This window comes from Vigna unguiculata, chromosome 3 (genome assembly GCF_037176805.1).
Source record: "Vigna unguiculata cultivar grain cowpea cultivar isolate G323 ecotype 2 chromosome 3, ASM3717680v1, whole genome shotgun sequence".
Taxonomy (NCBI): Eukaryota; Viridiplantae; Streptophyta; class Magnoliopsida; order Fabales; family Fabaceae; genus Vigna; species Vigna unguiculata.
This window is the reverse complement of record NC_140794.1, coordinates 18,985,066-19,039,826: the sequence shown is the minus strand read 5'-3', so window position 1 is coordinate 19,039,826 and position 54,761 is coordinate 18,985,066. Positions and strand designations below refer to the sequence as shown.

The 54,761-nt window shown below is 33.1% G+C and overlaps 4 protein-coding genes and 1 pseudogene across 6 annotated transcripts; 3 read left to right on the top strand and 2 right to left on the bottom strand.

Moving 5' to 3' along the window:
• Nucleotides 1–18,271: 18,271 nt before the first annotated feature.
• Nucleotides 18,272–19,805, bottom strand: LOC114175142 (chalcone synthase 17-like). Its single transcript, XM_028059911.2, has 2 exons — nucleotides 19,453–19,805; nucleotides 18,272–19,362 (listed from the first exon to the last, which is right to left on the bottom strand). Exons 1-2 carry the CDS (start codon nucleotides 19,628–19,630, stop codon nucleotides 18,371–18,373), a joined length of 1,170 nt encoding a protein of 389 aa, XP_027915712.2. The 5' UTR covers nucleotides 19,631–19,805; the 3' UTR covers nucleotides 18,272–18,370.
• Nucleotides 19,806–25,412: 5,607 nt separating this feature from the next.
• On the top strand, nucleotides 25,413–25,993 carry LOC114177246 (uncharacterized). The gene has a single exon (XM_028062520.2). It carries the CDS (start codon nucleotides 25,581–25,583, stop codon nucleotides 25,788–25,790), a length of 210 nt encoding a protein of 69 aa, XP_027918321.1. The 5' UTR covers nucleotides 25,413–25,580; the 3' UTR covers nucleotides 25,791–25,993.
• A 9,167-nt stretch (nucleotides 25,994–35,160) lies between these two features.
• LOC114177245 (uncharacterized) lies at nucleotides 35,161–35,616 on the top strand. The gene has a single exon (XM_028062519.2). The coding sequence runs from the start codon at nucleotides 35,199–35,201 to the stop codon at nucleotides 35,409–35,411; it is 213 nt and encodes a 70-aa protein (XP_027918320.1). The 5' UTR covers nucleotides 35,161–35,198; the 3' UTR covers nucleotides 35,412–35,616.
• A 7,619-nt stretch (nucleotides 35,617–43,235) lies between these two features.
• Nucleotides 43,236–44,276, top strand: LOC146887555 (zinc finger BED domain-containing protein RICESLEEPER 1-like; annotated as a pseudogene).
• Nucleotides 44,277–45,805: 1,529 nt separating this feature from the next.
• On the bottom strand, nucleotides 45,806–48,348 carry LOC114178641 (uncharacterized). 3 transcript variants are annotated; one of them, XM_028064657.2, is made up of 2 exons: nucleotides 47,458–48,341; nucleotides 45,806–46,264 (listed from the first exon to the last, which is right to left on the bottom strand). In XM_028064657.2, exons 1-2 carry the CDS (start codon nucleotides 47,798–47,800, stop codon nucleotides 46,248–46,250), a joined length of 360 nt encoding a protein of 119 aa, XP_027920458.1. In that variant the 5' UTR covers nucleotides 47,801–48,341; the 3' UTR covers nucleotides 45,806–46,247. The 3 variants fall into 3 exon arrangements, with proteins under 3 accessions (XP_027920458.1, XP_027920459.1, XP_085527834.1); XM_028064658.2 differs by having other exon boundaries at nucleotides 45,806–46,195; nucleotides 47,458–48,332; XM_085671708.1 differs by lacking the exon at nucleotides 45,806–46,264 and adding an exon at nucleotides 46,271–46,649 and having other exon boundaries at nucleotides 47,458–48,348.
• Between the last annotated feature and the right edge of the window lie 6,413 nt (nucleotides 48,349–54,761).

The window sequence follows — 54,761 nt, the reverse complement described above, 5'->3', positions numbered from 1 at the left end:
TAAACTCAAACTATTGTTGAGGGTGTCTATATTAACAAACCTCCACTTTTTGCTGGTAAAAAATATCCTTTTTAGAAAGTTAGGATGCAAATATTTTTGGAGTCTGCTGATAGTGGTGTTTGGGATGCAGTTTCATATTGTCTATTTTTTCCTACTATAATTGTAAGTGATGTGTAGTAACCAAAGTCCTTTTCTTAGTGGACTGTCGAGGAAAAAAAAAGGGCTCAATATGATGTTAGAGCTCAAAATATTGTTTCATCTACTTTAACCATTGATGAGTTTTACATGAGCTCTGTTTGTAAGAGTGCTCAAGAAATGTGGGAAATTTTAAGAGTAACTCATGAAGACACAAATGATGTAAAATGTGAAAGAAAGAACTCATTGATTCAAGAATACATGTTCCAGATGCAACAAGGCAGAAATATTTATAATTTGCAAAAGTGTTTCACACTCATCGTCAATCATCTCTCCGATAAAACCTTTGATATTGATGAATTTAATATTAAAATTCTGAAATCTTTGAACAAGATGTGGTAATCAAAGGTCACGACCATCATGGAATCAACAAAACCTTGCAATCATGTGTATGACAATTGTTTTTGATAAGTTAAGAGAGCAAAGTTCAGACATGGAAGGTTGAATGAAGAAGAGGATCAGGGAAAGAAAAAGAATATTTCCTTTAAATCTAAATTTTTCAAAGAAAAAAATTAAAAGAAAATTATGACTCTAAAAATATGGACTTAACAATGAAAATGTTCACACAGTTTATGACGATCGAAGGACAACACAAAAATCATAACAAGAAGAATGATGATTCTTCTTCAAATTTCAAGTGCTAGAAAAAAGGGGTAGAAAGTTCTTCAAGAAAAAGAAATGGAAGGAAAAAGATTCAAGCTCTAATGATTCAACAAACATTTGTTTGATAGCAAAAAATGAATTAAGTTATAGCAAAGTTAGTAATTTTAGTATTTTTCATGAGTCAAATGATTATGATGAATTAAGTTATGCTTTTCAAGAATGATCGAAACATAAAGTTTTGTGAAAGAAATTTGAAAAATTTTTAGAAGACAAATAAATTTTAAAAAGAAAAGTTTTAATTTTAGAGGATAGTAGAAATGTATATGTTGAGTGTGAATGTTTCAAGAAACATGAATTAAAAATTGGTAATCTTGAATGCTCTCTTGCTTATGTCTCTAAAACTAAAAATGTCAAAAAACTCAATATTAAGAAAAAAGATTTTTCATTAAAACAAGCAAGCTCCTAAGAATAAGAATAAAAGATCACATAGGATACGGGTAGAAAAAGGTAAACCTTTTTTTAGGAATGTTGAATATATAACATGCTTTTATTGTATGCAAAAAGAGCACGCTTCGAATAAATATAGAATAAATCATTTTAATGTTCCTAATGGAAGATATGATTGGATTCCTATTATAAAATAAATTGTCTATAATCCCAAAGACCTAAAGCAATTATTAGTTGTGATAATTTGGCTTAATATGAAAAAAATGGTTTTAATAATTTAGTTTTCAATAATCGATTATCTCTGTCAAATAATCAATTACTAGTATGATGCTAAAAATTTTATATTTTCTAGGATAATAGATTATTCTAAAAAATAATTGATTATCATGCAACTCTTTGATTAAATATTATATGCTCTCTTATGTAGGGGGAGTTCTCTTTTATGGGGGAGTAGTACATTTTTTTACGATAAAAATGGGAGATATATATTTGTGTTGATATCTTGTGATAACTTGTACCACTTTAAGGGGGAGATATATGATTATGTTAAAAAGGGGTGAAAAAGTTATTTATCTCTCTTTTGGATTAACTACTATTTTCTCTTAAGTTGTTGATTAAGAACAAGACATGTCACAAATCTTCAATAATTTTTTTATCATCATAAAAAAGGGAGAGATTGTTGACAAAAAAAGATGTACATTTTTTATTCAATAAAGATTTTTGATGATAATGACTTATGGAGAAGTTGGAAGACTTAATGATGATTCATGGAGAAGTGTTGAAAACTTAAAGAATGCATGGATTCAAGAGTTATTTTAAAGTCTTATAATTTTGGTTGTTGAAGCCATGTAATCTATGTATGTAATTTAAGATAATAAAGTTAGAAGGTCAAGAGTAAAAAGGCAAAACCCAAACAACAGTACACAGTACACTGAGAAAAAGAGTTTTACTTTTGCATTTAATACTGAAATAATCAATTATTCTTAGTAGTAATCAATTATCTCATGAATAATGTTTTTCGAGAAAAGCCACGATGATAATCAATTATCACTTATGATAATTCATTATTGTAGAAAGAAATTATTTTTAAAAAACAACTTTCCACAATAATTGGTTATTGCATGCAATAATGATTTTTTACGGTAGTTGTAACTTGACTTTTCATATTCTGACCTAATTTAAATTAGGCTTTTTCCAAAGCAAGTTTTCTTCTATATATTAAGCAAAGCTCTATGTTTTCAAATAATCGATTATTGATTGCAATAATCTATTATTTACGACAATTGTAACTTGGTTTTTCATATTCTTACCTAATTTCGAATTGGCCATTTTCCAAAGCAAGTTGTCTTCTATAAATTAAACAAATCGCTATGTTTTCAAGTATGAAAGCTAGATTATGAAATTTAGCTGTCTTAAGCATTTGAAAAACCTATTGTTGGTAAAGCGTGTAAATTTCACTAAGTGTGATCTTAGGGGATGTTGTTGCTAGGTTTTGTAAGCTTTATCCTTTGTGTGATTCAAATGAAGTGTTCATTTCTTGTGGATTCTAGGAAGGTGTTTCTTCATCTCTTGTGTGATTTAAGAGAGGTGTGTTCATCTCTTGTGGATTCAAGGGAGGTGTCTTTCATCTCTGGTGGCTTCAAGAAAGGTGCTTTTACTTATCTGCTATTATCATAAAGAAATTAATTTTTGTTGGGAAAATTTTAAAGTGAAATTTTTATTAAGAAACAAATTCACCTTGTCCTCTTGTTTTTTTTCCAACTAAATATTCTGTTGCGCAATTCTAATAGTTGGGCCAACTCTCAAAGAAAGGTGCCTAGAAGAAACCTCAAGGTGAGTTCTAGCCTAGGTGACTTTTAGAGACATGTAGAATGACACAATTTTGGTAGCATATTTATTTACTAATCTCAAAAATGGTTTTTATAATGGGAGAAGACATATACTTATATCGAAGAAAAACCTAAATGTGTCTCACAAAAAGGAAAGCAAAACCCTAATTACTCTAGGTTGGGGCCCAAGAGAGAGTCATGTGCTAAAGGTGACTTGCCAAGTGGCTTATGCACCAAGGCATAAAAGACCATCATGCCCTCACACCTGGAGAGCAAGCTAGGCACATATGTGGGGTTGACTTATAGTCAACCATAAAGGCGTCACACTCTAGTCTGCAACCCTAGTCTAGAAAATCATACACCACTAATCTAAGGTTTAAATGCAAGGCCCAAATAAAAATTATACTACTTAGCTCAAAATACAAGGCCCAAAAGAAAGTTACTCTAATATTTACAATCATCATTGGCCTAAGAGAATAAAAGCTTGAGTCCACCTATCTTAAATGAAGTCTACTCTTCTTGTATGCGCTTGACCATGGCTCCTATGGTTGGTCCCTTGACTAGTGATTTACCATCACATTGTAAAGGTAAAAGTCTTTATGTCCCCCTAGGGGGAACTCATCATGAATGATGGAGAAGTCAACACCCTTTGGATACAACTCCTTTATATGACCAAAACTCAAATATTTTGTTTCGAGAAGGGTGAGCAAATTGTGGCACCCAGAGAGTCAGTGGCGGATCTTGGCCAATAAATTTGGAGGAGTCAAAATAATATACTCAAAATTTTTATTTTTAATTATTTCCACTAATACAATAAAAGTTAATACATAATTTAGTATAATTGTAACTAGAAAATAAATCACACATATCTAAAATATTGTTATTTCAAATTCTTGAACTCATCAATAATTAAATTCGAACTAAAATTTTCAGCTATTTTTTTTCCAACTTAAATATGAAAATCTTTTCAAATAATTAATACAAAATTTCTCACCTTTAATTTGTTGAACATTAAGAAAAGACTCATCTAGTTGAACATATGATCATTATTATTATGTTTTAGAATATGTAAAGAAATTGAATTTGTTTTCTTTTCATCTACATAAATAGTTTCCCTTTTATCACTTTCAAATCTAATATAGAAACTAGTTAACCCATGAAAACTCTTCACATCACTTACACTCTTGGGATTTGGCAAACCTATAATTATCGCCACTTTCTCTTGATCCATTTGAACTCCTGAAGAGTTCAACACAAACCCTAGGAAGATCACATGATTCATCCCAAAGATGCATTTTTTCGTATTCACATACAAGGACTCATTCCTAATGGTTCTAGCACACTACTTAAATGATGCATATGTTCTTCCTTAGACAAGCTATAAATGAGGATGTCATCAAAGTAAAGAACTACAAACTTGCCTATGAAGGACCTAAGCACATGATACATAAATCTCATGAAGGTTCTAGCTGCATTAGCCAAAGCTCATGACATACCACTCATTCAATCTAAATTGATTTTGAAGGTGATTTTCATCTCCCTCTTCAATTCTTATATGAATTTAATCACTCTTCAAGTCAATCTTGGAGAACATGGTGGCACCATGTAGCTCATCTAGCAAGTCATCTAATCTAGGGATTAAATGCTTATACTTGATGGTGATGTTGCTTATAGCCTTACAATCTATGCACATTCTCCATCTCCTGTCCTTTTTTAGGACAAGAATCATATGCATGTCACAAGGGCTCATGCTATGTTACACCTACCCCTTATCTGTCAACTCTCCCACTTGCCTATAGATGATTTGGACCTCATTCACAAAGTCCGAGAAGAAGCCCACGTTAGAGAAGCAGCATAGAACAAGGGGCAACACGATGCTACAATACTTGAGTCCAAAAAAAGATCATTTTGAAAGGAAAACTTGGTCTAGAAGAAGCTCAATAATGCTCGCAAAGCATAGGGAAAACATCCAATCAATTGGGATATGCCATACCGTATAGTGGACTCCCTTAAAAACGACGCCTATAAGCTATAAGAGCATGGATGAAAGCTCATCCCGAAGACGTGAAATTCCACTCACCTAAATATGTATTATAATTAAATGTATAAGGATGTTTGTACTCTTTTTTCTTTGGTTGGATTTTGTTGCTAAATTGGGTTTTGTTAGTCAAGTATTTAACGAGGCACTCTTTATTGTTCTAATAAAATCTTCTTCTTTTTATTTTAAATATATGTCTTTATTTGCTAGCACAAAACCCTCAAAAGCAAACACTAAGAGGTACTAAGTTAAGCCTACAAACACGACAACTGAGTTACTAAAACTACAACATAAGTTAAGCCTGGAAACGCAACACCTAAGTTACCTAGACGGTAACATAAGTTAAGTCCACAAATGAAACGTCCCTAATGGAAATTACTTAATTAAATAAATAAATATAGAAATGAAATTCAAACGTCACAATATTATTATTTCCAAACGCGGGAAAATTTAAAATAATATCTAGTGCACTAAAATTCAAATGAAATTAAAATGTAAATTTACTAGAAATCCCAAGTTCCAATAAAACAAATAAAAACATGGTGAAATCCCTAGCTCAAGTCCCCAAGCTAGCTCTCTCTCAGTCGTCTATGCATCCACAACATCACCTGTATTATCATCTGCTCCCGTGTAAAGAATTACACGATCATCGCCAAACACAAACAAAAAGGGTGAACTTATAAAAATAAAACAATATATATAATAAACAAATGTAAGCAATACAACAAATGTAAGCAATTCTACTTAGTTCTTGGCCAAGACCTTATCCCCAAGGCTTTTCAACCTTCACAACACACAAATGGTTAGCCTCAAATTTAGGGTTTATGATGCTCACACGAACCTGCCCGCTCGTGGTCCTGCCTCTACGAACCTCCCCGCTCATAGTCCTACTCTATGAACCTTCCCGCTCGTAGTCCTGCTCTACGGAACTCCCCGCCCGTAGTCCAACACACGTGATCCACCAACTACGACACGCAATATCCTCAAATGTGAGCATGGAACATACGAACCTACCTCGCTCGTATCCTCACACAAGAGTAACAAGATATGAACCTACCCGCTCATATCATCACATGTTCACCACCATCCATGAACCTACCCGCTCATGGCACAACATCTCCTGATTCAAGTAGAGCATCACTACTTAAAAGCAACATACATAAGCCACAATCTGCAGCATTATCGCCTGACGCAGCCTAAGCACCGTCAGGCGAAACCTACGCAGACCGCCTGGCGGGTCACCTTTGCAGCCAGGCACCAGGCCACTCCCAGACCCACTGTTTCACGGACATCACCTGGCGGGGCACACTTTGCTGCCAGGTGCCACAAGTTGCAGTGCACATCCCTGATAGTCTATCGCTTGATGCACATACCCGTGCCGCCATACGCTATACCGGTAGCGAAAATCCTATTGTTTTTTGCACCCAAATTAGTTTGTTCCACAATCCAGATTGCTCGAGACTATTGTTGCGCACTTGCTTATCATAACCCCAGTCTAATTATCCTGTCACAGCTAGTTCAATTACTCACAGCCCATATTCCCAATTCCCACATTCGAGATGAGTGATTTATCAAACATTCTTACCAATTCTTCATGACTTAGTCAGTTCCTACGATTGATATTCTATGCCTTGATCTCATCATCACGCACATACACCTGATATACTATAACAACCCCACACCTTCCTCTCACTTTGCTTAAATTGCATATGCAACATCATAAATTGATATCTTACCCTATTATTTTGTATTCTCTTTGCAATTCACAGTACCTGCCTAATCAACTATATATTTTTCCAGAAATCTATTCTCAAATAGCATAAGTCCTATCCTATTGCATTATATTTCACACCTTTCCAATCTCATACCTAAATAATTTGATACACTCTTTAACCATTCAATTATTATCCATTTACTTGCCAAAACCAATACCCACCTAACCCACCATAAAATTTAGTTATTCTCTTTCTCCACTGATTCCCCTCATATTAGTTGGTTGTTCACTTCTAGAGGTCCTTTAACTATTTAGCATAGATGCATCTCACGTACCCTTACTCCTTAATACATTGCCTTTATCTTCACTAACCCGTATTCCTTTATTTCTTATCATTCTTTCACACTAACTTTGATCTTAACTCACTTCACGATCCATCTCTCTCGTAGCCAATTGACCAATTTCCAGAACATGATTGGTTCACCGTTATCGTCTGGCGGCCAATACGATGCCGCCAGGCGGCACATCAGTTCATGGATATAAACCTAGGTTTTCTACACTCGCGTAAACCCCTTTCCATTTCTCATAGTTTTTGTTGTCTCAAACACTATAACCCGAAACTCTCAATTCGATATTCCTATAATCACACTCTTCCAATCACATCTCGAAAGGCCACTGATTTCCCCCTTTAAAGGAATTACCAACTCTAACATGAACCCGTCATGTTCACATCTCCATTGATAATCACAAACACCCAATACGAACAATATCATAGCATAATTCAATCAAACAGACATAAAAATCTAACTGGAATATCAACACATTAAGAAATTCACAAAATCCAGCAAAATAGCATCATACCTCATGCATCGCCTGACAGATTTCAACCCACCGCGAGGCACCTCGTGACAGAATGCAGAAATTGGGTTAAAGCCGGTGCTTCGCTTAGCGGCACTATCTTCACCGCCAGGCGGTTTCTGGGCGGAAACCCAGAAATCTCGAAAAACAACACGAGACGAAGTAGTTTTCATGCAATTTGATCATAGTAAGGCACAATACATTATACACGAATCAACCACATAAGAAAATAGCTCCCCTTACCTGGATTCCTTGCTAACTCGAATTTGGTGTGTGTATCCCTCCACCAAAACCCCCATAGCCTTTGGTTCCACTCTAATCAGTGTTTTTCAGCCTCACCACTCCCTTCAATCAGTACAATCCCTCTGGAAATCTTTGCCTAACCCAAACATGAAAATGCAGCACCCTCTTTCTTCTCTAATTGCCTTCTCTCTCTTACTTACTACCCTTGTTAAGTGTGCTTAACTCTAAAACGAAAAATGCCATTAAGTGTCATGTTAATGGCTAATCATGAACCATTATTTGGTTGTCTCCAGCCCACTAGGCTACCCCTCTTTGCAGCTAGGGTTCAAACTTTATAATTTGAAAGTTCAAACTTTTTACTAAATGTCGACATTTGAAAATATTTTTATAAAAAGTCTACATTCGAAAATAATTTGAAAGTTTGATTTGCGTTATTGTGATCAAGCGGTTGAAGGGTATTGTTGAAATTTGAAATTTTAAAAATATCATTACGACTTCTACTAAATTTTGAAATTTGAGACTTTTATAATTTTTTTAAAATTTTTAAAGCTTTTTTTCATTTTTTTTCTTTATTTGTTTTTAATTTATTGTTTTAAATTGTTTTTGAATTTTAATAATTAATTTGAAGTTATTTTTCACTATTTTATGTTTTTGTTAGTTTTTAGTTTTTAGTTTATAATTTATGTATTTAAGTGTAATAATTTATTCTTCTTAATTTTTTTTATTTTCTTTTCATTTTGTTATTTGTCAATTTTTTAAGTTTGCTTTTCCTTTGTTTTTGACTTGTTTTTAATTTATTTTTAAATTTTTTTCATTTGCTTTTAAATTTTTTATAATTATTTTGCAGTTATTTTTTTAATTTTTGTTAGTTTTAATTTTAAATTTTTATATGTTTACTTATTTAGGTTTAATAATTTATTCTTTTTCAATTTGTTTTTAATTTTTTTATTTGTCAATTTTTTTAATTGTATTTGTTACGTGTCTTATTTTTTTCATTTGCTTTTTATTGTTATTTTTTTTTTGTCATTTCTTTTTTATTTGTTTCTTAATTAGTTTTCAATTTATTTTTAAATTAATTAAAAAATACAAAAATAAAAAATTTAATTCTATATATAAATGAGACTATATTTATTAAAATTAAAAAAATATATAAAAGAGAATAGTACTCGTATCACAAAAATAAATTATAGAAACAATTAAACAATAAATTAATAAAATTAAACAAAAATTTATTAAATTAATGAAATTGAAATTAAGTAAAAATTAAAAATAAACAATAAATAAATAATTAAAATAATTAAAATTATAATTTAATGAAAAACAATTAATATTGTGTTACGGATAAAATAATAAAAATTATAATTTAATGAAAAACAACTAATATTGTTGTACGGATTTCATATATGAAAATAAATTTTATGACTGTGTACCAGATTTCGAAATCTAGTTATTTTTTCATTAATTTCGAATTACTTTTATTTATATTTTAATATTTTTCATAATTGTGTTTAAGTTATTTATTTTATTTTTATGGTTAAATTAAATTAGTTTTAAATTAAGTTTAAATTTTTTATTAATCGTGTTTAAGTTAAATTTTTTTAATAATTATGCTTAATAATTATGTTCAAATTAAATTATATATTCAAAATTAGGTTATATATACTAAAATAAGATAATAAATAAAAAAAATTAAAAAACTATATAAAATTAAAAATAACTAAAAAAATAAACACATTTCATAAATAAATAAAATTAAATATAACCCATTGAAAAATAAATTAAACAAAATTAAAATAAATAAATAAAAAATAATTAAAATAATTATGAATTAAATTATCTTAAATAATTAAAAAAAATAGAGAAAGGAATGCCAAATTTCAAAATCCGTGAGATACTAAAAACAGATTTATAAATATGTGACGAGGGCTAACCGGAGTTCTAAATTCGGGAGTACTTCCTTAAACTGAATTTGGAAATCTGGTAACTTTTTGTACCAAATTTTGAAATCTGGTGCTTAGTGAAATTTTTTGTTAAAATCCGATCAATAATTTTGCAAAAGAAAAGTCGTGAGTGAAAGTCATAATGCACATACGGTACATAACAATATATATAACAAAATAAAAAACAATATTTGATTTTTCTTATTTAACTTTGTAATCATTTTTTTATTTTTAAATCCAAAAAATGCAAACTAATTAGTTTTTTTTAAAAGAAACTTTATTTTACACATTTATTTATCAATAATTAAAAATCTAATTTATTTTTTCTTTTCTAATAACTTTATTCATTCGAACAAAATCAAGTGTTGACAACCTTACTTCAACACAACAGGTAGAAATACATGAAGAGATGAGGAATGAGACTAAGATTGATTTGGTTACACAAATTCTGGAAGGCTTTTGCAAATGTCCAACTATTGGGATGAAGCTTACTAAGAGCACACAAAGAGACCACTCTTGAAGTTGGTAAGGGGGAAAGAAATATCAAGCTCCCTAAAAAACTCATAGACAAAGACATAATTTCTTCCTTCTTTGTTGGCCTAGAGAAAACCCTCTCCCTGAGAGAGTAGGATGAGGCAGTGAGTCCATCAAGACAAATATTGAAGATAAGCATGAGCTCTACAACCCTCTCTATAGTGCAAACTTGGAAACATAAGATGCGACCTCATCCAACATATAGTTATACCTAGGATCTCTTATGGGGGAAATTGGTCACGCCTCCTAACCGCTGGATCAGGCTATACAACCTTCTTCCCCTTCGTCACCTTCTTCTATTTCTTTGAAGGAATAACGACTACCTGAGGGGAAGTGACCACAAGAGAAGCGACGACAAAAGGACTTTGATGAGGAAGTCTCATTGCCAGAAAGGGGGGAAGAGGACTCAACGTTAGAACCCTCACCCTTAGGGACAATATCTTTGTCTAACAAAGAGCAACGATGATAAGAACTAGAAGAAGAGGTAGAAGACATACTTAAATGTGGGAGCGAAAGAAAAAAACATAGAACTTAATAGGAGAATATGAGTAACAAAACTCAAGTGGAGAGTATGGCAGGCTTATAAGACGAAAGCTAAGTAAGGAGCAACGAGAGAGAGAAGAACATAAAATCCAGAAAAAAAATATTGAAAGTGAAGATAAATGGGAAACAACAACGTATAACGAAGTCGAAACGTCAAAATGGCTCAAGCAAACGTCATTTCCCTCCAAAAAACAAACTTAACCTTTAGTGATCCTTCCTCTTCTGAGCTCAACCGCTAGGATGATTACCCGTCAAGATTCCAAACTTTCGAGCTCAATCGAGAAGATGATGCCATGTCAGCCACATAGTCTGAACTAGTTAATGTGAACAGACGTTTCATAGGTCAAGGCAATATTACGACGCATCAACACACTATATGGGAAAAACCCTTCCTTAATGCTTCATAGAAATCAAGAAAGTGCCTAAACGTCACATCTGACCAAGCATTCAACAAAGTCGACCTTAAAGACAAGGCAATCACAAGTCAATATCAAGAATAACTCAGTCAAAGACAATCACATACAACTCAGTCAAAGATGGCCTAGGATAACACTTTGTACAATATGATCAAAGACAATCACCTATGGCTCGACCCAACGAACAATCCTCCTGCAAAACTTTACATCTCAACCAACAAGTCAGTTATAGTCACAATAGGTACACGTTAATCAAACTTCTGAGCTTGAAGGGGCTTCTATGCCTACCCGACCTAAGAAATGTGCTAGAGCATGACTCAACAAGGCCCATTTAGCTTTATTGGCCTAAAGTGGTTAATAATATCCAAAGATATATTTATTGGCTCAATTATTGTATATAACAAAAAATATGATCAAATATCGGTAGTTTGATTATTTTACATATATCCCTTAATATCCTATATCAACAAAATATATGGTATATTTGATTAATTTATATTATCTTTATCATTATATTAGTTGCAAAATTCTTGGTATATTTTTACTATTATTGATATTCCAAATTTTATAACTAATTTCTTGAGGGTCAAGAAATCCTATAAATACTTGTCATTCTTCTAGGGAATGAGACATTCTCTCATACTCTCTCATATACTTATTTAGATCCAAATTCTCGTATCGGTTTGAGTGTTAGAGAGTCTTTTGCAGGTGGATCTTTCCCTATATTCCAAAGAGTTATCTAGCCAGTCAGATATTGCCACCTATCAGAAGGTAAACACTCCAAATCCTGGTAAAAAAATTCAATACCATTGAGAGATACCCAATCAACTTTAGCCCCATGCTTTAGTTGGTAAAACTAGATAAAAAATGAGGAGTTTGGGTCAAACCAAGTTGTTCACACAAAATTTCAAAAGCCTTTACAAATCCCTAACTACTGAGTGGAGCTAACTAGGCACTACAGAAAATAGTAAAAGAAGATCGCTCTCAAAGTCGGTCAAAGGAAAGGAGATATAGTAATCCCTAAAATACTCATAAAAAATGACATAATTACCCTCATTCTTTTGGGAAATGGGAAAAACCCTCTTGCTAAGAGAGTAAGGTAGGGTGGTGAGCTCGTTGGGGGTAAACATTGAAGTTAGCCACGAGATGGGCAACTTTCTTAACAATAACGAATTAAGAAGATTAAGATGCAACCTCATCTAGAATCCAAGTATACCTAAAATCCTTTATGGGGAAAATGGGTAGCCTCTTGGCTGAAAGCTTAGGTTGTGCAACCTTCTTCCCCTTGGTCACCTTTTTCTTCTTCTGCTTTTTCAAAGTAGTGATGACTACCACATCGAAAAGCTACTAGGAGCGATAGTGATGGGCTCCAGTGATGAAGTCCTATCGCCATAAAGGGAGGAGGAAGACTCTACAAAAGAACATTCCCTAATAGGAGTAATCTCTCAGTCCAACATAAAGTTACAAAGAGGAAGAAGAGCACATACCTAAAGATGAGGGGAAAAGAGAAACAAAGAAGATGATTGGGACAGAGAACACAAACTAAGAATTGGTGCAAAGATTACAAGAGATTAAGCACTGAAATGCGAGAGAAATGAATGGCTGAAAAATGAAGAACTAAGAAGTCTAAAACACATAAAGCAACAAGACACAACAACGTTAGCCATATCGTCTGAACCAATTAATGTGAATAGATGTTTCGTAGTCCAAGGTAATCATTACAACATCTCAATACGCTATCCGGGAAAACCCCCACATTAATGCTTCATAGAAATCAAGAAAGTGCCAAAATGTCACTTTTGATCAAGCACTCAACATGCCGACCTTGAAGACAAGGCAGTCATAAGTCAATATCAAGCATAGCTCGGTCAAAACTGACCTAAGATAGCCCTGAGTACAATATGATCAAAGACGATCACCTATAGCTTGGTCAAACAGCCAATCCACCTAAAAAACATGAAGTTGGCTACAACTCGACCAAAGGGCCAGTTACAATTGCAAAAGGTACATGCTAATCAAACTTTCGAGCTTGGGGGCTTGTGTACCTACTCGATCCAACAAATACACTAGACCATAACCTATAAAGGCCCATTTATCGTTATTAGCCTAAATTGGTTAATAATATCCAAAGATATAATTGTTGGCTTAATTATTGTATATTAACAAAGTATATGTTCAAATCTCGATAGTTTGATTATATTCCATACCCTTAATATCATATATCAACAAAATATATAATATACCTCATTAGTCTATATTATCTTTATCACTATATTAATTATGGTATTCGTGGTAAGTTTTTATTGTTTATGATATTCTAGATTTTATAACTGATTTCTTGAGGGTCTAGAAACTCTATTACTGACTTGAGCGTCAGAGAGTCTTTTATAAGTGGATCTTCCCCCGTGTTTCAATTCTTAGGAGCATTCTTTATAAGTCATCAAACCACTTAGATCTTGCCACCTATCAGAAGGTGAATGCTCCAAATCCTAGTAAGAACAGATGTAATGTCCCTACTAGAAATTACTTAATTAAAATAAATAAATAATAATTAAAAATCAAACATCATAATTTTATTATTCCCAAACGTGGGAAAATTTAAAAATTATTCATCACGCTGAAAATTAAATAAACTAGTTCATAATTGTATTACAAGTTCCAAAACAAACACTAGTTTAAACCAAACAGAAATAAATCCCTTCTCATGAGTCCCAAGCTAGCCTTCTCTTTGTCGCTATGCGTCAACAACATCACCTGGAATATCATCTGCTCCCATGTGATAAGGCACACGATCATCGCCAAACACAAACAAAAAGGATGAGCTCATAAATAATTAACACACTCGTTAATAAAATCAAAATACACCCAATTATATTATTCTAGTTAGTTCCTGGCCAAGACCTTAATACCTCAAGGCTTTTCAACCTTCAATTCACACAAATAATTGATAATGGACTTAGGACATATGATGCTCCCACGAACCTGCCCGATCGTGGTCCTGCTTCTACGAACCTCCCCGCTCGTAGTCCTTCCTCTACGAACCTCCACGCTCGTATTCCAACTCTACGGACCTCCCCGCCCATAGTCCAACACACGTGATCCACCAACTATGAACCTCCTCACTCACAACATCTCTCAAGTGTGAGCACGGAACATACGAACCTACCCACTCGTATCCCCACACGAGAGTATCAGGATATGAACCTCCCCGCTCATATCATCACGTGTTCACCACCATCCATGAACCTACCTGTTCATGGCACATCATCTCCTGATCCAAGTCTCACATCACAACATGATAACGAAAATAAGAAAAGTTCCTAGTTGCAGCACTTTATGGCGCTGCCTAAGCAACGCCAAGCAAATATCCTACGCAGACTGCTTGACAGGACATCCTCGTTGTTAGGCGCCAGGCCTCAATCAGACCCACTGTCTTAGGGTCTATCGCCTGGCGGGTCACACCTCACCGCTAGGTGCCACGAGTTACAGGGACACCCCTGTTAGTTTTATCGCTTGGCGGACATTCGTAAGCCGCCAAGCGCCACACCAGTAGCGAGATTCTGCTGGTTTTTAGCACCTAAACAGATTATCCTACACTTTCAATAGACCTCTTAAGTTATTAACATAATCTCAATCCTCAAGTCGAATTCTTGGTAACCTGCCACCCACATATGTTTCAAGTGCCTAAAATTCACAATTCCCCCATTTCCTCTATTCAAGGCCTAAGATTTTACCAAGTACTCTATTATTGCATAATAACTCAATCAAGCTTATGAAAAAGACTACCAATCATGTACCTTAAAATCAGACAGCCTACTTCTATTGCACTGCAATGATACCAAAACTTTTCACTCAATTACCTTCCAATTAAGCTACACAATTTATGGTGAATTCCTTAACTTGCCACATTAAAATTATCCAATGTCTCTAAGTCTATAACCCACTGAAATCATATCTTCCTAGTTCCTACAATCCCAATTACCATTATCCTTCATTCTATTTTAGAGTCCATATCCATATTGACTCTCACATACCCCTACTATGACCATATTGACCAGATACATTTTCCATTTATGTATTCCAATTTATTAAGACTTAAGCACAATATTCTTGTCCCTCCAAATTTCACATCACGGACCAATCCCCAAATCACGATTTCCAGTACTGTCAAACTGCTAAGCTGGAAAATTCCAGTTATCGCCTGACGGCAAATCATGCGCCGCTAGGCGGCGTATCAGATTCTGGGAAAATTCCTAATTCTTTCGTTGTGCGAAAATCCCTTGCTCCTCCGCCACCTCGTCTCGCCACACACTAGGTCGAATTCATACATAATCCCAGAAATAAAAATGCATAAATAATGCCAAGATTAAATAACAATTAGACGCTGGAATCAATTTCCTAATTGTCCTCTTTCAGCCCCTCTCATAATCCTTTGATCACCTACTTGCCCATGCCCAAACGATTTATTATATAGTCCAATTTCATTCAATTGATAACATTCATCGCCACATACAATATCCAACCACAAATTCCAGAAGTCGCAAGGACTCATGCATTAAACAACACAAAACAGTTGCGGACAGCGTTGCGCAGCCTGGCGGTAGTTCATCGTCGCCAGGCGGTTCAAAGCAGAACCCAAAAAATTGCGCAGAAATAGATAAGTCGCCTGGCGAGCATTCATCAACGTCAGGCGATTTCTAGGTAAAACCCCAGAAACTAACAAATGTAGCGCGAAAAGATGAGGTGTCATGCAATTTTGGTCATAACAAGGCACAATATATTATACACAAATAAAACATACGAAAACAACTCCCCTTACTTGGATAATTCTTGCTCAACTTGAAGGAATGAGGACTTCTCTTGTGCCACCCATAGTCCAACCTTTGTCTTCTCTCGAATGCACTTGATGCTTTGGATTTTCCCTCAAACCTCCTTCAAAACTCCCTTTCCCCATTGCCAATTCGTTTGCTCTTTGCTCCTTCACGTTCTCTGTCTTTCTTCTCCAAAAACCCACCTTAATTAGATCATTAACTAAGCCTTAATGCTTGTTAATGATAATAAAACAAAAATGGCTTTGAATTGGGTGCTAATGGCCATTCAAAGACCATTATTGGCTGCATTCCCAGCCCACTAGGTTGCCCTTCTTGTAGTTAGGGTTTCTCTGCGCTTTCATATTCATGCCAAAAGAAATTTTGGCAAAAATAAAGTTTAATTTGTTCTTAGCAAGGTTTGAATACATCACCACTCAATTACAAAGTCAATGCACAACCAATTTAACCAATTCATATTTCATGATAATTCCTACACCTTTAGAAATTTAATATCACGCACCAAGGTAAAATATATTACTAAATTAACAAGAAATTAAATTAACACACAATTTGGCATACACAAAACTCGAACTTAAGTCCTCTCAACATAATCAAGTACTCTTGACCAATTGAGCTAGTACTTTTCCACATTATAAAGACTAATAATTAATGTCACAAAGACTTTCATTACCCGCATTTATTAAATAATTATGTAATTAATTATTTAAGTTCCTTGGATATTACAAAGAAACATTCAAACATGGCAACAAAATATAACTAACTACATACCAAGAAGATTAGAAACATAAGAGAAATAAACTAATTTGTCAAATTCATCACACAAACTAAATTGTATAATTCTAGAACAAATACATATGAAAATATTAGTGCTATTTTTCTTTACAAAATGGACCACAAAGCTCTCAACAAGACCACTTCATAACAACAAAACAATTTCAATATTTGATTCTAGAATGGCTTAAAAATTGTGAAATGGTTGCTTGATTTGTGAAATGTCTTAAGATAAAGAAACTCTATGACTAAGTATACAAAATCATATTATGACATTATATTTATGCACACATTAAAAAGCATGGAAAAAGTAGGCAAATCTGCCAGGCAGTACTAGGATGTGTGTGTAACACCCCAAATTTTAGGATGTCACAATGAGTTATAAAAACGTAAACTTTTAGTGGAAATAGATAATTTTTCAAAATGTACCTAGGAAAACTCATAATTTAATTTATTAATATCGTAATTCAAACGTAACTGTGTAAAAAATTTAAAATGTCAATGAACAATAGAAAAAAAATACATCGTCTTTAATATTTGGTTTAAAACAACTAAACAAATTATAATAAACTCCCGAGTTCATCCCATCCTATCAACGATCTACTTCTTGCTAGAATCATCTGCATTATCAACTGCTCCCGTATAACACATACGTCATACGATCATCGCACACACAACAAATACACAAAACAACCAAATACTTTTCATTTTTCATTGAGTTTTGATTCAACATTGTTTTGCTTTACATTTGAGATATTTCGTAACAACTCTTTCTATAGCATCTAATTTTCCTTTTAAAGTTATTTTACTTTCATTCCCTCAAAGTAACATATATGAATATGGTCCTTATAACTTCTACAACAGTGTTTAAGTATGTCAATTACTTTTTTATACTCTATTATTACTTGTTTATGATGTGCACAAACTATATTAAACTCCACTTTTACACTTCAATACTAACAAATTATATTTTTCTAACCTCAACATTATTTTCTTAAAATTCTTATAATGTGTTGTAATTACCTATATTCTTATACATTAGGTACATTGTTTTGGAGTATAAAGGTATCATTTTGATAAATTTAACAACATTTTAAGTCTGAGATGTAATAATTAAAAGAAAACCAACGAAATATGTTTTTGTATGTTTGAAGGAGTATTTTTGAGTTTATATGTAAAAATTAAAATGAATCAATAAAAGATTACAATGTTGGATTAAGTGGTTTAATTTTTATTTAAAATAATCGATTATTAATAGATTATTCTAGTGAATATATTAGTTGGTAGGTTGTTTTTACACCATAATAATAGACTATAATGGTAAATAATAAGTTATTCTAGGAAACAACAAGATTGAAAATTGGTACATAAAAATAATGAAAATAAAACAATGGAGTTGACAGGGTGCTATATTGTGACACTATGGAGAACAACAGTTTCAATAGTAAGTCCAGGTCCAAAACCAAACAAGACACCCCATTCAAGTCCTTCACCTGTGGTTTTAAGTCCATTTTCAACTGATTTCCTCCTCATCTCATCCAAGATGAAAAGAACACATGCGCTTGACATGTTCCCATACTCACTAAGCACATCTCTAGTGGCCTTCATCTTATCAGCTTTCAGACCCAACTTTTGCTCAACTTGGTCCAGAATTGCAGGTCCACCAGGGTGTGCAATCCAAAAGATGGAGTTGTAATCAGAGATGTTCAATGGGTTGAAGGCCTCAGAAAGTGCCTTCCCAATGTTCTTCGAGACAATCCCAGGAACATCCTTAAGGAGGTGAAACGTTAGTCCAACTTCACGAAGATGGCCATCAATGGCTCCATCACTATTTGGAGCAATGGTTTGTGCAGTCCAAACTAGCTCAAAAAATGGCTTTTCAATTTGTGGAATGGGGTCAGATCCAACAATCACTGCAGCTGCTCCATCTCCAAACAATGCTTGTCCCACAAGACTGTCTAGGTGGGTTTCACTTGGGCCACGAAACGTGACTGCAGTAATCTCAGAACACACGACAAGCACACGTGCACCTTTGTTGTTCTCAGCCAAATCCTTGGCCAATCGAAGAACCGTGCCTCCTGCAAAACACCCTTGTTGGTACATCATGTACCTCTTCACAGAGGGGCGAAGTCCCAAGAGTTTGGTGAGTTGGTAATCAGCACCAGGCATGTCGACGCCACTAGTGGTACAAAAGATCAAATGTGTAATCTTGGACTTTGGTTGTCCCCACTCCTTTATGGCCTTCACTGCAGCCTCTTTCCCTAGCTTTGGTACCTCTACCACCACTATGTCTTGTCTAGCATCCAAAGAAGGTGCCATGTAAGCACACATGTTAGGATTCTCCTTCAAGATGTCCTCGGTGAGATGCATATATCTCTTCTTGATCATGGACTTGTCACCTGTAATATTGTGAACCAATGAATGCTAATTAGATTGAATCAACAAGGGTTATGTGAAGTGAATATTGCTAGATGGTATTATGAACTTACACATGCGTTGAAATTTCTCTTTGAGGTCGGTCATGTGTTCACTATTTGTAATTCTGAAATAGTAATCGGGATAAGTGCTCTGATCAACACAATTTGGTGGGGTTACAGTTCCAATAGCAAGGATGGTTGCTGGACCTTCTGCCCTTTGAGCCTGACGGATCTCAGATACACTCACCATCTCACTTTTCTTAAATACAACTTAATGAAGAGGGGATGTTGACGAGGGAATTTGGAACCAAATGAAGCACTGCTTGGTTGCTGAAGTTGTGTTTGAAGATGTTGGAGGAGTTAGCATTTTATATATGCACGCAAGGATGGATTCTGAGTAGGGTAGTTGGAAGCATATTCATCAGTTTGGTAGCATGTTTTGGAAGACCATCTCTGACCCCATATTCCACTCATTTCTTCGTTCATTCACTGCTATGTTTCATGCTATTAAATTATTCTATCACTGTTACGTTTTTCCAACTTTTTGTGTGTTTCTAACTTCTGAGTCAACCTTGGTAGCTTAGCAAGAAAAGTCTACCACTTGTGGTGGTATGGTAGGTAGGCTTTTTAAATTGCATCAACGGCCATAACCAAATTAAACTAAAATCTATGCGTAGAGTTCCGCCATGTCATCGGATATGACTATCCACTTTTTGGATCGCACACCACTCTCTTCATTTAGTTTATTGTATAATGTGTTTGGTGACATCGTAGGTCATGGTCAACCATGAAATGAATAATACAAAAATTCATTTGTATACTCGATGATCTTTTATTTATAATATAAGTTTTAGATAACATTTTTGCACATGTATGTTGATCTTAAGAGTACCACCAAAACATCTTATGTGCTTTCTATCTAAATGACGTGTATCAATATTATTTTTAGAGTTTTGATGTATATACAATTTTATTAATGAGAAATTACTATTAAATGGAATACCTCTGATAATTTATTAAACCGCTTTTCATATTCATCTATACATTTCGGCTATATAAATATGTACTTGGTAAAAGATATTCATATCTTTGCTATTTCAAAAAAGTTATATAAGTAAAATGATAGAATAAAACCATCAATCTCAAATTTCTAACTCCTTATTTTAAGAACATCTTTTCCAAGTATATATTCTGTCAATTTTTATTTTGTAACTGGATCTACACAATTTGCAAATTCTGAGTTAAACCACAATTTGCAAATTCTGAGTTCAAGAATGGATTTCATGGATATTAAAACCTAGGTTAGATTCAAAAATCAACTCATTTAAAGTTTTATACAAAAAGTTATAAAAAAGTTTACAGTTTCACTTTTAATTGTAGTTGTTCTTCTGGTTTTAATTTTCTGTATTTACACTTATTTTTTAGAGAATAATGTTCTATAGTATTTTAAGTAAGCTGGATGAAAGATTTAAATGTATAATAAAAAAACACGATATGCATAACTAAACTATATTAATATCTTTTAAAAAAAGTTATATAAAAACATCCATGACGAAATTTATCAAGATTAATCTATAACACTAATTTGGGACTTACAACATTATACTATAGTGTCCCAAGTAAAATTATAGAATAAAACTATATAAAAAGTACAAGAAGGATAAACAAATTATAAATTTATACTGAATATATATTATGAATCAAATACATCAATTTAAATCGAACTTATCCATTATAATTAATCTCAAAGCTCTATTGGGTTAGAAATATCAAATATAAAATAATTTACAAATATTTTTCAAAAGTTTTTGTTGAACATGTCTCAACAAAAACGATTACCTAATTTATTAAGCATTTTCTTTTTATCTAAACATGGACCTAATTTCCATAAGTGAAGATATGTTTATTATACAAGTAATTGTAAAACCAATCATATGAAATAGTAATTGTACAACTAATTTTGTAAATAAATTTTAGTTTCAAGAATCGTATACAAAGTTAAGATCGAAGGATAATTGCAAATAAATTATCTTAATGTAAATAAATTTCCCTTAATGCAATTATGGATGTGAAAATAATGTTATTTTAAAGTTTTGCTTAACCCGTACTCTGCTTGGACCAATGATGGGCTGATCTGCATTGACCCACATAGCCCACATTAACTTAAATCTTCAAAAAAAATTGGTGATTATAAGCAAGTTGCTCATTCAAAAAATTTGGTGGTTATAGTCTACTTGCATTAGAGTTTTTTCTCTAGTCCATTCAAAAACAACTCTATTGTTCGCGTTTCTTTTTTTGCTTTAATCTAAATCAAAGTCATTTTAATTTTCAACATACTTGTACTTAAAAATTAGGAATTATAAAATTTGAATATTACCTTTTTTTTTAAGAAAGACTTATAGAATTTTTTATTTTTACTAATTTAATTAAATAAAAATAAGGTTATTAAAATCCTACACCTTAGTGAAAAAAATACAAAATAAATAATTTCTCATGTGAACCGTGAGTCAAATATTATGTGGAACGAACCAAAAAAATTAACCTGCATTTTTCATACGGGACAGACTTGCTCAACCCACTTTTTGAGAACCGAATACATGATAAACCAAAATAGATTGGTCCATATCGTGATCCCAATAAAAATATTTATCAAATATGAATTATAATTCAAAATATGTTCTTTAAAATTATTTAAATAAAAATGTGCAAAATAAAATTCCTGTGAACCCATTTTCACTACAAAATTTAATCTAAATACTTTATAATATATAATTATTTAATCATAGAAAAGTGTTTTTTCCGAATTATACCCTTTATTCCTCTCCATCTCCAATATTATTCTCACTCCCACGTAATTCATTTATAGGATCATTATAGTCATCATGAATAAAGAAGATGAGAAAGAGTGCAAAACCAAAAATAAGTATATAAATATTTTAAAATATAAAATTACAATTTCACATATAATTTGTATAGTTATTTAATAAAATAACTAATATATCATTTTCCATAAAACTAAAATATTAAAAAAATTATATTAAAACTTATCATTCTACTTCTTTGTTTTTATAAAGAATATTTCACAGAATTACATATTCTTCTTATAAAAAGATTATAAACTCTGTATTCAAACTTAAAATTTTTCAACACAAAACAAATAGCTTTATATTAATTTTATTCAAATTTTTTTCGCTAAAAATGTATACATAACAACAACAATAATTATTATTATTATGATATAATTTAAAATTTATAGAAAAATAAATACAACTATAACGTCAATAAAGATGTAAAAATAAACAATAGAAATTCAGAAATATACTTTTTTTACTTTAAAAAAGATAGTAATTTACTTTAACTACAAATTATAATCAAAACTGGAAATTAATCACTACAAATAAATCCTTAATTAAAAAATAATTTTAGAAACAAAAAATAATTCACCACTATAGTGACTAATTTAGATACCAATTTACAAAATAAAAAATTATTGATTATTAAAATAGTCACTATTATAAATAAAAAATAATAATTAGTTACTAAATAGGTCAATAATAAATTAGAGACTAATTTAGATACTAACTTATTTTGGTAGATAAAATCTAAGTAGCTAATTTTTAGTAAGTAATTTTCTTTTGTAGCTAAAATCATGATAGTTAATTTTAAAGATCAACTATAATTTTTTATTCATAATAGTCATTATTTTAGTAACCAATAACTTTTAATTTTGTAAATTGATATCTAAATTGGTCACTATAATTACTAATAATTATTGGTCACTAAAATTCATCACTATTTAAAAGTTTGCTTATAGTAATTTCATGGAAAGAGTAATAAATTGATAGTAACAAAAAATTAATAAAATACAAGAAAATAATTTACATACAATTTTGTATAATTTTAATTTTATATAATAATTAAATTTGCTACGTATTCCGAAAACATTCGGCTATAAAACATTGTAATATTTAGCAAAAGAAAAATTAAAACTGTATAAACATAAATAGTTGTAAATTTGTACAATTAACAATTTTTTTCCTTAATTAATTCAAGTGCATAATAAATTTAAGTATTTTTAATTGAGTCATTATTATATTTTGTTAGTCTATCGAATATATATATATATATATATATATATATATATATATATATATATATATATATATATATATACTGAATTTCTCTTGTTTAATCTTTCTGTTAAGTAGGTGGTACAACTGTTATCTTGTCTTATCATTTTATTTCCATATTTACACATATTAAAATATGTGAAAAAATTTTGTTGATATAAAAGAGATATTTTGATTAATGTAAAATGACGAGTAACTATTATTATTTTTATTGAAAATATGTTTGTTAACAAGGACAATTGTATCAATGGTTATGACAGAAATATTCCTTTGATCATTATAGATAATGACATGAAAGATATTTGAGAGCATAATGACCACTTTATCCAATATATTTTAATGAAAACAATAAAAATAACTTATCACTTCTTTAAATAATGATGATATCATTTTATATTAACTATAAGACGTTAAAATACATTTTCTTATTGAAAAATAACAGTGTTTTTTTCTCTTTAATGTTAAAAAAAGTCTAACACAATTACAACAAAAATAACATAAAAGTGTCTTCTTACATTCCACATCAATTTTAAACACTCAATACTCATAAAATATATTTCTCTCCTTGAAATTTTCTCAATTCTTTCTCTCTTATTTTAACAATAATATAAAACAATCGTAATCAAAATCATAAACTACATAAAACATCTATCATCTTTATTTCCATTATAATTTCTTGCAACGTTTTTTCTTATTTTACTATAGTGACCAAATTGGACGCTATGTACCACAATGAACGAACCAAGGCAGGTGCTTCCGCCACCGTCGAATCAGACCTCTGTGGATTGAAGTGCGGCCTCGCTCATCTCCTCTGTCAATATCTCATACGCTGAATTGATACTACTATTGCATGATTTCTTTTCCGTTCAGTGAACTTGAAATTTTTTATTTAGAATGCGACGACAGTGCAACACACCAGTTCAGCGGGCCGCGGGCCAGACTGCGGGTCGAGGCAGGTCAGATTTTTGAACCCGAATCTGTTCTGTGAGGTGGACCAATCCGGTCCAAACATTGCAGGTCAAAATACAGGACGGACTAAATTGGGTCGGACTGATCCGCATTATTATCCATATAAATCAAATTGAATATTGGGATGCATAGACGAACTATAGTATTAAATAGAAGAGAGTGAAAAATTACTTTTATTTTTAATGTGAAAGATGAAATAGGAATTAAAAAACTTATTGGAAGTACAGGAAAACTATTGGGGTGCAAGAAGAAGCCCCGTTTATAAAAGTTAAGATCTTCCGTTAAGTGTCATATGTGGGCTTTGAAAAGGAAAGAGTGGAAGGTGGCAGAGAGAAAGCAAGAACGTTCCAACAAAGCATTCCTACGTCTCGGGGATTACTACACATTTACACAACCTTAAACTCCACTGCTGTACTGAATACGGAAAAACCATGTTTCCTTCACAAATACTTAAATTTGTTCGATCTGGTACCTATGCTTTTATTTATTACATTATAAATTTCTTAAAATGAACATGTGAAGTCAGGATGGCCGAGTAGTTGTAAGTTTTTTATTTTATTTTTATTGGCTTATAAAAGACAAACAAACTATACTAAAGTCTCCACTTTTTTGTACTAAAAAAATCCAAAACATAAAAGCATTTTTTATAGTGAATTACAGCAGCAATCAACAGTGTGGTGATATTCATCTTTACACATTGCATGGCAATTTTAGCAAGGTCAGCATAAGGTATTTGAATGAATGAGATAATTGTAGGACACGTGCGACCTGAATCCATTAGAGCCTCTAATTCCTTGCTTCCGAACCACATAATCGGTGGAAGTTGAATCCCCAATGGTAATTAGCATGCATGCGAAGCAAGTTATTCTTAATCCAACTCCAATATCAAAGCATATATATCACATGCAAGGTGGCAGTGAATCCACACTAACGTAATCCTCCAAAACTCCTCCCCCACAACCACTTCTCGTTCACTTCCAACGTTGCATTTATATACGTACAACAATCTCCTTCCATGAAGCCCCCACAACGCTATTCACCATTCTGTGTTCCACTCAAAGCACACATTTGATTTTCCAAACAGTACTATAGTTGGAAAAGATGTCGGATTGGGGTCCAGTGTTTGTGTCGTTGGTGCTCTTCGTGCTCTTAACTCCGGGGTTGCTGTTTCAGGTGCCTGGGAGGGGAAGGTACGTGGAGTTTGGGAACTTTCAAACAAGTGGTGCTTCCGTACTCATTCACTCCCTCCTCTACTTTGGCTTCATATGTGTGTTTTTGTTGGCTATTAAGATCCACTTGTACCTCGGCTAGTTTATTTTGCACCTTAATCATATTATTTTTGTTGGGGTATTCGGATAGTTCAATGTTTCTGTTCTTTATTTCATTGTTCTCCATGTTTTGTTATTCTTGTGGGTCTATATTTTACCATTTTTTGTTCTTTGTTACCTAATTTGGTGGGTTGTTGTGCCTGTATTCAGTTTTCCTCTTAATGAATGTTAGAAATTTTTATTTTATTCAATTGCATATATAGCTGAACGTTCAAACTTGCTAAACGTGAATGCGTTTGCTTTGACAGAATTTTTGTTATGATTGGAAACTAAATAGAAACCAAATAAATGAACAAAAACTGCAGCAAAGTAGTGCTGTCTAACAAAAACTGTTCCTTCTGTATCACCATTATGATACAAGGAGGTAAAATTTGGAAAATGATTTTTTTTTTATATTATAGAGTTACTTGACAACTTATTTTAAGGATAAAATAATCTTAAAAATATAAATTTTATATTTATGAAAAAAGGAAAAATGAAAATATAAAATAGTCTTTCAAGTGAAAAAAGATTTTGGGTGTGAAAATAACATTAATAAAATTTAGGCAAGAATTATACTGTATGCAGTTTAGACTACGACGCGCCATTCTTCGGTACATTATCTGGAACAGAGTAAGCCTTAGGAAAAGTATGATGGTAAACCAAGGAAGTATCTTTTGTTATACATTATTAAATTTAATTTCAGTGATCGAATCTGATTCATAAATTAAAAAGTCTAGATTCCTTCATCGAAAGCCAATTGAAACCTTTGAAAATTGCTAACAATTAAAACCTCTGGTCTGATTAGCATACTTTGGCGTGATGCTCATGTTCCCGCTCCGCAAAGCCAATAAAAGTATAATTGGATATACTAAATTAAATTTATGGAAAAGGTCGGTCATGACATTCTTTTTAAATACTTTTATAAATGAATAAAGCTCATATAAACCTTATTTTTACTTTATTATAATTTTTTTTATAATTTATTATATTTGATCCTCAAATTTTTATATTCTTATAAATAAAATTTTAATACCCAAATTATTTTTGAAAGTATGCCATTGACCGTATATACACTTTTTAATAATAATATGTTAATTAGTACACATTATATTCATAATAATAATCTCTAACATCATCTTAAAGACCTCTACATAAAAAGTTTGGTTTCACACCACTTTCTTTGTATCATTTACATTTGAGATGTACTCGACCTAAGTATAAGTTATCAATGTTAGTAAAATATGATTAAGATAAAAGTTAAAGTGTATTAGATAAAATTAATCATGGTAATTAGGTCATGTGGATAAGATTTATCGAGGTAAAAAACTTATAGATATATGGTATAAATAGTACAGTGTCATAGATAAATTAAATACATTCATTCTTTGCAACATTTAATACTATTTTACACACCTGGCTAACTTGAGTGTTGACGTATCTTTTGCAGGCACAACTTGAGAGTGTGAAGTTGGAGTTAGGAGTGCTTGGAGTGACAGTCTTTGCGGAGCATATTCAACTTTGTAAGAATAATTGGTGTCCACTGTGTGGCAAATATTTACTCTTGAAGAAGAATATTATATGGTGTCTACTAAGAGCAAGATGGTTGGAGAAAAGGAAGTAGAATCAGGACCCTCCTCAGCTAACATAATCGTAATATTGGAAGCATAGATGAAGTGAAATGAAATGTATAATTCAAGAAGTGAAGTGCTGAAGAGGTGGATGCCCTAAGGCAAGAGAATGATAGGCTAAGAAGGAAGGTAGAGATTGAAGGGTAACCAAGAAAGGGAAGAAGGAAATCCCCGAGAACACAGATTAGTGCAAAAGACTGCATCTCGTCTTCGCACTGTGGCTGAAGAGGAGAGTGGTTACAATACTACCCCCAAACTGGAGTAGAAACAAACATCTTTTCACGGTAGGAGGAAGTTGAAACCCTTTTAGTTAACGACATCATGGATACTCCACTACCTAAGTAGTGGAAGGCTCTTACATTGGGTCGATATGATGATAGCACTGATCTAGACGAGCATGTTGTTGTTATGTGAAGGGCTTTTCCTACTACTCTACAAGGGGTCGTTCTGGAATGGTTTACTCGCCTACCCCTGTATTTCATAGACTGCTTTGACACCTTGATGACATCATTTGCGACGCAGTTCACTACTAGTTGGCACAATCACCTCCTTAACACTTTCCAATGTGTGGCAGAAGAAATGGGAGTTTCTACAAAAATTTATCAATAGGTATAGCAAGATGGCCTTGAAGATCAGGAACCTGAACCCTGAGGTGATTTTACACTACATGATTAGGGCGCTAAGGTTAGGACCTTTTACGGATGACCTGTACATGACATCAGCCCCGAGTATGGACGATTTGAGACAACGAGTGACCAAATTTATGCGGTTGAATGAGATGAGGGAGTACAAAACCAATATCAAAGTCAAGACCATGCCAACTAAAAAGGAATGAGCTTATTGACATTTAGTTAAAAAGGGTGGGTTCTGTTAGAGGGAGCTTAAGCCTCTACAATTTTCACGATACACATCTTTGAATGCTGCAAGATCTCATGTGTTGGAAGAGGCACTGCAATTGTACCTTATGCCACCACCTAGAAAATCTTAGACATTGTCAAATGCCGACATCAAGTAACATTGCAAGTACCACCGTAATTACGATCATACATAAGATGAATGTTCCGCCCTTAAAGATAAGATTGAGGAACTCATCCAAGCTCTCATATGGTTCGTAAGGCGCAACAATGAGGGAAGATCGTGTGTCGACCACCGGAGGTACGACGATAAGAGGGAAGGTCGCAAAGAACGAGATAAGTAAGAAAAGAAGGAAGAGTCAACTCAATGTGAGGAGAGGTGTTTGGGTGTCAAACCCCCGCTAAGGAGCACTTTCAACACAATATTTAAAGGGTTTGCTAGAGAAGGCTCATCGGCATCTGCCAAGAAGCGGCACCATAGAGCGGTGTAGTTTGTTAACTTAGTGTCCAAGACCTTCAGGAGGAAGAGTATGCCTCTTATAACCTTCATGAATGCTAATTTCCAAGGTGTTGATCCTAAGCAAGATGACCCCATGTCATCATAGTGGAGATTGAGAACTTCGCTGTTGAAAAGATCTTAGTGGACCAAGGCAGTTCAATAGATATACTCTATTAAAAGACACCTAAGAAGTCATAATTGCTAGAGGAAGTTATGACCCCATATGACGAGCCCATATTCTGGGTGTAGGTATTAAGGGCAAAGTAGTGTAGGTTTCTTCTAGGCCTTGTATTAAGCGCCAAGTAGTGTAGGGTTTTTAAAAAAACAATCTTACTTTAGTAGGGAGCATCATATGCATCTACTTAAGTAACTCTTTGATGTTCAATCAAGCTATCTTAGGAAGAACATCCCACATGTGCCATATGACAAGCTCTTTAAAGGAGAGTTCTCTTACATAGGTAGTGGCCATGTGTCATTATCCTATTGGAGAGTCTTTTCATAAAGTAGCTTTTCACATGAAAACACATGAGTGGTATGTTTTGTGAGAGTGATGATTGACACATGTCAAAATCTCCTTCACCAAGATAACATTTTTAAGGATTCGGTGCATGCTAACATTCTAGGGTTTTAAACCATTTTGGAGACACCTTACTATATAAATAGAGGTGTCTCCCCCATGTATTTCTCACTTTGAGAATAATAATGTTATGCTGCCAACATTATTTTTGAGGCATACTTCTTCTCTTAGTCACTTGTTAGAGCATCTCAAGAGATCCCTTTAGCACCCTTTTCTCTAGAATTTGCCTAACCTCTCTTAGAGCTCCACAAACAACCTTCATCCCACCATTAAATCACCAAAATAGAGAGTCATTTTCTGTCAACACCAATCTTCCACGAATTAACCATCCATCATAGTCACCATTTCAAGCTTTGGTCCAACCTAGCTTGAGGAGAGACTATCATTAGGAAAGAAAAGAAGGTTGGCTGCTAAGGTCGAGGTTGAGAAGCTACTACAACGTTACAGAACATGTTGGCCAATGTTGTGTTGGTGAAGAAGGCCAATGAGAAGTGGTAGATGTGTGTAGATTACATGGACCTCAACAAGGCTTGCTTAAAGGACACCTACCTGTTACCTAGTAACTAGTAGATGGAGTTGTCGGCGATAACATGTTGAGCATTTTGGAAGCCTACTCGATATATAATCAGATTCCCATGGCTGAGGGAGATAAGCTGAAGATCACTTTCATCATGGTGGAGACAAACTATTATTACGAGGTCATGCACTTCGGCCTCAAGAACATTTGAGTAACATACTAGCGACTTATGGACAAGGTATTCAAGCACTTCATCGACAAGAGCATTATTGTGAACGTGGATGACATGGTGGTGACGTCCTCCAACTCCCTCTAGCATGCACAAGACTTATCTAATGCATTCTCGACTTTACGAGCATATAACCTACAACTTTATAAAAAAAGTGTGTATTCAGAGTCAACGGAGGCATGCTGACGCATAAAGGAATAAAAGCAAATCCTGAAAAAAATTTCAAGTCGTAATCGACATGAGATTTACAACGAATGTGAAGGAAGTGCATCGTCTTATTGGAAGGTTAACAACCATCTCATATTTCCTCCCAAGGTTAGTAGACCAGATTCGGTCGATGATAAAATTATTGACAAAATTCGCTAGGTTTCTTTGTGACAACCAGTGCCAAAGCAGATTTGAGTAGATCAGGCAAATTTTGATGTCTTCACTAATTCTACGAAAGCCGGATACAACTCGACCCTTATTGCTCTATATAGTAGCCACTGAATATGTCATCAATGCAACCCTTATTCAAGAAACTGATAACTAGCAGAATCTTGCATACTCCGTGATCATTATAACTCTTCAAGATTCATAAACCAAGTACCAGATGGTGGAGAAAGTGGCATTATTTCTTATCACAATGACAAAGACGTTGAGGCTTTACATCCAAAGCCACACTATAGTAGTTAAAATCGACTATCCAATACAAAAGATATTACAGAAGTTGGACCTAGCCGGAAGAATGTCGTCATGGTCTGTTGAGTTATCAGAATTCAATATTTAGTACGAGCTAAGGGGCCTGATAAAGGCATATGGTGAACCAAAAACCATTAGAGTAGACCTCTCTCACTTCTATGGAAAAGATGATGTAGAAACCTATCTAGATTGGGAAATGAAGATGGAGCAACATTTTGCTTGCCTCCAAGTCATTAAGGAGAGGAAAATGACCTTAACAACCCTAAGTTTTCAAGGTAATGCAATGTATTGGTGGACAACCCTAAAAATGGAGAGGAGAATCAACAGTCCTCGTCAAGTCTAATATGACCTTAAGAGTTCCCTTAGGAGGAGACACATTCCCTCCTACCATAAGGAGCTTATAGATAAGCTCCAAAGACTCCATCAAAACAACATGAGAGTTGAGGAATATAGACAAAAGAAAAGGAGTTGTACATGATAAGAGGTAGGATTAGATAGCATGAGGACACTACAATTTCAAGATTCCTTAGTGGCCTAATTCTTGAAATAAAAGATAGAATGGAGTTGTTGCCCTACCAAGATTTAAATGACTTGGTATAACTTTGTATTAACGTAGAACAAAAAATTTTGAGAATTTTTTTTTTAGAAATAATCACTATAGTTCTTATGTCAAGAAGGATTTGAAAAGGGAGGGTAAGCAAACTAATGAAGAACCCTCTAAGAGTTATGAAGAGAAAGAAACAGAAAAGACAAGGGAAAGGGATAACTACACACACTCGCACTAATGGAATAAAATGTTTCAAGTGTCTTGGTAGAGGTCACATAACATCTCAATGCCCCACCAAGAAAACCATGATTCTTATGAGTGTTGATATCTATAGTAGCCAAGATGAACAAAATGAGAGTGAGAGTAGGAGTGAAAAGTCCAATGAATCTTATATTGAAAATCTTTCCCTTGTGCTGGGGATCTTCTTATGATGAAAATAGTCATTAAAAATCAGCTTAGTCCACAGGCACTAACATAACAAGAGAATGTTTTCCATACAAGATGCAAAATTTTAGAAAACACTTGTTCTCTCATTTCGGATAGTAGATCGTGTTGTAATTATAGCAGGACTAGGTTGGTTGATAAATTAGCATTGATAGTCTTGCCTCATCCAAAACCTTATAAACTTCATTGGCTTAATGAAGTGGGATTTGACTATAAATCAACAAGTGAAGGAAAATTTCTCCTTTGGAAAATATGAAGACAGTGGTTTATGTGACATAGTATCAATGGAAGCATGCTCTATTGTATTGGGTAGGTCATGACAATTTGATAAGAAAACAATGCACAATGGTCTCACCAACGAGATTACCTTCACTCACAAGGAAAAGAAGTTTGTGCTTCATCATTTAGCACATCCACAAGTGTTTGAGGATAAAGTTCGATTGAAAAAGAGAAAGAGAGAGATGAGGAGAGAAAAAAGGATAAAAAAAGCCCTCAAACTCTCTAAAACCTAACTAAAGATGAATAAGAGGTTGGAAAGTGTGGTGTTCCTTTACTTGAGGTCATTCAAAAGGAGGACATTTTGACCAATAAACTCTTAAAAAGAGTTCTCCTAGTTGAACAACCTCAATACCTCCTTCTGTGTAAAGGAACACTCACATGCACTGCCACTTCTTTAGAGCCTAAGAAGTTATCTCCTGAATTGGAAAAGCTTTTGAAGATCTAGGAAGGCCCAAAAGAACTTCCACCTTTTAGGGGAATAAAGCATAAATAAACCTTGTGCCTAGGGTTGGCTTACCAAATAAACCAGCTTATAGGACTAACCCATAAAAGACTAAGGAAATAAAATCTCAAGTTCAAGATTTTCTAGAGAAGGGTTAGGTCCAAAAGAGTCTTAGCCCTTATGTTTTGTCTATCTTATTAGTATCTTAGAAAGATGGCAAGTGGAGAATGTGTTGTGACTTTAGAGCCATCAATAATGTTACCATTAAATATAGGCATCCAATTCCTAAACTTGATGTGATAAGTTGCATGGGTCCATTATATTTTCTAAAATTGATCTAACGAGTGGTTATCACCAAATAAGAATTAAAGAGGGTGATGAGTATAAAATTGCTTTTAAGACCAAGTTTGGATTATATGAGTTGTTGGTGATGCCTTTTGGCCTTACTAATACACCTAGCACATTCATGAGGCTCATCAATCATGTTCTTAGGGATTGCATAGGTAGATTTGTAGTAGTTCACTTTAATGATATTTTGGTGTATATTTGAAGTTTACATGAGCACATAGGACACTTGAAAGTTGTTCTCTCCACTTTAAGGGACAACCAACTTTTTGGATATGTAAACAAATGTACATTTTGTGTAAATAATGTGGTCTTTTTTAGATTTCATTGTCAATAAAAATGAGGTTCATATCGACCCCAAGGAAATCAAGACCATCCAAGAATGACCTATTCCTAAAAATAAAGGAGAGGTTAGGAGCTTTCATGGATTGGTAAGCTTTTATAGGAGATTTGTTTCTAACTAGTCTACTTTGGCTTCACCCCTTAATGAGTTGGTCAAGAAAGAAGTGTCTTTTATTTAGGGTGAAAAGCAAGAATCTGCATTCAAGCAACTCAAGGAAAAACTCACCAATGCACCCATTCTAGCATTACCTGATTTTTCAAGAACGTTTTAGCTAGAGTGTGATGCATTCAATGTAGGCATAAGTGCAATGTTGTTTTAGGGAGGTCACCCGATTGCTTACTTTAATGAAAAACTTCAAGGTGTCTCTCTCAACTACCCTACCTATGAGTTGTATGCATTAGTAAGAGCCATTCAAACTTAGGAACACTACCTAGTGTCCAAGGAGTTTGTTATTCACAATGACCATGAGTCACTCAAATATTTGAAGTGAAAACATAAGTTGAATAAGAGACATACAAAGTGGATGGATTTCTTAGAACAATTTCCTTATATGATAAAATACAATAAGGACAAAAGTAATGTTGACGCTCTATCTAGAAGGCACAACTTGTTTTCAAAATTGGGAACCCAAATTATTAGATTTGATCACATATATGATTTGTATGAACAAGACTCTGAGTTCTCTTCCATTTTTGCTAATTGTCAAAAGAAAGCACAAGGAGATTTCTATGTTTCCCAAGTTGTTTGTTCCTAGAAGGAAAATTTTGTGTGCTCCAGTCTTCTCATAAAAAAGTCCCAGTGAAAGAAACACATCAGGGGGGCTTATGGGCCATTTTTTAGGGAAAATTTTATTGGTCCCACATTAGAAAAGAAATCCAAAGACATTGTTATAGATGCATTGCATGTTTACAAGCTCAGTCTAGGACTATATATGCCCATGGTTTATACTCCTGTTTGCCTATTACTTCATCACCTTGGGAAGATATTAGCATGAATTTTATCCTTGGTCTATTCAAGACTGAAAGGGGATTTGATTTTATCTTTGTGGTAGTGGATCGTTTTAGTAAAATGACTCATTTCATACCATGTCACAAGGTAAATGATGCAAGCAATATAGCAAAACTATTCTTTAGAGATGTGGTCAAACTTCATAGGTTGCTTAAAACAATAATGTCTAATAGAGATACCAATTTCCTAAGTTACTTTTGGAAAACTCTTGGATGTAGGCTAGGAACTAAGATTAATTTTTCAACCCTCAAATAGGCAAACATGGTAGTTAATAAATCTCTCGGCAACATGCTAAGCACAATCCTAAATGATAGTTATTTTCTATTTGAAGAAAATGTAATCTATCCTTAATATTAGTAAATAAAGACGTAAAGAATCAAGAGGTTACACCACTTTTCAATTACTTTTTAGTAAAAAATAAACCAAATCACTTTTTATTTCACGCGTACGATAAATTTAAATTCACATGTTAAAACAAAAAAAGGCCGGTTAAGTTAGGTAATGGAATATGCATATATAAATTTCAATATATAAAATTTCACAATTTATTTCTCTTAAATTAACATCGAATATCTTTTTTGTCATTTTTAACAATAAAAGAAATCTTTCAAATGACAATAAATAACGTTTTACTAGAATATAAAATCGGATGAAAAAACAACAAAAATTTGATACTATTTAAAGGAATAGGAGAATTGTGACAGGCAGGTGATTGAAAAGCAAAATAGAGACTCTAAAAGAACGAAAAGATGAAAAAAACAACGATAGAATGAAGAGTGTGAAGAATCTTAAAGAAAACTTGTCCTTAAAGAAAAGCAACGCGGGATTGAAGATGCGGTGACAAGTTATGCTCTAGATTGCATCAAGCTGCAAGGCAATTGATGCTATGTTTTTGGTTTTAAAAAATGATACCTTTCTTGTTTGGTAGAATAGCCAAATGAGAATGATTGTTGAGTTTCCTATTTAAGAAGGGTAGATTGAGTTGATTGAAAAGTGAGATCGGGAGAGTTGTTGAGATGGCAGCAGATTGGGGTCCAGTGGTGATATCAGTGGTGCTGTTTGTGCTGTTAAGTCCAGGGTTACTGTTTCAGCTTCCAGCGAAGGGCAAAGTGGTGGCTTTTGGGAGCATGCAAACTAGTGGCCTTTCTATCTTAGTCCACACCATCATCTTCTTTGGACTCATCACCATCTTTCTACTTGCCATTGGTGTGCACATTTACTCTGGATAATCAATCATCCCCCTTCCATATCTTGTTTTCTTTTTCTCCTTTTTTACTCTGCTTTCATTCTTTTATCATCATGTAACCCTTAAGATGTGTGATCAAGGATTTATGCCTTAATTTAATCTTCTTTCATTTTATGTTCACCTATGTTTTAGTGTTGTAATGTGAATTCCAACCTTTAAATCGATTTGAGACAGAGGTTATAGTTAAAGTATTTGTTAGAAGTGGGATCTTATATTAAAACTGGAGTTTTAAGTCTAATTTAACCTCACAAAATCGACATTCCATTTATATATTATAAACTAACATCATCTTTAATTAATGTGAGACTTCTAACGATATTTGAAACAATTATAAACGTCGTCTAAGAATGAAAATGAAATATAAGTTCTAAACAAAACTTATTAATTTAAAACGAAATCAGTTTACAATAATTTAGAAATCATGATGAACTTTGTTTACCTACATTTTCTTTAATAAAAAAAACAATTTTAATTATGATAAATAAATATATTGTAATTGGAATAACTTTTACACATCATGTTTGAGTGAATATTATATGTCTTACGTAAGATTCTTCTAATTTGATATTAAATATTTTCAGATATTTTGTTGTAAAGCACATTCCTAGATATGGTTATATTTCAATTTCATCCCAAATAACTATATATTTTCAACTCTTGTTTTGTTTTGATTCAAAAAACTCAGACATATAATTGATTATGTGAAAATTCGAAATGTTAAAGATAAAGTTAAATTTTGGAAAGAGCTTGTCTTAGTGTTATTATGAAACATAGAGATATTGAGAGTTATTTTTTTAAACTTGAAAGATAATCTTGACTTAGAAGATATCAAATTAAGTTCATTCTTAAAATGAATATTCTATGAACAGTGTTTTTACCTGTAATGACAATAGTAAAAATAAAATTTATATCAAAATCATTGACATTCAAAAAGTCATATTCACACTAAACAAAAACACTCCATGAATATAATAAATACCATTATAATAAACATAAGTATGTATGGTAATGAAACATACTTATTTGAAAAAAAAAATTATTATGGCTGATTTGACTCCATGTTATAACTAACGACATTTGTGTTACCTTTGTGGTCATCAAAATGCCATTATGGTCGAAGTTATGATGAAAAAACAATGCAAAACGACAATCCACATAACCAAAACTCTAAAAAATATTGAAACTAAATGATACAAAAAAAGATGATAGTTTAGCAAAAAAATTTGACAAACTTTTGACAAATTACTTTTTTAAGTAAAAAAAATATTATAATTATTACTTTATTTTGATTAAAAAATAAAATATTTATTTATTTAATTCTATTTATAGAAATTTTATCAAAAGTTTGTTAAAAAAAATTGTCAAAAGATAATTTTCCATGATACAAAATACCTCATTAGACGAAAGCTCTAAAAAATTATGATGATAAGAAAGGACTAGATGACGACATCGTCTGTCATCTATCATTCTATACATCTACTATCTGTTGAGTGTTTTCTGATGATAAATAAAGGAAATTAAATAAGTTTTAACAGTATGTCTATAAATCAAGTTAAAAAAGTCTTTATGGATAATTTGTATTTGAGATTAAAGCTTTCAATATACATAAAGTCCTTTAAGGAAACAATCAGTGATCTTGTTCGATTAAAACTGAATATAATGTTTTCCTTAATAGATATTTATCTAACGTGGGAGAAAACAATGTTAAGATATTTCCTAAAATATACTTGATAAAAGATAATGATCAATAAGATTTTATATGATTATAACTCTTTATAACAAATAATCATCTTATCTTAAATTATAGAAACAAATCATTAGTGCTATAAATTTTCATATATAAGTATCCTTTATCTGTTGTTCATGTTATATCTCTACAATCTATTTGAAAAGTTTTCTTTAGAAGATACATTTCTGAACAATATCAAATAAATCAAGCATTCTTTGATCTCAAGATGAAATAAAAAGTTTCAAGTGAAGATATTACATAAATATATATTTTTTTTTTTGAGAAAGTATACACTGAAGATTCTATACCATATTGAAGACTCTAATACCTTAATCTGCAAGATCAAATGTTATTGTTTCAAAAGCTACAACGACCATGTGCCTTATGAACAAAACGAGAAAAAGAAATAGCAAGTGAGATTCAAAAGAAAAAGATACATCCTTGTGTGCTTTTAACATGTTAGAGATACATTGAGTTATCGTCTAGTTAGTATAAATTGTAACATCTCATCCAAATATTACGAATTTAAATAATAATAATAATAAAATAAGAAGTAAAGATAAAACATCATTTATTATAAATTCATTTCCCAAAAGTATGGAAAACTTAAAGCTTTATTACATTAAAGTATCTCAAAATCTCACTTCATAAACTCAATTACAAAGGACCATGTTTAAGTAATCCAAAAATTACAATTCTGTAAAATTCATAAAAATAATAACTCTGTAGAAAATTTCCCAAACTGGCCCACGCTCCAACTCTATGCCTCACCAGATCCACTTGTACCATCATCTGCTCCCGTGTACCGCGTACACGATCATCGTCAAACACAAGTAGATAGGGTGAGCTAGCAGTTAAACAAACATATATATAAAACATATATACATACAAACACACCAAAGGAATTTCATCCTTTGATTCCATATCACATAACCACCACCATGTCATCCATGGTCTACGTCTTTAGACGAATATCTCAAGATGTCTTGCTGCCACACCTACAAGCCACAACTTGTAGAGCACGTACGGGAACCTACTACAGACCATACTCTGTAACGCAGGTAGAGTTCCCAATACGAACATAGTTCGTAACATCCCAAGACTACAAAACTCGCCAGCCACTTACTAAGGAGGGCAATCTATTTGGACCCATCTGTACAATCCACAACTCGCACACTCACACCAGCAACACTTGCCAACCCGAGTGAAAACTCAAGAGTTCCTCGTGTTCATCCGTCATCCCAAGCCACAACTCATGAGATGCCATTCTGAGCCACATCTCAAGGAATGCCACGTGCTTAACCCCTATCCTGAGCCACAACTCAAGGAACACCAGCAAGCCAGCCTTCGAGATATCACCAAAGCCTTATAGACCACGCACATCCAAAGCAAGCAAAACTCAGTTTCTGCCTCTACAATATCGCCTGGCACTGCTCCTGAGCCGCTAGGCGAGATATGCTTCCAAACTGTCTGACGGGGGACACGTATCGCCAGGCGGCAAGCGCCTTTGATGCCATTGTTTCTGTAGTATCGCCTGGCGAGACGAGCCTCACTGCTAGGCGCCATGCGCTCTAGTAGCTTTTGCCTGACGGTTCAATTACCACCGCCTGGCGCTACACTAGTACTTGCGCATTACTAATTTTTAAGCATTCAAACAACTTACAACCTAAAACCTAGGCATCAAAGCCCATAGAAATTTCCACCAAGTGATTTTGTAAGTACTCACATGTTTATCTTTTTAACTATGTTTCACTTTCTATTCATATTTACCCATCCAATTGTACCAATATTAGACTCGCATAAGTTCATGTGGTTTTATTCCAAGTATGCCATCACCAAAATCATATTACCTGCACTTCAACCTTTCCCTCTATATAACCTCAATCTCCAACTAACCACCAATAATAGATTCATCACACTCAAGCTCATAAATATATCTCAAGTGCACTTAGCCAATTCTATTGAGACAATTCCCTTCTTACATTGCAATATGCCTAAGTCCAGCTATTTCCTGTTTACATTATAACACCTACTGCATTATCATGGTCGTCCCTTCCCAATAATATTCACAGAAATTCATACTACTAATTTACACATCTCATCACCAAAGACATTTTATCCAACTCCTCCTTCCAACTCCATAGATAACAATAACCTGATACACCAGAATCCCAAAACCATCAGTAATCCTTGTAGCCACGCAAAAATAAATATCTCTACGTTGCGCCTGGCGGCAGGCCTCGTGCCGCCAAGCGATGCATGTCATTCTGAAAAAAAATTTAGAATTTTGAGCACCTACAAGACCCTTCCAACAGTTCCCTAATGCAATTATTTGCCTATTTTCACAGTTCACACGTGAACATGATAACAGTGGTACAATATTCAACTTTAACTATAACCAATAACAATTCCAATACAGTTCAACCATAATTATACTCAATTCATCCAAACCCCCAATATGTCAACCCTAATATTCATACATAACCAATATCGCTTAATTTCCTTGCACCACACTGTAACTTCACAATTAATCCTCTCCTTTTAATCAATCTATGATTTAAACACCCTTTCCCCTCTAAGAGTTCTTCCTCTTTGATCGTCTCATTAAAGAACCGAGACCGTAGAAGTGATCTTGACGTAGGATCATCTCGAATTTGGGGTGGATTTGGGTCTTGAATGAAATTGGGTATGAACCCTAGAACGAATGGTTGAAAATTTGGAGGATGTTGATTTGGGAGTTTGCGTAACAAGAGGAATGCACGCCACTTGGAGGAGGTTCCAAGATAAATGACAAAGATTCGTTACTTTGAATCAGAGATTAAAAGATAATGACCTATGGTTATAAAGAGAACATCAAGACTTGAGAGAAAACTCACTTTTTCATAAAACTCAAATTTGAATACAAAGTGTTTCACAAGAGTTTATATATTATGGGCCAAAATACCAAAAAACCCAACACAACTAACGATCCGATAAGACCCAAACATAAACATTACAAAACAAAAATACAAAAAGAGTTCATATTTGACGATTTGAAGCTAATATGAGATCTCTTTGAAGGTTTTGGACATGATTCCATCAACTGCTCTAAAATCCCTATAACGGTCCTAGCCATGCCTCCATCATTGCCTTCGACGAGCTCTTTAATTTGTATCGATTAGTTTCTCCGTTCGTGTTAGTTTTCTACCTTTTTATTGGTCTAATATGTTTTGCCTTTTAATGTAGTCTTTCTTTTAGTTACATGTGTCATTTAAGTCATTTGTATGACTCTATGTGTAGATAGAGCATCATGTGGATGTAGAGACGTTTTGGTGTTTAGAGTTGTTCAAATTGGATAACAGATAAGGGAAGCTAATTACACTATTTTAAGTTATAGACATGTTGGAATTACTAATTGCATGGTTATACCATGATTTTCTTGAATGATTGAGATGTGCGATTAACTTTACTTATTGAATTGAGGGTTAAATCCTCATAATTTGCATGAAGGTTGTAGGATGAGGTTTTGAAATGTTGTTTGATTGACAATACAAAGGTGATAAATTGAGTTGATGAATGTTATGCATTGTAGTTGGTATGTTTTTGTATCTGGAATACTATTAGACTGAACTAGAATAACATAATTATGCATAATCAAGTTTTGCAGAATTATGCAGATTCGCTGGTCGAGGGGAAACTCGTTGAGCGAATCCAAAGTTAGTGAGTTTTTGACTTGGTAGTCGCTGAACGAGAATACACTTGCTAAGTGAATCCAAAGTCAGCGGCTTACTGGCTTAGGATTCGCTAGCCGAGTATCTACTCGTTGAGTGAATCCAAAGTCAAAGAGCTTACTGACTTTCTGAGTTCTAGTGATTCACTCGCTAGGCAAACGATCTTGTCGTTGAACGAATGGGCATTTGTGCACTTTTCACCTAGCGAATGGATGGCTTTGCTGAGCGAATGTACCAAAGTCTAGTAGTTATTCTATAATTAGTTTTGATGTTTTGTGAATGATTAAAGCTAATTCAAGGAGCAATAGTTGTGATACATAGTAGTGTATGCATTGGTAGTTGGATGTTATCTTAACACTCTAATAACCATTCAATTCTCAAGTAGAGAAGGATGAGGTATGTGGTGAGAGGAGCAAGAGGTCCTAATCTAGGGACTTTACCTTTGCCAAAGGCGTTAACAGACTAATCTTGTGTGTGGTAGGGTGAAACCCATTGGCAATAGCTTTGTAGAGTTGTAGAGGTCACCACAAGTGCACAACTTTCTATGATTCGATATTAATGCATGTATTCAGATAATTGAGTCTTGCTTGAGTCATTTTATATGGTATGCTTGGGTTTACAAATGATTATATGATTTATTAATAATGTGATGTAAATTGTAATTCTACTATATGAAAAACTCTTTTGCACATTAGTTTACCCTTCTTTCGTGTTTCTATTTGTGTTGTTTGTCTTTCTTTTGTGATGATCACTTCTTCGGTTTAGTGGAAGGTCTAAAGGAGCTGAAGTAAGTGATTAGTCTGTGTATAGAGCTAGAATTGGTTTTAGTTGGTTTGTATAAATGGTATATTTTTATAGTCCTATCTTTTGTAAGATTGTATTAATATATTTTATACACTGGATTATCTCTTTTAAACACTATATTGAAATATCATGTTTTATTAGTTTCAAGTTACTGAAATTAGGACGTTATATTTTGTATTTTTACATAATTTACTCAATAGTTTTTGTTTCGTTCATCATTTCTTTTACTATGAAGTCTATTATTTACATTTTTATACATTGTCTATATTATTTAAATTTAATTTTGATTAACTTAATCATAATATATTGGTTAGAATAATTATATACAATATATTTTATTCTATTTTAAATACACTCGTCCAAGCAATCAAAATATTATTATTTAATTTTATAAAATAAAATACTCATATTAAAGTGTAGTTATATTTTTATAAATTTAAATTAATATAATTAAAATTTTTAAAATATCGTGCGTTGGTTCAAAACCTGGTTTTATTCAAAAGAAAGTCTGTAAAACACTTCTTTAAATATGCATTTCATACAAGAGGTATAATTCAATGACTGGAGGAGGATCGTGCATGAAACATGATAAACTTTCCGATATTTTGACTCTTTTCATCATTTAATAAAAATAATAAAAATTTCTTGTCTCCTGCACACGTATATTTTTTTTTGTAAGTAAAACTTTTAAAATGAGTTATAACCCACAAGTCAATTTGACCACGAATTCAAGTTGAATTTGGTTGAAAAATAATTATAAATTTTAATATGAATCAAAAATAAACCTAATCTATTAAGAATCAAGCTCATTCAAGTTAAATATATGATAAACTATATTACTCACCAATCCACCAATAAGTTTTAAATATTAAATTAATATATATATATATATAATATTAAAAAAATAAAACTCTAAATCTAAATACTATTCTCTTTAATTCATTGCATTTTTCGTTCCCTCTTCTACTCTCGAACTGCTGCTTCTAGATTCTATATTATTTGTTTGTTCATTTTCACGGTTCTAACTTCTATCTATAATCTTCCTCCTTCACTCTCATTTTATAATTTATTTTGAGACATGATAAATATTCTTAATTGGCTAAAACCCCTTTGGAGAAAAACCTTCCTAGCGCGTTGGTTTCTATTTTTGTGGCCCCATGTTCGTTTCTATTTTTGTGTTCCCTGTTTCATAGTAAAAAAATACTATTGGAAAGCATGGTCAAATCAAATCCAATTAATCTGGCACTTAATAAAGTTATATATCTATATGTTAGAAAGATAAAAAAAAATATTTTAGATAACTTGACGAGAAATAAGTGGCAGCAGATGACAATTTGAAGAGGAAGCCACCATTATTTGTGTGAATATAAGCTTGAAAAGATAGGTAAACTTATTTGATTCACGCACTGGATTCGTTATCCAATATTTATTCTTTTATAACTTTAGATAGGTGAAATTGCATAGAAAAAGTATCAAGTATGCAAAATCATCGGAATTAAGAAAAATTGCATTTAAAGAATGTATTATTTAAGTGAGTAGTATTGATATCAAAGTAAGTTTGAAAATGGATGTTGCTACTAGATGGTATTCTACCTATCTTATGTTTGAGAGTGCAATTAGATATCGATGTGCCTTTGCAAGCTTAGCTATTTGTGACAGAAATTATGTTCATTGTCCATCAAATGATGAGTGGAAAAGGGTTGAAATAATGTGAGTTCTTAAAGTCATTTTATATAATGACTAATTTGATTCGGGTTCTTATCCAACTTCAAATCGTTACTTCATGCAAATTTGGAAAATTGAATGTTTGTTGCGGAAAAATGCAAAAAGTCATGATCCGATGATTAAAGATATGTGATTGAGTATGATGAACAAGTTTAGTAAATATTATGGCCACTATTGTGACATTCTTGCTATTGGGGCTATTCTTGATCCACGGATGAAGTTTGAAGCAACTTGGTTTTGTTATTCAAAGATTGATCATTCTACTTGTGAAGAAAATATTAATGTTTTAAAGGATAACATGTATAAATTGTTTCAAGAATATGTCAAATTAAATCCAAATGAGCCAAAGAGTTCAAGTTCTCAAGTTTCTCCTCCAACACAACTTGCTTCTTTTACGAATGATGAGCAAGTGATGGATGCATTTGAAGTGAGTTTTAAATTCTCAAATTTCTCCTTTAACACAACTTGCTTTATTTTATTTCTTACTTATGAATGACATATTAAATATTTTTCATATTTTCTTAGGAATATGTTGATTATTTGAGCCAATATGTTAATGACACTGGAAGGTCTCAATTGGATCTTTATTTACATGAAATGAATCTTGATCCAAATTTTTTTGATAAGTTGGATGTATTGAGCTATTGGAGGGATCGTCGAGATCATTATCTAAACTTGTCTAAGATGGCTTGTGACATGCTTAGCATTCCAATCACTATCATTGCTTGTTAGTGAATCTGCCTTTAGTCTGAGTTATTGTGTGCTAACCAAATATCGTTTTTCCATTCTTCCAGAGAATGTTGAGGCACTCATTTTAACACAAAATTGGTTGCATGATTTTGAACTAACATGTAACATTATTGTTAGTACTGTGAAATAAATTTAATTATTTATTACTTAGTCTTTTAATATTATTAGTTAACATTATTTTTTTCTTATTTTATTATAGATCAGAATAAAGAAGATGCTTCAAGAGTTTTAATACTATAGTTTAATAAGTGACAAGAATGATTTGATGTTAGATAGTAATTTGTATTTTTGTGATTTTGGTTTGTATTTGAAATTTAACATAATTTTGGATTGTATTGAAGTTTATTAGATTCTAATTAGAATTATAATTTAGTTTTTTTTGGGACTGAAAAAAAAAAGTTATGTTTTTTCTTAATTAAGTGAGTCATAGAGTCAATCCGTTTAACCCACCAACACGTGGTGAGTTGATTCGAATTCTAATTTTTTTAGCTCGCTAATGAGTGAATCGGATTGGGTTGACTCACTAAGTGATCAACCCGTGATGAACCAAATCGAATTGAGTAGAGTGACCCATTTTGACAACTATATGTGTAAGATGGTGATGTCCGCAAAATTTAAAGAATTATGGACAATGTTGGGTTATATTTTGTGATGTAATCTTGCCGAGGTAGGATAAATTCTCCAACCTAAATTTAACAAACTTGCATGTGTTTTTTTTTTCGGTCTTGATTTGGATCAAAGGTCACGTATTTAACGTGTAAAGTAATTTAAATTTCAATATTTGGTAAAGTAATTTATTTTAATTTATTGTTATTCTGAAATATATTTTTTTTGTTTATTAAGATTTAATAATATTTTTTATTTTAATTCTAATTTATATATTTTGTTTAAAGTATTTATAAAATATTTATTTTTGTGAATTATTTTCCTAAAATATGTTATGTGAAATAATTTATTCTATTGTATGATAAAATCATTTACAAATGTTTTACCTATTTTGTTTGTCCCTAAAAATCTCGTGTAAAATTTTGGAAAGAAGTGTGTTGAAGGAACAATTTTGGGGAAAAAAAAATTATAATTCTCTGTTGTTCGTAGGACACATGAAGTTTAATAAAACCTTTCTTATGTAAAGAAATCTGAGATTAATGATGGTGGGGTAATTTATCATTTGGATGGAATGATTGAATTGACTTGGAAGGATTTTAAAAACATTGTGTTAGATAAGAGGAAGAAATTGTTCGGTCAATTTTTTATGCAGTAATAGGGAAATTTGTAACTCTTAAGGGAAGCCAAAAGTACAATTTTATCTTTACAAAAAAGTGTGACCTTACGTAATGTGTAAAACTATGATTGTATATTAAATTCATTATTCATTTTCCTGCATTTCGACTTTTTACACAATCAAACACAAAATATTCACTTTATCAGTTTATTTACACAACATAAAATTACATCCATTTTATCTTTTATTATTCCCTTTATCGGTTCTGGCGTCCTTTTTTTCCTCCTCGCTGTAAACCAAATAAAAAATAACTTCCGTTTTCAAAAATAAAAAAAAAATACTTATCATTTTAGTTTATCGTAAATTTTAATCCAATAATGTACTCAAATTTCTAACTCCAATTCAATGAAGTCATTCTCAACTTTTTGTATAGAAGATTGTAGTAACAAGACAACCTTCTTTTCATGAGTCATCCATCATATCAAATTTTACAGTGTACATATACCACGTTTGGAAATGGAAAAGAAATGAATTTCAGAAGCCTCTACTTCAAAATTTACAAGGGTGAAAATAAGGACAAATAAAATAATTGACAGCAATAGGCAATAACAGGAAGAAAGTCCTCGATTCTTGATTCCTCAGAACTTGGCTGATTGTAATAAAAAGAGAAGCCATATCCACAAAGTTTAGTACTTTTCACAAAAGCCTGGTTCCAAAACTCCTGCTTCTGGTGAGAGAAGTTCGGTAATCTTCGTTGTCTGGCAGGGACAATAACCACGATCGCACTAGTCAACTCCATTATTTATCTTTTCACATAAGTTTCCACTCTGAAACACCAAAAACAGGCTCGTAACCCAACCAAAATGTGTGTGATACGATCTAAGAGATTAGCTGCGCTGTTAAGTCAAAATAAACAACAGAAATGGTGAATTCCATACAGGCTCATAATTAGAAATTGACAAGATATTGTGATTTGATTTATGCGAATTATGTATCATTGCCAAGCAATGGTAGAATTTGCCAACCTGGCCACAAAAAGGAAGAATTTGCTAACTTATCCAGCCTCAGCAACATTAATATACCTTCAATGTAATTTTTGTATATTATACTCCTTCACTGTTTTAAGAGAAAACCAATCTTGCAGATCCAACTTTTGATTGAAAAGGAATTTAACATTTCTTTTATTGGATTCTTTCCAAGGTCATACACATATAGACCGTCTATCTTATTCTCATAATTTCACTCTTCCAGGAGCTCCCAGATGCGATAAGGAAAACAACACTGACAAAGACCAAACCGGAACAAAAGAATTCAGGTAAGGAAAAAAAAGTTAAGAACAATTTCCTTGATGTACAGGAAACATAATGAGCTCGTGAAGAGTTTGTAATGCCTTTTTTAATGCATATATCACTGCACCCAATATTCAATTCAACTGTAATGCCTTTTTTTATACATATGAGGTTTACGACACTTGTTTCAATTATTAGGAAAATGATTGTTTTTCTTTTCAAAATTTCTTTTTACAATATTAAAAAAATCAGTTCGTCGGAAAAGTAAATCAAACTCGCAATCCTTCCAAACGCTGAACCAAAAGGTTAACCCGCCAAAACTAACCTAGTAATAGGAGTTTAATTAGTTTATGCAAGGTTTTAGGTTTAAACAAAATCTAATAGTTAGAGCAAAAGCAACCACTTCTCGACATCTCTAAGATCAGCAAAAGCAACCTACATCAACAACCATTTCTATACCTCAAAAATACGTATTTTTCTTCGTCCAAATTCAACGGTAAAAGCGGAAAATTCTAAAAATTTGAGGGATAAAAGGAGAAACGGACACAAAAAATAACTGGGAAGCTTCCTCTTGGGTCCCCACAGAATAGAACACAAACAAAAGAGATCAGACAACTAAAAAGATAAGTAAACAGTCCTATCCTGAATTATTGCCCAAATTACCTACGTTATCCAATACACACCATCATATCTGGAAAATACCTATCATCAATTCTTCTGATTCTACCGATAATAGATTTACAAACAGAACCTAAATTTCTGCAGCAAATAAATAAGTAACAAATGAGAGTTTTCCTTACCAGGAACATCCTTACGTGGCGAGGCAAAACAGAGAATGGAACGCCCCAGAACGGAGAGAGCGGAAACAATGGCAGCGACGTAGAACACCATCATCAATCCGAGAACCCACGGCATGAGCATAAACCCGATGAAAAAAGTCACCGATCCGCAGAGCATGAGAGCCACCGAAATCCCCAGAAGCAGCGATGCGAACCCTGCCGGCGTTATCTGAGCCCCCGCCGTTGAGCGCCTGGCCGGAGACTCCGGCATGAGCGGCGGAGAACGGAGGAGGTTGAAGACCAGAGCCGACAGCTCGCAGAACACCCTAGATTGCTGATCTTCCGGTCCTCTCATGGTGTTCATTTTCGATAAAAAAAAATTAAGGGAATTAGAAAAAAAAAACGCAATAATAAGAAGAAATTGGGATAGTGATTTAATCGAAATGAAAAATGGAATTTATAGAAAGGAGGGAGAGGAGAAATAAAACGTGATCGATGTAGTGTGATAAGGTTAGGTTAGGTTTGAAAGACAGAGGAAATTGGGATTTGCAGAGAGAAGTGAGAAAATTGTGGTGTATTTGGTTAGGGGATGTTGCAACTAATGAGACGTTGTCGTTTTATTTGTTGAGAGTGGTGTAATGAAGATGATTATGGTGAAAAAACAGAGGGAGGGTAAGGGAAAGTGATTAATGTATGCAGGGAAGAAACGAGAGAAGAGAGGTTGTTGCGTTGAAGGCAAAAGCTGTTGCGTTAAGTTTGGGTTTTGGTTTTGCACAAAGGGAAAGGGATGGGTCATAACATAATGGATGAATCATCAATATGCATATGCAGAAGAAGTTGACATAAAGGATTGGTACAAATGGAATTGCTTCTCATCAATGCACCAAATATTAGGAAGATAAGGGGGAGACTTTAGGCGGTATCTGTAATCTATAATACAATAATAACATTTCATTTTTGTCCTAAAAAACTATGCAAAGATCACAGACATGCATGACATCGTGACGTCGGTATTTCAGACTAGTCATCCATTTAAAAAAATAATTAGTCATATTACTTTCTTCTTTCTCTATTTAAAAATATTTGTAACTTTTCTTAAATTTAGATACAATTAATTAAAAACTAGTAATAGAAAATAAATTCAAATCAAAATTATATTCCAAATAAAATTACATAAAAAAATATGTGATAGACTAAAAACCAATCAACATAGGTTTATTACAGTAACATAGAAATATTTAATAATAATATTAAACTAAGATATATGATCATATACTCCACGAAAAAACATCATAAATAAAAGTTTAACTTTTAGTGATCAAAACAAATTTAATAAAGTATCTTATAATTTTGATGCTAATAAATAATTTTAAATTTAATAAACTAATAATTTTTTTTAAGTATATTTAATTGAATAAAACAATCCAACCATCAAGAAGAGGTAGATAAAACTTTACAAAAACTTTAGTTTATTTTTCTCTACTTATGATTGATAGATAAAATTTATTAAAACCTCACCTAAAAGAAGGCCAAACTTATATTAAGGGTTTCAATTTTTCAAACCATCTTAAGAATTATCAATACTTGCCTCACACTTTCCAAGAAAGCTTCTAACATAACAAATCAACTTTCCTACAATTGTACCCTAAGTTTGGTATTGTTAGAAAGATATCAATACAAAAGGTATTTTAAACATGATAAATAACCCTAAGTTTGGTATTGTGAGTACCGGATAGATATCAATACAAAAGGTATTCTAAACATGATAAGTTAAGTGTAACATATATACTTATGTCAACTAAAACCATTATATGTAGATTTAAAATGCATTTTTTTAGCAAAGGGTTGTATTCGCCGAGTACTTAAAAATGTGTCCAATTAAATTTTGTAAAAGTCATCTTTGTTTGAATTTAATTATTAGAAGTTTATGGCTACAGGACTATATATTTCAGTCGATTGAAAAATAGAAACAACAGATTAATTTGTTCATGAAATATGATTCAACATATTGAAATATAAAATCAATTAACTAATATTCTGCAAAATTTTGCAAAAACACGAAAAATACCAGACTCACTCAAAGAACATGCTTTATCATACAAGATTGATTCCCATTAATATATCAAACTTAGTTATATAATGAGATTTTACACTGATTCACTTAATCAATTCATGATTGAGCTTAATTTTTCTACAAATTTGGATTCATTATATAAGGTAAGTAATTTGGTATTTTGGGAATATTAACTTTTTTGTTCATGATACCATTAGAAACATACTATCAGATAAACTGATACAAGATACACACAACAAAACCAGAAAAGCGAAAAAAAAACTGATGTTGATAGAAACTGATATAATCAGTTGATAGAAACTGATATAATCAGTTGATTAAAACATAAAAACAATCGATTCAAAAATTGACACCAATAAGGAAAACACGAGTGCAACACAACAAATGCAATGCATGGCCTAAGAGCCACCCTACTCAATCATTTCTTAGATTGTCTCTATTGTAGATTGTGGAGAAGTTGTCATTGAAATTGTGGATCTAATCATCAAGGTCTTGAAACCTTGTACTGCAAAAAGCATGATGCTCATTCTGAGACACGTTGAGCTCTTGGAGTTAGTGGAGAACCAATCTTTCAAAATGAGAATAGGTAGGGTCAGTTTCCTCTAGAGCATTATAAAGCTCAATGGCCATTAGTTCAGGTCCAAAGGCATCTTCCTCATCTTGGTTAACTCCATTTGGTCTAACCTCATGATCATTTGGTACAACATTCTATGATCCATGTGTTGTCCACCTTGGTGAAACCCATGCATGTTGAGAACAAAGACTCCATTCAGCAGGAGTAGACTCTTCAGGCTCTTCTACCACATCCACTCCAAAATGCTCAAAGAATTTGGATATAAGCACAAGGAAAACCTTAAGCTTTTGTATTCTTAGTTGTTGATGAAAGGCCTCAAAGTTTTCAGCACTCAACCAGGAGAAAAACAACACCTTGGGGATGGTAATTTGCTTACAAGTTATCGTAATGAGGAACACCTGACTTCTGTCCTCGTGGCCTTCAAACCAAGCCTCAAGTCTCCCATGGTTCTCCGCAATAGGAGAGGTTGGTGTGGGAGGAGTGGAAATTTCCTTATCAGATTGTACATTTCTTTGGCAGCGAGGAATTATGTGTTATGGTTTGGCTCTTACAAACAAATATGAATGCAAATCTATGATGCCAATAACAATATTTATAGAATCAGCACATTAAATTTTATAATCAATCAATTAATTTGCAAAATATTTTCGTAATTAATGCAGCATGAGTGATCAAAGCCAATTAAATGCACTATAATCTACGTGATCATAAAGCATGATATTTCCCAGGGTTTATGTGTTGTCCACTCATTTCATATCACAATAAATGAATGCACATTGGGAATCATATAATAAAAGTGCTTTATGGTCAATGAAAATTGATAAGATAGTTTTAGTTGATGTAATAGTTATTACCACAGTACATACAATGTCACGTGATGTGTTATTTAACTTGGTCAATCAATTAAATTTAATTCATGCAAATTCAAAATCAACATAAGTGAAATCAATAAATAAAAAGTACATAGTTAGCAGATTAAAAATGTTCCACATCATACGTATTGCATGTAGTGACAGTTTAAGTGAAATCTATTTATTGTTTCATAGAATCAACAGATTAAAACACAGCCAGATCACACTTTATGTAGTATTTAACTATTTAAGTGAAATTAACATATGATTCAATAAGATTAACAAGCCAGAAATGTATCAATCACATTTTTCATATCCAAAATACCTAATTTTGTTCTAAGCTTGTTAAACCTATCACAAACAAGTGATTTAGTGAACAAATCAGCTAATTGATTCTCAATTTTAACAAACTTAATTTCTCAATCACCTTTTAGTGCATGATCTTTAATAAAGTGATGTCTTATCTCAATATGTTTGGTTTTAGAGTGTTATATTGAATTTTTAGTTAGATTAATTGCACTAGTGTCATCATAATACAGGGGTACATTTACCAATTTCACATCATAGTCTAAGAGTTGATGCTTTAGCCATATGATTTGAGCACAACCATGAAAGTGCCACACAAGCTTGTTTCTTGCTATTCCATGATATCGAACTTGAGCCAAGTACGTCACAAGTTCCACTTGTGCTTTTCCTATCCAATTTACATATTGCATAGTCAAATCTAAAAAGCCACTAAGAGTTATCTTAGAATTACTTGGATATCATAATCCAACATTGATTGTTCCTTTCAGATACTTGAGAATTCTTTTTTGCAGCTTTGTAATGTGACTCTTTTGGAGTGGATTGAAATCTTACACATAAGCACACACTAAATTGAATATCAGGCCTACTTGTTGTTAGATAGGACAAAAAACTAATCAACCCTCTATATTTGGTTAAATCAACTTGTTGCCCAACCTCATCTAAGTCCACGTAACAATTTGTGGCAATTAGAACGAAAACTTCTTTGCAATTCTCCATTTCAAACATTTTCAACAGGTCAAAACAATATTTTGACTGGCTTAAAAATGTTCCTTAGTCGAGTTGTTTGACTTGCAACCCTAAAAAGTATGTTAGCTCACCCATCATAGACATTTCAAATTCACCCTGCATAGCTGCAATAAACTCTTCATACATTATTACTTAAACCAAAGATAATATCATCAACATATACTTGAACAAGTATTACATCACTTTCATGTTTTCTAATGAGGAGTGTTTTATCAACAACTCCTCTAGCATATCCTTTTGATAAAAGAAAATTTCTTAGCTTTTCATACCACTATCGTTGTGTTTATTTCAAACCATACAAGGCCTTTTTCAATTTAAAAACATGATTAGGATAAAGATGATCTTCAAAGCCAAGAGATTGTGATACATACACTTCTTCATTTAAGAAACCATTTAAGAATGCACTTTTCAAATCTATTTTAAACAGTTTAAATTTACACATGCAAGCATATGCTAATAGTAATCTCACAACTTCTAGCCTAGCCACATGTGTATATTTTTCATCAAGTTCAATGTCTTCCTCTTGATTATACCTTTTAGCCACTAACCTAGCTTTATTTCTAACTATATTGGTATCTTGATCCATTTTGTTTCTAAACACCCATTTAGTACCAATTACATTCATGTAATCACTTTTAGGAACTAGAGACTACACATCATTTCTAGTAAATTGGTTTAGTTCATCTTGCATAGCAATAATCCAATTACTATCATTTAAAGCATCATTCACATTCTTAGGTTCAATTTGAGAAACAAATGCAACATATTCACAGTAAGTAAGTTTGGTCTAGTGGATACTCCCTTATGAATGTCACCAATAATGTTGTCCCTTGATAGCCCTTTAGGTGTAATCCATTCCTCGAGTAAATTGTTGTGAACTGTTGTTCCAATCGACTATTTTTCCTTTTCAGCTGATTCATTTCCTGTTCCAAATTGCTTTTCTAAGACAATATATTCCTCATTTGCATCTTTTAACACTTGATCTTGCAGTTTAGAGTTAGATTCATCAAATAGAACATGCATAGACTCTTCAACAATCATTAATCTTTTATTATATACTTTATATGCATGACTATTTGTAGTATAACCAAGAAATATACCTTCATTCGCTCTAGCATCAAACTTGCCAAGTTGTTCTTTGCGATTATTTAAAATGAGGCATTTACAGCTAAACTGATGAGTTCAAATTTTTGCCCTCATTTAATATTTAAATTTGGGGATTTAATTGAATTTTCTGTGCTTAAAGATTGATTTAATTAGGATTTGTGATTATTGGATTTATTGAGTAAGTTTGGTAAAAGTGGCATAAAAATTGATTTTAGTTGCATAAAATATTATTGGATATTCTAACGTTTGTTAATGCAGCTGGAATTTATTTTTGGTCAATTAATAGTGTGATTTTGAAATATTCAAAGTTACAAAATAAGTCCAAAATCAAGAAATTCTGGAAAAAGAATAAATCAGGAGCTAAATGCACCCCCAGATTTTATTTACACACTCCTCCCTCAAGTGGACCACAAAAACCTGTTCTGCACCCCCAGTTTTCACTAAGTTGCACCCCTCCTACCACTTAAACTCCACTCAACCAGATCATGCCATGTGGCAATCCTCACCTTTTAAAATTAGCCAACCATAAGCTGCCATGTGTCATAATCCTACCCTCACCAAATTAACCAATCAGATCTTGCCACGTCATCATCTCCTCCATCTCACTCATGAAACCCTAACCCTAATTTTCTTTTCTCCTTCCACCACCATGGCAGCCGCCGCCGCACCTCCTCACCTCGCCGGTGAAGCACCAGCAACCACGGCAGCAACCATCTTCAACCTCCATCTCCAACGCACCTGTCCTCGCCGGAATCTGCACCATTTTCGCGCCAGCGCGACCTGCGCGAGTTCGTCTTCTTCCCTGCAATCGCCTTCTCCGCAGCGCATCCTCATCGCCAAGCCGGAAACCACCGCGAGTTCATCTTCTCCGCGAGCGCGAGAACCACCACACCTCCATCTTCTCGCGCAGAGCGTGCCTCTGACCACCACACTTAACGTGCAGTACCTCTTCCGACCACCACAGATTGCGCAGCGCACACGAACCACCATCGCGCCTCCATATACTCGCCTCCGCATCTGCAGCAACAACGCGAAACCTCCGCGCCACCTTCGCTTGAACCACTGCGAGAACCAGAAACTGCACCATGAACGCACCAGTCACCACGCAGTAACGTCACCGCTGCCATAGCTACCACTGCGCGAGCTTCCATCGCGCCTGCATCCTCCATACCATCCTCACGCCGTCGCAGCAGCTTCCACACGAACCTTGCACTTCTCTGCAGTCAAAGGAGCAAGCGGAAACCCTAATTTGGGAGAGAGAAGGAGCTGCCACGTGTCATCCTCTCAATGGACACTGAATGGTCAACTCTGGTCAACTCTGGTAAACTCTGGTCAAACTGGTCAAACTCTGGTCAAATTCTGGTCAATTTTGCAAATATGGTTAAATGAGAGGGGCAGAATTGGAAATTGGACAGGAATTAAGTTGCTAACTAATTAAATAAAAATAAAAGATTTTAGCAACTGACAGATAAAGCCCAAAGTCCAGTGGAAGCCTATATAAAGAGACTTAAGGGAGTAGAAGCGGGAGGACTGACAATTTACAGCTGACAGCTTAGACACTTAGAACTCTCTGGTTTTGGCAGATACCATCTCTACCACATCTCTCATTCTTTCTTTTATTTTCTTTTCATCATATTATCATGTATTCCATCAAAGCCATGGAGGG

Coding starts and splice junctions, on each gene's coding strand:
- LOC114175142 (XM_028059911.2), bottom strand. CDS start 19,630: ATGGTGAGTGTATCTGAGATCCGTCAGGCTCAAAGGGCAGAAGGTCCA. Junction 19,363..19,452: donor AGAGAAATTTCAACGCATGT/GTAAGTTCATAA, acceptor ACAATATTACAG/GTGACAAGTCCATGATCAAG.
- LOC114177246 (XM_028062520.2), top strand. CDS start 25,581: ATGTCGGATTGGGGTCCAGTGTTTGTGTCGTTGGTGCTCTTCGTGCTC.
- LOC114177245 (XM_028062519.2), top strand. CDS start 35,199: ATGGCAGCAGATTGGGGTCCAGTGGTGATATCAGTGGTGCTGTTTGTG.
- LOC114178641 (XM_085671708.1), bottom strand. CDS start 47,800: ATGAACACCATGAGAGGACCGGAAGATCAGCAATCTAGGGTGTTCTGC. Junction 46,650..47,457: donor GCCACGTAAGGATGTTCCTG/GTAAGGAAAACT, acceptor GGTCTTTGTCAG/TGTTGTTTTCCTTATCGCAT.